The 72089-nt window shown below is 33.3% G+C and overlaps 5 protein-coding genes, 1 long non-coding RNA gene and 1 pseudogene across 7 annotated transcripts; 4 read left to right on the top strand and 3 right to left on the bottom strand.

The window, feature by feature from the left end:
• The first annotated feature begins 15872 nt into the window (after positions 1–15872).
• On the top strand, positions 15873–18437 carry LOC110653497 (exocyst complex component EXO70B1-like). The gene has a single exon (XM_021809173.2). It carries the CDS (start codon positions 15950–15952, stop codon positions 18098–18100), a length of 2151 nt encoding a protein of 716 aa, XP_021664865.2. The 5' UTR covers positions 15873–15949; the 3' UTR covers positions 18101–18437.
• Positions 18438–22504: 4067 nt separating this feature from the next.
• On the top strand, positions 22505–35527 carry LOC110653533 (uncharacterized). 2 transcript variants are annotated; one of them, XM_021809218.2, is made up of 8 exons: positions 22505–22782; positions 28001–28127; positions 28655–28902; positions 31304–31423; positions 31516–31672; positions 33490–33629; positions 33732–33767; positions 34539–35527. In XM_021809218.2, exons 2-8 carry the CDS (start codon positions 28052–28054, stop codon positions 35319–35321), a joined length of 1560 nt encoding a protein of 519 aa, XP_021664910.2. In that variant the 5' UTR covers positions 22505–22782; positions 28001–28051; the 3' UTR covers positions 35322–35527. The 2 variants fall into 2 exon arrangements, with proteins under 2 accessions (XP_021664910.2, XP_021664909.2); XM_021809217.2 differs by having other exon boundaries at positions 22506–22782; positions 28019–28127.
• A 3165-nt stretch (positions 35528–38692) lies between these two features.
• On the top strand, positions 38693–39435 carry LOC110653498 (glutaredoxin-C5-like). Its single transcript, XM_021809175.2, has one exon. It carries the CDS (start codon positions 38740–38742, stop codon positions 39109–39111), a length of 372 nt encoding a protein of 123 aa, XP_021664867.2. The 5' UTR covers positions 38693–38739; the 3' UTR covers positions 39112–39435.
• A 5508-nt stretch (positions 39436–44943) lies between these two features.
• LOC110653536 (uncharacterized) lies at positions 44944–50538 on the bottom strand. The gene is made up of 3 exons (XR_002494584.2): positions 50423–50538; positions 46451–48014; positions 44944–46341 (listed from the first exon to the last, which is right to left on the bottom strand). It is a non-coding gene; the product is annotated as an uncharacterized LOC110653536 (long non-coding RNA).
• Positions 50539–53572: 3034 nt separating this feature from the next.
• On the bottom strand, positions 53573–55530 carry LOC110653537 (omega-hydroxypalmitate O-feruloyl transferase). Its single transcript, XM_021809220.2, has 3 exons — positions 55280–55530; positions 54691–55158; positions 53573–54614 (listed from the first exon to the last, which is right to left on the bottom strand). The coding sequence occupies exons 1-3, from the start codon at positions 55280–55282 to the stop codon at positions 53754–53756; spliced, it is 1332 nt and encodes a 443-aa protein (XP_021664912.2). The 5' UTR covers positions 55283–55530; the 3' UTR covers positions 53573–53753.
• Positions 55531–56196: 666 nt separating this feature from the next.
• On the bottom strand, positions 56197–64212 carry LOC110653538 (actin-related protein 2). Its single transcript, XM_021809221.2, has 15 exons — positions 64027–64212; positions 62783–62893; positions 62497–62631; positions 62309–62380; positions 62112–62190; positions 61825–61874; positions 61258–61361; positions 61098–61166; positions 60949–61012; positions 59891–59959; positions 58642–58725; positions 57790–57848; positions 57226–57292; positions 56530–56613; positions 56197–56402 (listed from the first exon to the last, which is right to left on the bottom strand). The coding sequence occupies exons 1-15, from the start codon at positions 64066–64068 to the stop codon at positions 56328–56330; spliced, it is 1164 nt and encodes a 387-aa protein (XP_021664913.2). The 5' UTR covers positions 64069–64212; the 3' UTR covers positions 56197–56327.
• A 4962-nt stretch (positions 64213–69174) lies between these two features.
• LOC110651455 (protein ESSENTIAL FOR POTEXVIRUS ACCUMULATION 1-like) overlaps positions 69175–72089 on the top strand; it is a 9812-nt pseudogene continuing 6897 nt past the window's right edge.

The raw sequence follows: 72089 nt of genomic DNA, 5'->3' as shown, positions 1-72089 counted from the left end.
TAAGGCTTCTCTTAACCCATTGGTACCTTATAACTAGGTAGGGGATACGGACTGAATTTTTATTGATCTCCTATGTGATCGCCTTACCAATACCTTTTGACAGGCAACATTCGATCTCTTCCGCTTACTAGTCTGGGATCAGATCTTACCTCGGTCCCCCACTATAGCAGGCTATCTCCAGAACGTGTTTAGTGGTTCGACTTCATAATTTTTCCTCCGATTTATTATCCAAACTTTAATTATTTTAAGGAAACTCTCATGTTAAGATATAGCTACCAACGTTTTATCAAACTACCTACACGTTACCCATAATCAGAACGCCTATATTAGGAGATAATAAAGACTAAGAACAAATAAATAACATGAACTGATGTATCAAAAGATAAACTCAAGAGAATAACCACCTACGTAGGGGCCTTTTAACATAAGATAAACTTGACGAAAATTACGGGCATGAAAATAAAGAAAATAAAAACAAACACTGGATAGGGCAACGGTTCGGACACTCACCTGTAGGGAGTTGAACCTATTGAACTAACTATGGAGTCACGAATGTTGTAGAGTTGTGTGCTAATAGTCTGGGGACTAATGCTTGCTTTGAAATGAAGAATACCAAGTTAGAGTGTAGTCGAGCCGGAATGACAATAACCAGGTTCGAATGAGATTGAGCTTGGAAAATAAAAGTGGATATAAAAGTGATGGCAACGGAACTGAAACTAAGAGGGGGGGTATCGCAGAGCAATGAACAAACTGAAAATAAAGAGTTTCAGTGTCCAATACTCCTTCAGAGAAAATACTTTAGAAAACTGGTTTCTGAAGTTCTTTTCTATGTTGAAAGATTAAAAATAGCAGAGTAGCAAAATTGAATCGATTTTCAGAGCCTTTCCACTATAATCACCACCCTTTTTTTCTTCCCCCTTCAACAGTTTTCATGCAGGTATTTATAGGGACCGGGTGCTCCCAATGAAGGGTCAGGATTTTCTTTGAGGGAGATGGAATGTTTGGATTTTAAAGGACATGATCTGATGCTTGGGAATTAAAGAGAATCAAAATGAACGGCTGAGATCCTTTTCAGAATATTTGTCCTTTCTCTTTTCTAATCTGACGGCTCAAAATTTTCTTGTCAAGAGCGATCCAAGGGCTGGGAATAAAAAGCGCCGGTCTTGTCGTCTTCTTCTTTGATCCAAGGGCTCCGGACTTGTCCTTACAAGTAAGATCAACGGTGGAGATCAAGATGTACAGGACTGCCATGACACGTCCTGGCGCCTGTCAGTAATGTGGGTGATTCTGCAAAGGAGGCGTGCGGTGGAGACTTGATCTCGTCTGCAATGCTTTAACTACCTCGGCTCGATTATGGCAGCGATTATTGGAAGTTGTCTTATTCTCTCCTTGCTTTTCGATCTCCCATTCCTTCCGACCTTCCTAATACGATCTTTTTCCGATCTCTCATGCCGGGCCCCCTCTCCCGATCTCTCCCATTCCTGAGTCTTCTCCTTTATTCGGGCCGGTTCAGTCAAAGCATTTATTCCTTCGGTTTTCGAGGCGTCCACTTCGTTTTCTGCTAGCAATAAATGCTCAGACCTTCTCTATATATACCTTTAACGGGAAATCCTTCCACATTTCATTTTCTCCTCTTTCTTTGTTTATCGACTGCTAGCATTTATTCTTTCTTTGTTTAGCTATTTTTGATATTTTTTCGACTGTTCCCTTTGTTTATCGACTGAAAATTTACGACCCCGGTAATCAGAAAATCACGATGGCCACCTCTGATGATAGAGAGAGAACTGGACTAATTTACCGATCCAGATCGAGAATGTCGATCGTGTTGATCTCGAGTCGGTCGACCGATCTAATCGGCGAACCGATTTCGAGCGAAAAGACTGCTAATTTCCCTCTTATCATTGGTGACTGCCCTTCAAAGTTCACTTGGCTCCTCACCACATCGGGTGTCCCAACCGCGGCTCGGTTCTGAGAGATAACATTGATGATGACCTCTCTTATCTTCATGAGAGTCATAGTCACCCCATCTGAGCTGTACATCTATCCGATGTCGATGGTTGGTTTCCTGATCAAATACATCTTTTGATTCAGCCACGAGACTAGGCTTTGACATAGGTCTTTACTAGGTAGGATGTACCGCTGATCTCTAAAGATCGCCCAAATGATGTAATCTGACCTTTAATGTAATTCGATCTCCACAGATCGCCCAAATGATGTGATCTGACCTTCAATGTAATCCGATCTCTTGAGATCGCCCAAATGATGTAATCCGACCTTTTGGAAATGAAATCTTATTTTGACAATTATCATTTTATTATTATTGCATTGGTTATTTTCCTATCTCTGATGTGTTTATCCGATCCGATTCCTAACTGAATAGCCCTTAGCCGATCTGTAATTCTAAACATCTACCTTAATCTGCCGGTCTTTAACCAGCCGATCTCTCCTTATTTAATTATGAAGTTTCCGAAATATTCGTGAGACGTATCAGAAAAAGTTGGCGAATCCCGTTAACTGATGCGCCGCTTGGGGCACTGTGAGCATTAAATGCTCAGAATGGTATAAATAGGGGATGAGTCAGCCAGTTGCTCTCTTATGTCATTTTCAGCATCTCGCAAGCGATTCCAAAATTCTCTCATTTTTTCAAGTTCTTCCGACACCGATCACACTCCGGTAAGGGTTTTAATCTTTCTTTTCATTTAAATTTTCTCTTTTCTTTGAAAATGAGCGGCGCCGAGGGTCAGAGAGTGGCGAGCCCCCCTTCCGTTAACGTCTCTTGGTCGTCAGATGAAGTTGAGCTGGGGCGGGGTTCGGATAATTGTTACTGGTGGTGATGATGCTGGGGCGGAGAAGGTCATTCGGTGATTAGAAGTGGAGGCATTCTGGCCGAATCGGGCCGTATTTACTCCGCCCTCATTTTCGACCTTGCTTGGCATCTTAAGACTTTGAGGGATAGTAAGTTCTAGACCTCTTGTTTGAACTATTCACAATTTTGCAGCTCGTGGTTAGCTGCTCTTCCATGGTAGGGGCATCCCGTATTGTCTTCAGGTTCTGACGTTTGAGGGTAGAGGTATCCTTCCCTTACTGCTGCTGTAAAAATTTCCTCAAAGTGAGGAATTAGTTGATCTACCTCCAAGGTTGACCCTTCTCCTTCTGAATCTATCATATTCGCACTATTGCCCATATTATGATTGGGCAATGGGTTTGAGGTGACATTGGGGAGGGAGCCATTCCCTTTGATTTTCAGCCACCCGTTTCTAATTAGAGCGTGCACCCTTCCCCTGAGTGCTCCACAATTATCAGTAGAGTGCTCCTGTGCCCCTCCATGATACTCACACCGGGCACCAGCATCATACCACCTGGGATATGGCGGCTGAATTGGGTCAAGGGGAATTGGCACTATTTGATTTATACCGACGAGGTATCGGTATATTTCGCTGAGTGGGAGGGGAAGAGGTGTATCAGGGTTTCTTTAGGGTCTTGGGTTATTTTGAGGTGGTCTGGGTTGAGTGGGTTGTGGAAGTGGTCTGGGCTGGTAAGTTGACGGTGGCAGATACTGTGGGCGTGGGTGAGGATAATTTGAGAGAGAGGGTGGAATATTTGCAATGGTTGGGCCATGAGGGAGAGGATATTGCCGGTAGTTATTTGGAAGTAATGAAGATTGGGTGTTCTGTCGGGTGATGGAATGCACATCACCCTCTTTTTTCTTGCCAAAACTGGCAGTTTTCTTTGCAGGATTTTCAGTCAACTCCTACAGTCGTCCCATCCTTAAGTTAGCTTTTATCCTCTCGCCAGCTTGGATGATGTCCGAGAAGCTATTGGAGGTGTTCCCAATCATCAGATTGAAATAAGGTGCCTTCAACGTCTCAATGAACAAAGAGTTCATTGTCAGTCACTGAAGGATATACTTTTGCGGCTTTCTCTCTCTATCTCTGGGCATATTCTTTGAAACTTTCCCTGTCTCTCTACACTAGGTTTTGGAGGTCTCTCCTTGTGGGGGCAACATCGCAGTTGAACTTGTATTGTTTCAGGAAAGCGTCAGCCAAATCTTTCCAGGAGCGTAATTTGCTCCTGTCCAACTGAATACACCACCTCAAGGCTGCCCTGGAGAGACTCTCGTGAAAGAAGTGAACCAGGAGTCTATCGTCTTCCGTCAGGGCAGACATTTTAGCAATATAAGTGGCCAAGTGAATGCGAGGGTCTGAATTCCCGTTGTATTTGTCGAAGTCCGGGACCTTGAACTTAGGCGGCACCACCACATCAGGCACCAATCTTAGTGATGCCACATCAACTGAACCATACATGTTCAGTCCCTCTATTGCTCTTAATCTCTCTTCTAGAGCGGACAACTTCTCATTTTCTCTCGTCTTATTTTCTCCTCCTACTGCATGAAATACTCCCCCAGTTGGGAAATGAGGGGTGGAATAAACCGGAGGGATCGAAATTGAAGGGTATGGCTCGGCATTTGGGACAGTCGGGTAATGGGAGAAAGGTGGGTCATTATTCAGGGGAGCCAGATTGACGGTAATTGTCAGATTTGGGATAGGTGGCTGAAAGGTGAAAGAGGTTGAAGCATGATAAGAATCAACCGATGTAAGAGGTGGGGGAGGTAGTGGTAAGTTAGGCTCTGAGGCAGGATTGTTATGGGACATCTCTCTCATTAGTCTCATGAGCTCTGAGACCTGGTCTTTCAATTCGGACACTTTTCCTTGTAGGTTCTGGACTTGTTCCTGGTCTTCCATTAGCCTTCTTATTCGTGACCTCGTTAAGTACACTCGTCTGGGTTAAACTGCGTGTCTGGTCAGGCTTACTTTGTTTGAAGCAATGTTGATTTTCTGTAGGGAGTAAAAAAGTTTTTAATGAATTTTGAATTTTATAAAAAAAAAAAAAAATTAAAGGTCCTGGTTTGGACAAAGGATACAGTGGCATCTGAGAGCCAAAAATGAAATCTGCAGAAGAATAATTGCATCAATTTTATCATGGCATCGTTCGATAGTCCGACGGTGAACGATTGGATTGAATGAGCATCTATGATACCTGTCCATATGGCACATCCAATTTTTCTCATAACCCTAGCGAGGGGGTTCCTACGGGAGTCATACTATTCATTCACAATTTTGCTAAACAATGGCCCAAAGTTGTTCCATTAATCGAATAATTCATACATGGCATTTTTTACATTGGCCTAGGCTCAGGGAGATTTTTAATAATGTAATGACATTTCCTGAGATATTCATACAGCCTTTCTTCTTGTCTGGCGGGGTTGAATATTCTTAGGGCATACTCGGATTCAGGTAAGAGTTCTTGTTTCCCTTATGCCATCACTCCAGCTGGTCAACATTTTCTTTTAGCTCTTGATAGAGAGTGGCTTGTCTTTCTTTTTCCTTCCTTTCTTTAGCACATTCTCTTAGGATATCATTGATAAGCTGTGCTTGCTCCTTCAGTTCAAGCTTCTTCTTTTTACTTTCTTGTTTATACTCCTCCATGAGTATCTCCTGGTATTTCATTTTCTCTTGAAGCTTGCCATTCTGTATTTCTGCTTCTTTCATTGTAGCTTGGAGAGAGCTCTTTTCCTCTTCCCACCGCATTTCTTGTTCCTCAAACTCCGTCCTTTCGGCCCTTGCTCCTTCCCTTAACCCTTTTACTTTTCTTTTGAGGATCTGCTGTTGGTCCTCCAACTATCTTATTCGTTCTTGTAATTGCCGATTTTCGGTATCCGCCTTTTGTAGAGAGTCGGCCAAATGAGCACTAGCTTTTTCTGAAAGGATGTTTCGACGAGGGTCGCTACCTTCGAATTTGGCTGGATTTGCAGTTAGGTGTCCTTGATCCCTGCCAGCCCTCCATTTAAGATAATCGCCCATGACACTCTGACCTTTAGGCGACCTTTCCCTCATAGTGATGTTTTCCCAGGATTTGCGAGCTACTTTCAACTCTTCTTCACTATCGAGCTCATGATAGAAATGACCTTGGTGGTATTCTTCAATACTGATTGCGGACTGAGCTGAGCCGAACTGCCTCATTACTAATGCTGGCATGTAACTTGTGTGTCCGGTCACTCCAATTAGGGACACTGAATGATTACCCCCTGTTCTGAACAAAATGGGTTGACCCAACGTCCACAATTTCTTCCAACAGTAGTTATCGCTGTTGAAGCTCAGAATCTGCTCTTGCCACTGCAGCTCGTCCTTTGGGCTGATTACTAATCTGATAATCTTTTCAATAAGAGGCTGGTCAAGATACCAAGTTAACCCCTTTGTTTCCATATGACTGATGATCCAGAGGTGCAACAATTGAGAACAACACTTGATGGACTCCTTGCCTTGTTGACGACAGTAAGTAAGAGTTAATAAAGTCTCTGCAATAATTGCCAGTATCGGGTTGACTTTCTGTTTCTCTACTGCCCAGAATATCTCCACAACACTGCCGGTTATAATTCCCGGAGGCCCAGGGAACAAGATCAAGCCATAGATCCCCAAAGCAAGTGCCAATAAAGCTTGCTCCCATTGTTCATCCTGGATGTATCGATCTGACCACTTCCTGAGGTAAGTCCAATACCATCCATGCGCGTTTCCTTTGACAGTTTCTCTTGCCTTCGCTTCTTCAGGGGGAATTCCCAACATATGTGCGAACCGTTTCCAAGTCTGCCTATGCTCAAGGTGTAAGTAGATCCGATTCTGCACCGCATAAGGAATTCCTAGCAATGCCTGATATTCTTCCATAGTAGGGGTAGTATCGATATCATTGAAGGAGAACACTCCATACTTGGGGTTCCAAACCAACAGCATGGCCTTTAATGCCGAAATTTGAATTTTGACTCGTATCAAGGTCGCAATCCTTCCGTATTTTTCCTCGAACTTCGCCTTGATGTGATCGAAAAGCAATCTCCAACTACTAGATAGACCCTCGAGATCGATCATTCTGACCTCAACCTTACTTAGGTCCAGTGGAGGTAACGGGTTAGTATCTGCCTTGGTGGCATCACTTTGCGGGGGTACTGAACTATGAGGCAGTCTGGACCACGGTTTAGCATTTTGTTCTTGTCTAGGAACTTCTTCTGCCGACTGACTCGAGGATGCCATGTTAAAAATGATGCTTATTCTTTTACAAACCTTAATTCTGTAGGGCCAAAGTAGAAAACTTGTTAGCAGGGTAAATTCGGGTAATTTTGAATTATATTGTTGGCAGGGTAACACCCACACATTTGTCAAAGTAGGAAAATGTGCAGATCCTCCTAACAGTATGATCTAAGATTACCCTCAAAATAAAAATATAAGAAAACACAAATAGAATAGGGTAAGAGCAAGTATGTCCCTTTCGTCCTATAACCAGGAAAACCCTAGTACCGGGTAGGTGCTACCTAATTGGCTAGTTCTATCTTATGAGGTAGTTTGCTACGGCTTTCAGCTATTGTGATGGTTTAGCTCAAGGTCTAAATTTCTAAAAGCCACAAGTTCTCAAATTGCCCCCACTGTAAACAGTAGAGCCCCATTCTATCAACATGATACTAACGGGAGAGTTCCACGGGTATCAAAGTAAATAGAACGAGTTTTAATCTGAGCAAAAGCCTTCACTGATACTAACGGGGTAAAACCCACGGGTACCGCTACATGACTCCCTCCTATTTTCCTAAAAGGGTAAGAAAGCCTAGGTATAGGGTTGGAGTGTGTGAGGACATTGTGTGAGTGTTCAGTGTGTGAAGGGACACCTTTACCTCTTCCCAGTACCGGGGAGTTTTTTTCTTTCCCTTTTTTTTTAGACGAAGAGTGCTGTAGGGAATAAGACAATCGAGATAAGCAAAATGGTTAGTAAAAATAACAATAATCAATAGATTGAGATTTTGCAATTTTGTAAATTAAACCCACCTAACTACAGTTTGAGCATAAAATTAAATCTGCTTTTAGACCTCTAATCCGGGGTTAAGGTGAAATGGAGTCCCCAGTGGAGTCGCCAAGCTGTCGCAAGTTATTTTGCGATCGCCTAGACGAACACTCATCGAAATGGGAAAGAGTGAGGAGTCGCCACTTTAATTTTGAGGGAAATTAAAGAAAACCATTTGTGAAAATAAATTAAAATGAAACCACTTCGAAAATAAAAGATTCTAGGTTCGGAGTCCGTATACGGGCGGGGAAGGTGTTAGGCACCCCGCCTCGTCCCTCTATGAGGGCAAACAGATTTGACATTATGCCCTTTATAAATTAAAATCGATAGTTAGGGGAGTTAGAATGAAGATGTTAATCCCTTTGATAAAAGAGAATATTTAATTTTTCACTGGTTCTGGTTACCCAGATACATAAATAAATGAGATGACCCTTAGTGAGTTGGTATTGCGTATCAGTTTTTGTTTAGGGGGTTACTTTGCGTATTGTGCTATTTTAGTTTGGATTTGAGAAAATCCGGGTAAAGGCTTCTCCCGATATCTGGGGATAATTTATTTAAAGTTTGAATGAAGGATCTCGGATAAGAACTCTCCTCCGATCTCCACATATTTATTAAGATTTTGGTTGAGAATCAGATAAGAACTCTCCTCTGATCTCTTTTTAATATTCCTTAAAATTTTGATTGAGAATCGAATAAGAACTCTCCTGCGATCTCTTTTAATATTTATTAAAATTTTGGTTAAGAATCGGATAAGAACTCTCCTCCAGTCTCTTTTAATATTCATTAAAAATTTTGATTGAAGATCGAATAAGAACTCTCCTCCGATCTCTTTAAATGTTTATTAAAAATTTTGATTGAAGATCGGATAAGAACTCTCCTCCGATCTCTTTAAATGTTTATTAAAATTTTTGATTGAGAATCGGATAAGAACTCTCCTCCGATCTCTTTAAATGTTTATTAAAATTTTTGATTGAGAATCGGATAAGAACTCTCTTCCGATCTCTTTAAATGTTTATTAAAAATTTTTATTGAGAATCGGATAAGAACTCTCCTCCGATCTCTTGAGATTTAATTGCGATCGTATATCGTAAAGAACTTAGACTAAACGTTCTGGCATCCGCAGATGCTGAGAACCCGAATAAGGCTTCTCTTAACCCGTTGGTACCTTATAACTAGGTAGGGGATACGGACTGAATTTTTACCGATCTCCTATGTGATCGCCTTACCAATACCTTTTGACAGGCAACATTCGATCTCTTCCGCTTACTAGTCTGGGATCCGATCTTACCTCGGTCCCCCACTATACTAGGCTATCTCCAGAACGTGTTTAGTGGTTTGACTTCATAATTTTTCCTCCGATTTATTATCCAAACTTTAATTATTTTAAGGAAACTCTCATGTTAAGATATAGCTACCAACGTTTTATCAAACTACCTACACGTTACCCATAACCAGAACGCCTATATTAGGAGATAATAAAGACTAAGAACAAATAAATAACATGAACTGATGTACCAAAAGATAAACTCAAGAGAATAACCACCTACGTAGGGGCCTTTTAACATAAGATAAACTTGACGAAAATTATGAGCATGAAAATAAAGAAAATAAAAACAAACACTGGATAGGGCAATGGTTCGGACACTCACCTGTAGGGAGTTGAACCTATTGAACTAACTATGGAGTCACGAATGTTGTAGAGTTGCGTGCTAATAGTCTGGGGACTAATGCTTGCTTTGAAATGAAGAATACCAAGTTAGAGTGTAGTCGAGCCGAAATGACAATAACCAAGTTCAAATGAGATTGAGCTTGGAAAATAAAAGTGGATATAAAAGTGATGGCAACGGAACTGAAACTAAGAGGGGGGGTATCGCAGAGCAATGAACAAACTGAAAATAAAGAGTTCTAGTGTCCAATACTCCTTCAGAGAAAATACTTTAGAAAACTGGTTTCTGAAGTTCTTTTCTATGTTGAAAGATTAAAAATAGCAGAATAGCAAAACTGAATCGATTTTCAGAGCCTTTCCACTATAATCACCACCTTTTTTTTCGTCCCCCTTCAACAGTTTTCATGCAAGTATTTATAGGGACCGGGTGCTCCCAATGAAGGGTCAGGATTTTCTTTGAGGGAGATGGAAGGTTTGGATTTTAAAGGGCATGATCTGATGCTTGGGAATTAAAGAGAATCAAAATGAACGGCTGAGATCCTTTTCAGAATATTTATCCTTTCTCTTTTCTAATCTGACGGCTCAAAATTTTCTTGTCAAGAGCGATCCGAGGGCTAGGAATAAAAAGCGCCGGTCTTGTCGTCTTCTGCTTTGATCCAAGGGCTCCGGACTTATCCTTACAAGTAAGATCAACGGTGGAGATCGAGATGTACAGGACTACCATGACACATCCTGGCGCTTGTCAGTAATGTGGGCGATTCTGCAAAGGAGGCGTGCGGTGGAGATTTGATCTCGTCTGCAACGCTTTAACTACCTCGGCTCTGATTATGACGACAGTTATTGGAAGTTGTCTTATTCTCTCCTTGCTTTTCGATCTCTCATTCCTTCCGACCTTCCTAATACGATCTTTTTCTAATCTCTCATGCCGGGCCCCCTCTCCCGATCTCTCCCATTCCTGAGTCTTCTCCTTTATCCGGGCGGGTTCAGTCAAAGCATTTATTCCTTCGGTTTCCGAGGCGTTCTCTTCGTTTTCTGCTAGCAATAAATGCTCAGACCTTCTCTATATATACCTTTAACGGGAAATCCTTCCGCATTTCATTTTCTCCTCTTTCTTTCTCACTTTTCCTGTTCTAGCTGCTCCTGCCACAATTCGGCCATGGTAGCTATTTCTGATCTTTTTTCGACTATTCCCTTTATTTATCGACTGAAAATTTATGACCCCGGTGATGAAAAAATCATGATGGCCACCTCTGATGACAGAGAGAGAACCGGACTAATTTATCGATCCAGATCGAGAATGTCGATCTTGTTGATCTCGAGTCGGTTGATCGATCTAATTGGTGAACCGATTTCGAGCGAGAAGACTGCTAATTTCCCTCTTATCATTGGTGACTGCCCTTCAAAGTTCACTTGGCTCCTCACCACATCGGGTGTCCCGACCGCGGCTCGGTTTCGAGCCATAACATTGATGACGACCTCTCTTATCTTCATGAGAGTCATAGTCACCCCATCTGAGCTGTACATCTATCCGATGTCGATGGCTGGTTTCCTGATCAAACACATCTTTTGATTCAGCCACGAGACTAGGCTTTGACATAGGTCTTTACTAGGTAGGATGTACCGCTGATCTCTAGAGATCGCCCAAATGATGTAATCTGACCCTTAATGTAATTCGATCTCCAGAGTTCGCCCAAATGATGTGATCTGACCTTTAATGTAATCCGATCTCTTGAGATCGCCCAAATGATGTAATCCAACCTTTTGGAAATGAAATCTTATTTTGACAATTATCATTTTATTATTATTGCATTGGTTATTTTTCCGATCTCTGATGTGTTTATCCGATCCGATTCCTAACTGAATAGCCCTTAGCCGATCTGTAATTCTAAACATCTACTTTAATCTGCCGGTCTTTAACCAGCCGATCTCTCCTTATTTAATTATGGAGTTTCCAAAATATTCGTGAGACGTGTCAGAAAAGCTGGGGAATCCTGTTAACTGATGTGCCACTTGGGGCACTGTGAGCATTAAATGCTCAGACTGGTATAAATAGGGGATGAGTCAGCCAGTTGCTCTCTTATGTCATTTTTAGCATCTCGCGAGCGATTCCAAAATTCTCTTATTTTTTCAAGTTCTTCCGACACCGATCACACTCCGGTAAGGGTTTTAATCTTTCTTTTAGTTTAAATTTTCTCTTTTCTTTGAAAATGAGCAGCGCCGAGGGTCAGAGAGCGGCGAGCCCCCCTTCCGTTAACGTCTCGTGGTCGTCAGATGAAGTTGAGGTGGTCGGACCAAGTGAGCGATCTAATCCTCCCATGACCTCCGTTTTAGCTCGTGGTCAAGCGTGACCCTCAAGACGAACGCATCCCTTAGGGAGAGAAAACCTTGCTGTGGATGAGCTGCCGTCAATCCTTCAAGAAACCGATCTGCAACGTTTAGCCAAGAATATAACCTTCGGCCCGATTCATACGAACTTATCAGGTGTCATGGCGAACTCCGAACCGATCACTTCTTCGAAGAAAATGATATGATCATGGTATACGAAGAGCAATTAAAAGCCGGGCCGCGGTTTCCCCTTGATGACTTCTTCAAGGAAGTTCTGAAATTCCACCAAGTATGTATAACCCAAGTACATCCGAACTCATGGCGGATCCTGGTAGCATTCAGAGGCCTCTGCCGAGCTAAGGGACTCAGTCCTACAGCGAAGGTGTTCGCCGAGCTACATAGCTAACTCATCGAAAGGACGACGAGTACTGGTTCTTTCAGGCGAAACCGCATTATGGGCTCTTTACCGATCTGCCCTCCTCACTAAAAAATTGGAAGAATCGCTTCTTTATCCTGAGGAGCAAAATTTCGAATGGTTTGGAGGGTATCTCACGTAGCTGGCTGCATCTGGGCCCCTCACTTCTGAAGTGCATCACCCTGAATAGGGAAGAGGGCATAATGGTGATGGAGCTGAAAGATCAGGCGGCCACTCAGAAGTTCTCCTGTTTAGATGCGGTGATGGCCGAACTGCATCATTGGATAATGCAGCTAATTACTGGCGAAGAACGCGGGTTTCAGCTCTCTGACCTCGGCCTCGGTACTTTCTATATCTCTGATCTTTGGGCCTTAGCGAACTCACTGACTTTTTCTTTGTGCAAGCATGGTGAGCAGCGAGGCTTCCAAGGAGAGCCGAAAGCGGAAGAGAGAGGTTTCCAGAAAAGTGCGGGAGATAAAGTACACGGAGGCCTCTCAGACGCCAAGGCATGATCCAGGGGAGATGCAGGGAGGTTCGTCCCGACCCTCGAGACCGCTGATCCCTGAAGTAGAAGTGGTTCGGTCTCCTCCTCGACAAGAAGAGCCGCCACCACCTCCTCCAGTTACTTCGAGTGCGGAAGGGGGTCCTTCCCAACCCACTTCGAGGACACTCTCCCTTGGCGCTCAGGTCTTGATTCACTCCTTGGAGAAGAACCGAACTGTTCGAGAGAATCCGGGTTTGGCTAAGGTTTTGGGGGCCTCCATCTGCCTTCAGGAGGATCGGAATAGGCTGACCCTGAACAGTCTCGACAATATCCTGACCCAGACTATAATCCTGAGCATGGAGAGTTTGGTGAACCAACATATCATCCGGGAAAAGGCTCATCATTTAAAGTAGGAGATCCAAAATGTGGGTCAAGAAGCGGCTTCCACCCGAGCTCAACTTTCATCCGCCCAAGAATATATAGCTAAAATTGAGGGGCGGATGAAGTTCTATGAAGATAAATTGGCCGAGTAGACTCATGTTCTCGAAGAAGCTCGGGCGCTCCGAGCTGCTGATGTCGCTCGCCTCACTGCAGAACTTAGAGCGAAAGAAGAAGAGGCAGTGACGAGGGAGGCCGGTGCTTATGTAAATGCCCACGGGGACCTTTTGGCCGAGCTCAAGAAGCGTTATCCCGAGGAGGACTTTTCCTGGATGGTGGATCTGGCTCTCCAAGACGAAGAGGATAGCGAGGAGGAGGCTGAGGGTGATAGAGAGGATGAACAAAATATAGAACAGGCTGGGGGTGATCCTCCAGTCGAATGACTTATATTTTTTATTTTGAAATGAAATAAAGTTCTTTCTTTTGTTCAATGACTTGATGAGATCGGAAAGAATCTAAATTGTACAAGTGCCTGACTGTCTGAACCAATTAGAACATCAAACTTAAAAGTGATTATTAATCCAAGTATAAGAGGTCGGAAAAACATTGTAAGCATGAGATCGACTGAGAACAAACACCGAACGGGATTTAAGATTATTAAAATTGGAAACCTAATTTGAACACTTAAGATCGGAAGCATCATTAAACCGGATTAAAACCTTAACTTTATTAAACGATTATCCATAAAATTTTAAAAGGGAGATCGATAATAAAACTGGATGGCACGAAGACCTAATGTTGGTTTGATTTCGTTTGACGAGAGATCGGAAATGTGATTAACTGGCCAAGAGACTTAATAATTCGTTCAAGAGATCGGTAGGGATTTGAGCGATACGGAAACTTGGTATTGGTTCGGTTTCTTTGGAGAGAGATCGGAAATGTGATCGTCTGGCAAGGAGACTTGGCGTCGGTTTAGATCCCTATGAAGAGAGATCGGAAACGAATGGAGACTTGGTGATGGGGATGGATTTCAAAGTTTATTAATTTCGGGGATCGACCAAAATATGGTGTCGACATTATACCTCAACTATTTTATATAGGATTAATACGAGAAATAGTAATTAATTATTTGCAAAGTTACAATTAAGTAGAAAAGGTAGTTATAATTTGAAAAGGAAAAACCTTCTTTTTTATACAAATAAATTTGATTGGAACAGACAACTCTAGTAATTGTTTTTAATATATGGATAAAATTAAATTTTACGAGATCCATTATTGTTTAATTAGCTCTTTATAATTGATTTATTATTTTATGTATATATTGTTTTCTCTAACTTTTAGAGGGAGAAACTATCTCCCCTTGTTTTCCTTTTGTTGTGTCTCTAACGTTTAGCCCTTGCTTCTTGTCGAAGGTCAATCTTCTCTGATGGGTTCCCTCTCCCCATTGGTTCGAAATGTATATAGTTTTTGGTTTCTGGGTAGCGTAGCTAGTTGCACGTATTGAGATTCTCTCTAAGGCTGTCTTAGTCTAATGTGGTTAGCTTTTCTTTTCTATTTTTGCGTGGGGTGTTGCAAGTGGTTTCTTGCTCTTCAGAGGTGGGTGGCTGCTCATCTTAGGGACATTATGACGCCTGCGACTACTTGTTCTAGTCCCTAAAAGCTATAGAAGAGTGAGAGTGCCAAAGCTCTGCCAAGCCTTCTCTATTTGTTCGAGTCTCCATGGTTCTGCTTCTCAAATTGTTGCTTCCTGCAGGAATGTGATTAAAGTGGGTAAGGGGCAGGGATTACTTCCCTTCTCCCCACTCCACCGGAGTTTGGCGTCAAGGCAGAGATTTCCTTATCGAGGAGCAGGGTAAGAAGGGTTCCCTCAGGGATTTTTTTTTTTATTTTAATTTATTAATATGTAATATAAATTTATTTATTGAAAAAATAAAATATAAGTTATAAATATAAGTTTTAAAAATAATTTTATAATATATTTATATATTTTTTTAAATTATAAGATTTGAATACATAAATACATAGAAAATAAATTATTTTTTTAAAAAATAATAATATATTATTGTACATAGAAAATATATTTTTGGGTCAAATACTAGACTAGAGTTTGTGTGTTTTAGGTGTGAGTTGAGCTATTTCCAGGACTTTTTTACGGGGCCATGATTTGTTTATGTAGCCTTTGGATCTCTGTTTGGATCCTTTAGGTTGTGTTATGGGCCTCCTTTTAATCCCATCAATGTATTACTACCAGGGAAAAATAAAATTATGTATTACACATTTACATAAAATAACCTTCCATCATATAAATTCTCCTTCTTAAATATGAATTTTTATTTAATATTACCATTATACATATAACAATTTAATTTTGATTATTAATTATAATAAAATTTATATAATAATTTCTATAATTAATAATTATTATAATATATATCGATATTGTTGTATAATATTTCGTTATAATTGAGATGACTGGGCGAAAAATGAGGCGTAACAAAGCACAAAATCAAAGACGAAGGAGACAAACACAAACAACAATATTCTCTTTCCCTTATTTCTTCCCAAATAATTTATGTCCCTACGTTTCTGTCCATCTCTCTCTCTCTTTTGCCGCTTCCACCATGACCATTTCAAGCCCCTAAAAAGAAAAAAAAATAATAAATAAAAGAAAACTCTCTCTCTCTCTCTCTCTCTCCCTTTAGCTCTTCGCATTTGTCTCACCACCATCTCTATTCCTCAATCTCCACCTTCACTTCTTTCCTAAAACAATATTTTTCTTTTACAGTAACACACATCCATAACAATGGAAACTAACGCCTCTGAAAACCACCCTCCAGAGAAACAACTATCTGAGAAAAATTCGTCCAACATTGACCCCAATCCTAAGCCAACCCATGATCCTGATCTTGAGCTTGCTGACACTGGAACTTCCAATTCGCTGTCCGACTCTCCAAAGCCAGAGGTGAAAGATCAAGATTTGGAGAAACCAACGGATCATGCTGGTGAAGTTCATCAAGAGATTGATGACAACATTGAAAAGAACCAAGAGGCTCCTCCAGAAACACATTACACTCTCAAATCAGTCTCTGAAGAAATCGACCAGTTCCTTTTGAGTTTGTCATCCCAGAAAGGCAAAAAGGAAATTTTTGTAAAAGAAGGGAAAGATGATGATGAAAAAGAAGGAGAAAATGATGAGAAGGTGGTTTCCATAGATATTCCTGTATTTGTTGAGAAGTTTTTGGATCTTGTTGGAGAGCTTGTTGTAGAATATGAATCCAGTGAAGGGAAAGGGAAGTGGAGTCAAGTGCCAGAGGACGACTTGTCATTTCTTGACGCTGTAAATCGGGTTTCGAAGCTAACAAATTCCCTTGCTGAATTCATATTTGATCCAAATAACTGCACCTTGGTTAATTACATTGGAGGGATCAATCAACGAGCAATGTCTTTCTTGGAGGATCAATTCAGGTTGCTTCTTGAAGATTATAAAAGCAATAATGAGGTAGATCAGAATAACGATCCTGCGAAAGGAAAGGAGCAGGGAGAAAACGATCGATGCATGTTACCCGAATCTGATGATCAAGCTACCGAGGAAGACAATTTCACAGGATATTCTGAGGATGTTGTTGCAAATTTGAATAGGGTCGCCAAGGAAATGATAACAGGAGGATACGAATCTGAATGCTGCCAAGTTTACATGATCACAAGGAGGCATGCCTTTGATGAGTGCTTGGATAAGATGGGATTTGAGAAGATGAGCATTGATGACGTACAAAAGATGCAATGGGAAGCTTTGGAGAGCGAGATCCCTGCATGGATCAAGACCTTCAAAGATTGTGCAAACATATATTTTGCTAAAGAACGCAAGCTTGCCGAGGCTGTTTTCTCTGATTTCCCGTCACTCGTTTCCTCCCTTTTCAGCAATCTTGTTCGAGGTGTGATGATTCAGCTCCTCAATTTTACTGAAGGTATTGCAATGACAAAGACCTCTGCAGAGAAGCTTTTTAAGTTTCTAGACATGTACGAAACTTTGCGTGATAGTATTACAGCAATTGATGATTTATTTCCTCAGGAATCTGAAAATGAGCTTAAACCAGAAATGATAACAGCTAAGTGTAGGATTGGAGAGGCTGCAATTAGTATATTTTGTGATTTGGAAAACTCCATCAAGTCTGATACAGGGAAAACTACAGTGCCTGGTGGTGCAGTTCACCCATTGGCTCGCTACACAATGAACTATTTGAAGTATGCATGTGAGTACATGACGACCCTTGAGGAAGTGTTCAGGAAGCATTCAAAAATAGAGCGAGCCGACTCTACGAGTAGGCCACATTTCGAAGGCAACACTCAAGACTTCAACAGCAACATTAACAATTCAGAAAACAATTCACCATTCTCAGTTCAATTGACGAGGGTTATGGATTTACTAGACTCAAATTTGGAGGGGAAGTCAAAGCTTTACAGGGAAATCGCATTGAGCAGCATTTTCATGATGAATAATGGACGCTACATCTTGCAGAAGATCAAAGGCTCTGTGGAGATCCACCTAGCTGTGGGAGACCCTTGGTGCCGCAAGAAATCTACTGATCTTAGAAATTTCCACAAGAGTTATCAGAGAGAGACATGGGGTAAGCTGTTGGGTTGTTTAGGACTCGAGGGTCTACTAGTGAATGGAAAAGTAGTGAAACCGGTGCTGAAAGAGAGGTTCAAGAGCTTCAACATGATGTTTGATGAAATCCACAGGACTCAGAGCTCTTGGGTGGTGAGCGATGAGCAACTTCAGTCTGAACTTAGGGTTTCTATATCGGCGGTGGTGATACCAGCATATCGATCATTCTTAGGTAGATTTTCGCAGTATTTGGACCCTGGAAGACAATATGAGAAGTACATAAAATACCAGCCTGAAGATATAGAGACTTGCATCGAAGAGCTTTTTGATGGAAAGAAGAGACCATAATAACCAATAACCATGCATGCGTGAATAGAGTTTTAAAGCAATGAAAATGATCAGTTCAAGCCTCATTGGTACTGCAAATTAGAGCTGCTCTTTGTCAATTTTCAATCTGGTGCTGATTATGGTAATCAAAATGGATTAATTACTTTAATTTGTCTTCTTTTCCTGTATTGATTGAAGTGGCTAAAGCAAGTTCTATAGTGGGATTTTGAAGGGGTGATCCAGCTCTAGACTATTCATCTTTTGTAATTTGTTTATTCTTGCATTTTGTATCATGGACAACATGCATGATTCTGATTTTAATCTTGGTGATCTTTCTATTTGGTCAGTTCATTTTTTACCATTTCAATAAATTATTTGCACAGATTTAATCAGCTCATCAAACTAACATAATTAACTCTCAAAGAAATTATACAATAGCATATGTTGTATTATGGTTCTTCTTTCTCTCATGTCCAATTCTTGCATCAACTACATATAATTTCGCAAAATTTTCTTGTTTAAATTCGATTTATCATTGATCGAAAACACAAAATATATGATATAGCTCATTTATTAGAATTTTTTTTATCTAGATCCAGTCTACTATGAACTCAAGACATAGGATGCTATGATAAGACCTATCTATTAAATATATAGGCTTTATATATTTATATTTTGAGTTCATAATGGACTAGATTTAGATAAAATTTTCACCACTTATTAAATATATGAATTCTATATGTTTAAATTTTGGGTTCGATGAAATGAGTTTAGATAATAATTTCTTTTATAAGGAAGACCACGCAGGACTTGACTTTTGGGGGGAGGGGAGAAGGCTGCTTAGATATTCAAATATTTATTATAATTCATAAAAAATTAGATATGATATTCATATTAAATAATATGTCAACTTAAAATAATTTCAAAAAACGCCTTCTATCATTTATAATACAGATAAAAATGGCATGTCACAGTTCTGGCATCCACCTATTTTTCTATTTATCCCTTCAAGATATGAGCAGCTAGACAGTAAGTAATTTTGGTAATTGAACTCTGAGGTTGGTTAACCATTTAGGTTCTATTGAGTGAACATTTTGTGGAGCTCTGATGCATTCTCATTTTATAGGAATTTAGGAAATATTTTGCATTCATTTTGCTCTTGTATATAACTTTTTTATATTCTTTTATTTATATTTTTACTTAGTTTTATTATAATTATTATTATTATTATTATTATTATTATTATTAGTACTTAATTGTGCTTTTTCTTGTCTTTTTAGGTTAATTTGCAAATATATAAAGTTTTTGGAGAAATGGCAAAAGGATAGTTGCTAATTTGAAGTCCATATAGCTATGAAAGAAGAGAAAAAGTTCCTAGTTCTGAGTTCTGGTGAAATTTGCAGTTACATAAGTTCATTTAAATGCAAGCTTCGCACCTAAAATGAAGCGTCCAGTTACATAAGGTCATGTAAATTGAAAATTAGTCCAACTCAACAGGTTTTTTTTTTTTTTTTTTTTGGAAATAAGAAACAAAAATACATCAGACACTGTCTAGGATAAGAAACCCCTGCAATATCATGCAAGAGCAGACCACTAAGGCCTTGAGGAGGGTTGTCAAAAGAGTGAGAGCCAATATTCAAAAAGCTGCCGAAATGAGCCATCCAATCTGCAGTCATATTTCCTTCCCTGTATATATGATAAAGCTGAACATCCCATTCACGATCAAAGAGACTCTTAATACCAACAATCAGATTAGATGAAGCACAAGCCACACTGCAATCACCAGAAATCATTTTTACAACATTCAGATTATCAACTTCCATTTGTAACTGTCTTATACCTTTATCCCAAGCCAATTGCAAACCCAAGAAAACCCTGCATAATTTTTCAGAAACAACTGAACAATGGCCTAAATTTGCTGCAAACCCTCCCAACCATGCACCAGTAGAAGACCAAATAAGACCACCTGCTGAAGCATTGCCACTAGACAACACAAAGGAACCATCAGAATTAAGCTTGGACCAGCCTGCAGGCGGAGGACTCCATCCAATCCATTTGCTAACCCGAGAAGCTTCTCGTCTCCTAAAGCCCAGAATCTCTGAAGGTTTGATCATTTCCGAAGCGAAAGATAGAATCACCATTTTCCCATCAGCTGGCCTCACAAAAATTATCATCAAATAACATTCCATTACGCCATTTCCATTAGAACCAGCAAGAAATAGCGAAAACTATATTCCAAGGGATCTCATCAATGCAAATTGAAACAATATTAATGTTACTCACAATCCAAGCTGAACTATCATAAGAAGAAAAGAAAGATGATAACAAGAGTGACTTTCTCCAGACTTGCAACACTGCGTTTTACCCTTTTAGGGCTTTTATTTTGACAATATAAAAGCATTTATTTTATTTTTATTTTATCTGCAAGGGGAGAGAGAGAGAAGACCAAAGAAAACTAAATTTCCCGATTCTCTTTAGAGAAAAGAAGAGACGGCAGCTTCACTTTCACATTCTCCTCTGCTCAGCATGGGATTTAGCTCAGATTTCATCATTTCGGACTGAATCTTCACTTGAGTTTTTCATTTCTTAGTTTATTTCCATGTTATTTGTTATTTTCTTCATAACTTTCTTTGTAATCTTGAACATGAGTGAATAAATTTACATAGATTTCAAAGTTTGAGATGTAATACTGTTTTAATCATGGTATTAATCTGATTTTTATTTAATGGGTTGGATATTATTTATGCTTTGATTCATTTTCTTGTACCTTAATGCTTGCTTGGTGTTAGGATCTTACTGAGTATCATTTTAAATTATTAATTGAAGGATTAAGAGGTAAAAATTAATTGTGAAAAGCCAAGGTTTAAAATTTGCAAAATTTGGATTTAGAGACAAAATGAAATTTGTGAGAGGATTTTATAAATTAATTACAAAAATTAATGAGTTTAACTAAGTCAAAAGCACAAAAATATGAATTGACTTGTTTAAAATACTTCTTTGAGTGCTTGAGAAATAATCAAAGATATTTCAAAATTAATTTCCTTCAAAGATTGTTAATACCCATTCATTATATTAATTAGAGAAATATCCGATTAATTGTAGTGCGAATTCCCAAATTCTAAAATCGCCCTTTTAGATTTTGATAATTTGTTTGCTATAGCTAGCCTTATTTTAGATGAAATTGCATTTTAATTACTTTATTTTATATTAATTTGCCATATTAGCTTTCCATTTTTACTTTCATTTACATCTAAGTTTATTTATATATTTGTTAGTCTACTTTATCGCTTTATTTATGTACAAATTAATCATCTGAATAATCTATATAATTAATAAATTTAATAATTATCTTGATTCTCGTGAAAATAATATTTTTTATAGTACTATACGATTCGTATACTTGCGGATTTTACACAACAACTCTTCAGGACATAAGCAAAGCCATTTTATACATAAATGTGTTTTAAGAATTTGTTGAGTTGTAATTTCCATGTTTACCTAAATTTCCACAAGAGTAATGAAGGAAAGCAAAAATGCCAAAGTTATGTCTCTGGAAAATTTTAGTGGTAAACATGTGGAATGGAATGTTTATTATCTTACCATCTAATGGAAGTTTCAAAAATAATGTATGAAAGTTTTATGGCCTAACAAATTGAGGTATTCAGGTTTGTTACGGATTTCGATTACTTTAAATTTATTTATACATTAGCGCTGATAATAATATCGAATTTGAGACGTTACAATTATGAAAAACCTAAATCAATCAATGATGAATATTAATTTGATGAATTATCTAAAATTCTATTTTTTAAAAAATTATTTAATTTTAGTAAAAAATATTACTAATAAACCCTTAATAATAACAAAATCTACCTCTAATTAACTTATTTCTATATATATATGTATTATTATAGATATTTTATAATTATGGTTCCCTAAAAGCTATTTTTTTCGATCTAGCATTATATATTAATTAATAAAATGCATATTTAAATTATTATTATTATTATTATTATTATTGTTTTCTTTAGTATTGATGATAAAGGGTTGACTGTTCTTAAAAAATAATTTTATAAAAATTGAGCCACATCAATAAAAATTAAAAACCATGAAGTTATTTATATAATTTTAATTTTTTTAATTAATAACTAAATTAAAAATTAGATCAGATTGTATTAAATAAAAAAATAAAAAAATTCACTTTTATATATGCGTTTTTTTCATATTTTTTAATATAATATATGATTTTACTATAATTAGATATTTATATGTAAAAGTTACTTTATTTTAAAATTAAAAAAATATATATTTTAAATAAAAATTTAAAAATAACTAATCAAACCAAACACGTCTAAAAGTACTCACCATCGACAGGAGGCATAGCCCCAACCCAACCCCACCCTGTACTGCGGCTTAAAACTGTGAAAGCTGAAAGCCAAACTCTAAACTGCAAAACACACATACTCTCTCTCTCTCTCTCTCTCTCTCTCTCTCTTTCTCTGGAGGCACTACCTTCGAGCTTTGAGAGCTCGAGGTCCAATTCCAGCAACTACACTTAGCGAGATTACGGCAATTTCTGTGTTCAAAGTCCCTTTTTCCTTTCCCAAGTCCTCAATCGTTGAAGTTTTCGAGCAGGAGAATGCTTATCTTTTCCCGCCGTTGATTATTCTCCGCGAACCCTTACCCGCATTCGTTTTTACCAGGTTTCTCTCTTTCTGTAGCCTTCCTGTTATTCTTTTTCTTGCTTTTATGTTTTTTCTCGTTGAATTTGTGTTTTTTCTGCTTATTGTTCTGTTGCTTCCTTCTTCTTCTTCTTCTTCTTCTGTTTTAAGCATGTTTTAATTGTGGATGATTATTGCTTGTGCTTTTAGGTCTTTTTATTTTTTTGTGTAATTTAATTATATATTTAGTTTAGTTTTTGTTTTATTTTGGGGGTTAATTTTTTTATCATCTTGAGGAAGCTGTGGACTTGCTTTGTATGCGATTTTTTTTTTTATTATTTGAGAACTTTTTTTTTTCTTGGGAGTAGCATTTGCTGTAACTTCAACTGAGTAAGCACGACAACTCAAGAATGGTACTTTTAAGAAAAAAACAAGAATATCAAGAAAGAGACAGATAGATTCCTATGTCTTTGGACAAGATATAATATTTCTCTCGCTGTGTTTGTTAATCATTTTGAAGTAATTTTAGTTTTGAAGATAAACATTATGATACTCCACCACTATTGTCAAATGGGTAGCTTTTCCAAATTCAAATTATATTTACCTTCGAGTTCAAACTTGTGAAATCAAGTTGAAAATGATCTGCAATGTGCATGTGCTTTTGTGAACTTGTGTTTGTATTGTACTTTTTCTTTCACTCTGTTAAATGCAGCAACTGGTCTTTGTTACTTTGCTTAGAACATTATCTATATTTACCATGCCTTTGATATGTTTGATGAGCTTAGTTTCCTATCTAACATTCAAAATCTGCTTGTTTTAGTTCTTCTAGGTCATATAGCCATGGTTAAATAATTGCTTTATTGAAATCCCAGTATCCCACATAATCATGTAATTAACCACAATGATAAAGGTTATTGTTATATGTGTGGCCATATTGCTCGATTGAAATCCCACCTAATCATGTAATTTACTACAACAATAAAAGATATTGGTATAGGCATGGCCATATTTGAATCTTTGAAAAATCATTTTCTCTAATCCCTGATACTATTTGTTGTCATATGGCCATGGGCAAATAATTGCTCAATTGAATCCTCATAATCATGTAATTAACTACAATAATAAAGGACCATACCAATATTTCTCCTCCTCCTCCTCCTCCCCTGTAAAATTTTGGAATCCTTGGTGTCTAAACCTATCATCTTTTCTAGGATTCATTTTTCTCTCAGTTCCCAAAATGGGAACCAGGCCATCATAAAGCAATTAACTTTGTACCCAGGAATGCTTTATTTGCTAAATTTATGAGCATTATGAAATTTATTGCTAAATAGATTCTGGCTTTTAGCTTTGTATTTTGAATTGGATATCAAGACACTAGTCTTTGAGGACTAGTGTCTCCTCCTCTGACTGCTGGAATCCTTAATGTCTAAATGTTTCATCTTTTCCAAGATTCATCTTTTTCTCGGTTCCCAAAATGGGAATGTGGCCATCTTGAAGCAATTAATTCTGTACCCAGAAATGCTTTATTTGCTAAATTTATAAGCATCATGAAATTTATTGCTAAATAGATTCAGGCTTTTAGCTTGCTATTTCCATTGAGGTTATTTGTTGTAATTTGAATTGGGTATCTGAACACTAGTCTGTGAGGATGTTAACTTCCTCTTAAATGAAGTGTAAGTATGGAAGGACATTTATGTAGGGCTGTGCATGGTTCTCGAGGTTCCAAACTGAACCGATTGGAATCGTACCGAACTGAAGTTATTTTGATACTTTGGTTCGGTTCTGATTCTTCACTAAAAACCTAACCGGAACTGAATTAAAAATCGAATTTATACATATATTTTTCTATATTTTTTTATATGTATTATATACTTTTAATATATATATATATAATATATATATAATTATGGACGAAATACAATCTAATATTATATTTTATTTTTCTATATTTTTTTAATAATTTTAGTAATAAATATATTAAATTACCTTATAATTCTTCATTATAAATGTATTTTTATACTATATATATGTTAATTCATAATTATATTTGTATTTTATAGTTAAATATTACATAATTAGTAAATAGTTAAAATGTATATTATACTATATTATATAATATATTTAATCTTAAATTATATATACAATTTATAGTTAAAGATTATATAATTTAGAAATAGTTAAAAGATATATTATATGATATATTATGTATTAATAACTCGTTTCAAAACTTAAATACTTATTCAAATATGACATTTTTAAGGAAATAATATATAAAATTATTTTAAGAACCAATAACTGAATCGTAATTATACCGAATTGAACTGAAATCGAAGAACTAAAAATCATACCGAATCAGAACCGAAACAACGAAGAACTGAATCGGAACCGTGCTGAAAATTCAGTTCAGTTGCAATTCCTAAGTAGAACCCAAAGCGAACTAGAACTGTACACCCATTAGTGTTATTAAAGGCGAGTGAGGCGCTCAGGCGAGTGAGGCAGGCGACCAGGCGAGGCGCCAGGTGACGCGAGGCGCCCCTCTGTCGCCTCGACTGGAGCGCTTGGCTGGGCTTTGGAGAGGCGACGCCTCAGGCCGGCAAGGCGAGAAGCGACGCAGGCGAGAGGCGACGCCTCATCAAAGCAACAGTAAGTTTTTTTTTTTGATGAAAAAACTAATAAACCTACCACAAAAGAGCCGCACCGTGAAGACAGCAGCCCCGCTCTCTTCCTCGACCTCACGCTCGTGACAGAGACAAAACAGGACCAACAGGTACGCCCTCTCTCTCTCTCTCTTATCTTCTTCTTCTTCTTCTTCTTTCCTCTCCGATCTCTCTCTCTCACATCGTCTTCTTCTTCTTTCCTCTCTCCAGTCTCTCTCTCTCACGTCGTCTTCTTCTTCTTTCCTCTCTCCAATCTCTCTCTCGCACGTCTTTTTCTTCTTGGCTTTCTCCCTCTTCACTTATTCTGCTTTCCCTGCTGCGTAGACCACTTGTTTTTTATTTTTTATTATTTTTTTCCCTCTCCTCTCCTTCTTCTTTCAGCAGTCCCTTTTTATTTTATTTTTTCCCCCTCCCCTCCTTATTATTAATTAGTTATTATTATTTATTTATTTATTTATTATTAATTTAATTATTTTATTTTTTATTCTTATTAATTAATTAAATTTTATGGGTATTGCTAAATTAATTTATTTACTTTGTATTCTTGTTTAATTGGTTGATTAATTAACATGGGTATTGTTGATTTATTGGTAATTAGTTTAATTTTTATTTGTTATTCTTGTTAATTTGATTAGTTTTACTTTTTGCCTTATTAATTAGACATTAGTTGTTAATTATTTATTTATTTTATATAGGTATTATTAATTTATTATTAATTTGATTTTTTTACTTTTTATTATTGTTAATTAATTATTTAATTTATATGGGTATTGTTAATTTGTTATTAATTAGTTTACCTTTTACTTGTTATTCTTATTAATTAGTTTTAGTTTGATTAATTTTACTTTTTTCTTATTAATTAGATATTAGTTGTTTATTTTATATGAGTATTATTAATTTATTGTTAATTTGATTATTTTCTTTTTGTTCTTAGTAAGTAATTGTGTAATTTATATGGACACTATTAATTTGTTGTTAATTAGTTTACTTTTTACTTCTTATTATTGTTAATTATTTTTTTTTCTTTTTAATATGCTTTTTTACTTATCAACATGAATATATATATATATAATTTAAGCAATTAAGGTTATAGCGCCTTACTTCAAAAAGGCCCTCGCCTCGCCTCTCGCCTAAGGCCATAGAGTACTTTATCGCCTTAGTGTCGCCTTTCGCCTTAATAACACTGCCCATATACTTATGAATGTGTTTTCCATTGTTGTAATCATGAAATTCCCATCGGCTTGTGTTGAGGACTTGAGGCCAATCATCTCAAGTGTGCTAAATAGGAATATGCTTTTTGAAGAATTTCTTTGTTGCATTTTAAATAGTAACATCATATATTTTGCTTGAAACAAGCTTTGCTAGTTCTGGTTTTAGGTCTTGTTATGTTATTTTAATGTAAGATTATCTTTCCGTATTGCATTTTAAGCTATGGCCTAATGTAGGATAAATTTGACTTAGAACACTTTGGGAAAAACCCATTGACCCCTTATACTTTTAATTGCACCATTATACCCCTTTTGTTTTATTTTTGTAATATATAGGCCCTTACAGCTCATATGTATAGCTTGTAATTACACTCACGCTGATGTGGAAAGAAAATCTAACATTTCTTCTATTTGACTCTTTTGACTTCTTTTACTACCATCTCGCTTCCACCTGCTGCCCAGGGTAGGAAGACTCAAAAAAAAAAAAAAATACTCAAAATTCTTATTTTAGAGCAAGAACAATGGCAAGTCTGGGCTGTAAAGTAAGATTAGCATCCAATGTATGTGGGCATGCAACATGGACATCTTTTAGCTGGCCAAGAGAGGAAAAATACAAATAAAAATTATTAAGATTGATTCTTGCTAAAACAGATGAAGAACACCTAAACAGTGTTTCCACATAAATTATATTTATTTTATGGTAATATCAATTTATAGGTCTCCCCTTTTCCGGCTTTTTCTCTTGTTTCTACTAACAAATTTCTCAAAAGTAGAGAAGAAGGATTTAAAATTTGCCTTCTTTTTTCATTGTTATCATTACTCCTTTCATGTTCTCCTCTCTAATCTTTCTGCAATGAGATCTACAGTAAAAGAAAATAAAGAGTGCACTTGATCATATTTATAGGTAAAATATTTATAGGTGTAAATTAACTCAAAAAAAAAAAAAAAAACTCTTTCTGAGTCTAGGTCACTTTGAGCAAGTGCAGTAGTATAGTAGTGTTAGGCACCCCTGAAACTATTCAAAAAGCATAAAATGTAAAAGGTTGCAGTTGTTATTTCACTAACCTAACAATCTTTGACATCCTTGGTGTCCTATGTTCAAATAACATTTGAGCAAGCTAAACCTGCTAGTTTTTATTATTCAATGAAATGTCCATAAGAAGTTTTTTACTGGTTCACGTGCCTTCATCACGCGTGTTTTGACGTGCTCTGATAGTGATGACATCAGCAGTAAGGGTATTCTTGTTATGAAAATAGGTTTACATGATTGTACAACGGCTTAATATTAATAGGTTATTCCCAACAAGTTTAAGGGAGAATTTACGCATTAGGCCTTTATGTTATTCTAGTTATGATTAATTAATTTGTTTTTTTTGTCTTCATTGTTTTTTTAAGGTGCCTTTGGTTTTACAGATCTCCTTTGTGCGTTGCTTATTGGGAGAATCAATGGGCAGTTCATTTAATCCTCAGATTTTAGTGGAAAAGCTTGCCAAGCTCAACCATTCACAGGCAAGCATAGAGAGTATCCTTTTGATATGGATGGTGAATGATGCCTGTTCCTATTTATACTTCTAATTGTGTCTAAGTTAATTTTGTTGGATTTTTTTTTTTGTAAAACTTTTCACAAATGGTCAAGCCTCCATTCTCAAAGTCTTTTGTTAATAACATATGAAAACTTTCTTCTTATGATATCTCCAAATAAAACAAAAATGATGCATTGTCTTTTAGCAAGCAACTTTATGAAATTCTTCTTATAATGCCCTCTAAGATAAAAGTTACGTTACATTTAACAGCTTTGGAGATTCTGCAACTTTACACCATGAATTGTACCACTGGTCATCATGTTCTTCTCATTGGTCAGAACAAAGTCAAAATATTTTGTTTGGAGAATTTGCTTAGTGGTTTATTTTTCTCATTGAAATATGCGCACAGTACATTTAGCATGGATATATGTGTTAATGTTTTGTCTTGTGTAATCATCTAAAACCTACAACCTTCAGTAGACTGTGACTCTTTTGGTTTCTAATTTGCAATCCTTAATGTGCTAAGCTTTATCACATTGGTGTATTTTTCATATGAATAAAGCAAAGCAAGTTGTTGAAACATGGGAAAGACAATTTCATTGCTCACCGCGTGAGCAGAGATTGGCTTTTCTATATCTTGCAAATGACATTTTGCAGAATAGTCGCCGTAAAGGTTCAGAGTTTGTTGGTGAATTTTGGAAGGTTCTTCCAGATGCTCTTCGTGATGTAATTAAAAATGGGGATGAGGCTGGAAGAAATGCTGCGCTGAGATTGGTACTTAATTCTTACTTTTGCTTTATGTACTTTTGTTACTACTTTTTGATGTCTTTTTCCCATGTTCATAAATGTCCTTTGAGATCTTCAATTTCAAGGGTTTAGAGGCATTGTGTTTGGTTGTACAGTGAATGGGATGTGGGGATAAAAGAAAGAATGAACCAATCTTATATATTGAGCTCATTTACCCTGCTACTTTGGTCTTTTGGGCATGCTTTTCTGTGATTTTGAATTCTATTATACATGAAACTCATGTTAGGAGAGCAATTCAACGTTTAGCTTGTGACATATAGAAATTATTTTGTGAGGGTGTTGTAGGCTTGTAGCACAATATTTATATAAGAAAACATGAAATAAAACGACAATTGTTGGAATGTGTCTCCAGCTAAGTGAAGAAAAGTATGATCATTTGCCTTTGTGAATGATAAAGATGATTCCAACTGCCATAAGTGTCAGTTTGAATCCAGTAACTTAACGGGTGCTGATTCTTGTTTATTTTAAGAAATCATTCCCATGGTACGTGATGTACTTTCCACTTTCACTTGTAACTGATATGCCTCTGTTCCCATGGTCGGTCTACTTTATATTAGTCCAAGCATATTACTATATCATCATCTTAATATTGTGAGCACCACAAGTATAAATGTAATGGAATCATGGGTAATGAAGATGTCTAGATGTGTTAGTATTTTTTCTGCTTGCTTTTTAGTTGTTTAACGAGATGGTTTATACAATTAGAGAACAAACTTGTTTATGTATCTTGGTTTTCCAATCACACAAAATTTACATTTGGGTATTCAACTTCCATATTTCATATTCCACAATATTCATATTTTGCTTTGTATCAATTGGTTTCATGATCTTGCACAACTATACTTTATGTGAATCAAACCAAAATTATCGGAAATTGCCAATAATTCTTGGACACAAACTAATTAGGAATGGCAACTGGGCAAGTTGGGGGGGGGATCGCTCCCCCTACCCCACTCCACAGGAGTTCAAGGTAGGGGTGGGGTGAGTTTCCCCACGGGAACTTTTTTTCTTTTTTCATTTTAATTTATTATTATATAATACAAATTTATTTATTAAAAAATAAATTATAAGTAAAAAATATAAGTCTTAAACATAATCTTAATAATATATCTATTTTTTTGTTAAAATTATCATATTTAAATACATAAACACATAGAAATAAATTGTTTTTAATAAAAAAAATAACAATATATTATTGTGAGGGGCAAGTTACAGGGATTTAGGACAGGGAGGCCTTCTCCCCATTCCTACCTTGCACAATATCGATGTCAGGAAAAATTGGTCTGGTTTGGGAACAATTGCCATCCCTAAACTAGTTGGGGATGATTACTTGCATCGCTTTTTCCATTTCGCCAATGACAAAGGTAATAGAATTTCAATTCATCCTCTAGTGTTCAAGAAAGATGTCACTATCCAATATCCATAAAATTCTTTAATTCAGTACTATTTAGGCTTGATGACTAAAATTGTGAACCTTTGCTTGAATTTGCTATTAGGGTCAAATCTTTTAATTTTTTCAAATATATGCAGAACGTTTTGTATTAGTGTCAAACTGTCAATAGTAGAGAAACTTGAAATGGCAGGTGCCATGATTAACATGAGATTTTATTAATAAAACTTTCCATAAGATTATTTAATTGGAGGGGAGAGGTGAAGAGACTAGAGAGAGAAGACACTGGGAAAAAAGTCAGGACTTTCTTTTGAAACTCTTTTTTAAGGTTTGAATAATAATTAATGATTTTTTAAAATATAATTCATAATATTTTGCGGTCTCTTATGCTTAAATATGCTATATCATATGCTAACGTGAAAGGGTTTTTTAATAAAATATATGCTATGTTAGCAATTTGAGAAGTTTAGCTTATGCACTTCCCAATTTGGCTACAAATGACACCAACATGAAAGATTTTGTATGTAATTGACAAAATTAAAAGAGGATTGGCTGTTATTGCAAATTTGAGTGAAGGTTTTGAATTTTTTTTAATCATTAATCTTACTATAGTACTACTTAGTAGTTTCAAGTGGTAACTGCTAAATAACTGGAAGAAAGAGGTAAGGTCGGGAACTTGCCACCAGTATAGTTTAATGGTTTTGGACATGTTATTTTGGTCTCAATCATGTTTTGTATCATCACTAAGAGAATGTTTTTGACAGCATGTTCTGATTCTTCTGCTGTTTGTTTGGTTAAAGATGCTCCCTTTGTGCCTAGAATTGCTAGGAGAACAATATTCCCCTTTTTGTGAGATATATAGGTGCATGCTCATGTATTTAGATATATGCTTATTACGAGTATCAACTTCTTGCATAAATTATGTTACAATTAGCTCGCTGTGCATCTTATTGTCCATTTTTATTTTTCTGCATGCAGATTGGCATATGGGAAGACAGAAAAGTTTTTGGTTCCCGTGGGCAAATTCTCAAGGAAGAGCTTGTGGGAAAGCACTCAGATAGCAATAATAGAAATGGGAAGAATTTAGGCGTTAAACTGGTAATTTGCATTGTGTTGATTGAAACTTTCCTTGGCAGAAGGTATTGTCTTGAGGAATATGGTAATCTCTTATTTTTCTCTCCTTCAAACAGAAGCAGCCTACTGGAAGTACATTGGACAAGATAATTTCAGGTTATCAAGTTGTTCATGGTAGCCAGGAGGATGAAGATGTTATAATAAACAAATGTAGGAATGCTATTAGCTCTCTTGAGAAAGCTGAGAAGGAAATTGGTGTCAATATTAATTCAGGTAATTTATATCTTTAATCTTTTCTGCCTTATTGTAAGTCTTAAATTCCTGATAACTACGTACTCTTTGTTTGCATGTCAAGGTGGCAGTTCGTAAAATTGAAGATTTAAGTGCTGAAAATTTTGGAGTTAAATAATTTTAATACTGAAAAGATCAAGATCTCAATTATAATTAAAATAATAAGTGCTTAAATTAAAACTAGAATATAAATGACTATTTAATTCTGATAGTTGTGGTGATTACAATTGTTGGAATAATGGTTAGAACTTAGAAGTGGTGGTATAGGTAAACAGGTATTAATTTTGATGATGGTTTGGGCAATAGACGTGGTGGTGATTGCAATAGTTGGGTGATAATTGTGGTGGTAGTGAATAATAGCCGTGTTGGTAATCATAATAATGGTGGTGGTACTACTGGGGGAGGGGGAGACTCAGAGAGGGATTGGGGGAGATGGTAATGGCAGCAAGGCGACAATCATGGTGGTAGCCATGGTCATGGTGGCAGTGTTTGGATAGAAGGCTGTGTTAATGATGTTTGTAAATAAGAGCCACCAAATGATGGGTTTTTTTTATTTAACTTAATCACGTTAAGTAGAATTTTGCACTTCATAAGTTAAATGATTTTTCAAAATTAATTGTTGCAGAAAAAAAAAAGTTATCAAATGCACCTAAATAATTAAGAGCTAAAAAATAGGATAAATTTTGACAACTATCCCTGAACTTATCTAGTTGTAACATTACAGTCTCTCATTTTAAAAATGTAACATAAAACCCCATCAACTTTCAAATTTCGCATAGTAAAATCCCTCTAACCTCCAATTACTAGTTTTTCAGTTAGACGCTTACCTGGACAGTTCCAGCATTGAGTTTAGTCAGTATTTCTCTTTTCTCTCTCAAGCCATATGTAAATTGAGTTCTTTTTCTCTATAGACAGAATAATTTTTCATGTGTAAAGAGAATAATTTTACACTTTGCACAAGAGAGAAGAGAGAAATGTTGACTAAGTGCCATGCGGGAGCTATTCACATCAGTTTCTAACTGAAAAATCAGTAATTGAAAGTTAGAGGGATTTTACTGTGCAAAATTTGAAAGTTTAGGGGGTTTTATGTTACATTTTAAAGTTAAAGGACCGTAATATTACAATTATATAAGTTCAGGGACAGTTGTTGAAATTTATCCCTAAAAAATATATGTTAACAAACAAGCATAAACAATCAAGCATTGAATATTTTCTTACGCATTACATTTCTATTGAGGAATGATAACTTGTATCTATTAGCATATCCATGTTTTGCTTCAAAATTTGGACATGGTCTATTTGACTTCTACAATATGACAAACATCTTCTATTTAACAAGATGGAGAGGAAGTGTATTTTAGCCTTTATTATTATTTTTCCATTAAATGAAGTGAGAGCATCTGATTTTTTAGCCTAGAGACTTAAACCCTCTATTTACGCTCCATTGTTTCGCTTCTCAAAGTAATAAATGTTATTGATAAGGCAAGTGTACTAAGTTATGTAGTCAGTTGGACCCAGATGTGGGAGTCAGGAGATACAAAATGTCAATATGTTTCTCATTAGTTGACAAAGAGACTTGATTTTACATTGTCGTGAATTGGTTGGTTTAAACCTGAATGTATACTTTCTGAGAAAGCATTTTTGAGGTTTGATTCAATTTTCATTTGGTGGATATCACTGATTTGTTTATTAACATTCCTAAGAAAAAAAAAATCTGCATTTAGAGTTACTAATGATTTTTGAAATCTTGCTAATGCACTTTTTTCCTTGGCTGTTCTTTTTTTTTTTTTTTTGAACAGGACAATTCCATGGAGCTTCATTTGTGGAAGAGCTGCAAGGCCAGCACACTATTTTGAGGGATAGCATTGAAAAACTGACAGCCATTGAATCATCAAGGGCAAGTCTCGCGTCTCATCTGAGAGACGCTCTTCATGAGCAGGTTGGTTGGACAAACTATTTTATAGAAACAAATAATGTTTGCAATTGTAATTTAAAGAATTTAATGTGATAGTATATTGAAGTGGAAATAATTTTGTAACAGGAATCCAAGCTGGAACAAATCCGCAATCAACTTCAGGTTTGACATCTCGTACATGCAATACATAAGTTGGCTATTGATATTTGTTATTGTTATGACATGGTGATAAATTATAACTGGAAATGTCTCTTTATTTCTGATAATTTCAATGGTGAATGCCACTAATGCTTGAAATTTCCTGGATGATATGTATATATACACATATATGCTTAGTTTAAAGGTTCTGGCATGTATGTTCTTTGCTTTTGGAAAATAATTAATTGCAGGATCTTTAGACCTTTTGTTATGATTTCTCTGAATTGAATATTTAGAAGACCGAGTTGCACATGCTTCTATTTCCTAGTTTATAGCTTAGAATTTTGAGGACATTTGATATGAAAGTATAGGTAATACATCCTGATTCAGTTCAGATATATATTTTATTGCATTGGCAGTTGAGAGGATAGGCTGATATCCCCTTATGTGTTGGTAAATTATATGTGACCTTGTTTTGTACAATTAAACCAAACAATTTCACATGATCACATGCATTTATCAGTAACACAGTCATCCTTTGTCTCAACTTTTCTCTTTTGACTTAGGCTTAAGGTCAATGCCTTTGCCTGTCTTCCCTTAAATGAGTAGTAATATATTAACACTAATATGTTTCAAGTTCAGCTTCCGAATCTGTTTACCTGTAATAAGTAGTAATATATAAAATGCTTTACAAAGTTTTTACTGGCAGTAAGCACTTCTGATAACTTGAGTGTGGCAGTGTTATCTGTACTAACTTTAAGCATATTTCTGGTCTTCCTTCCATATTTATTGTAGGCTGGACAGTCCCAGTCAGAACATACTAGTAATGTCTGCCGGCAGTTGTTGCGATCTAATAATGTGCCGTTAGTTGCTGAGCAAGGTCCAAAGGAAGTTAGTACTTCCATTGCATGTCAAAACTTTATACCTGGTGACAGCGAACAATCAGCTCCAGCAATGTACATAAGGCAGGTATCTTTCCCTGAAAAAACTGGTCTAATTGAGGAAGATCCCCGGAAGTCTGCAGCTGCTGCAGTGGCAGCAAAATTAACTGCATCAACATCCTCAGCCCAGATGCTTTCTTATGTCCTCTCTTCACTTGCATCTGAAGGCGGCATTGGCAATCCAGTAAAAGAATCATCTGGTGAATACCCCTCTGGAAAGAGGGCTAAGCTCGAGAATGATCAGCCTTACATGCTGAGCCAGAATCCTTCACGGCAACCACTTCCTTCTTTTCAACATCCTGATACTTTCCAAGTGGCAACCACTGGTCAGCAATTAACTTCAAATGATCCACCACCTCCCCCATCATCACCTCCACCACCACCTCCACTACCGCCTATGCCATCATATTCAATTCCCCAGTACATGCAGACTGCTGGATCAATAAATGCTGGACCATACAGCTACAGCATGTCCCTGCAGCAGCCACCATTCTTGCCTGGCTATCCTGGAGTTGGGACTCAAATGACAGGTATCACTTCCTTTGCACTGCCCCCAACAAATTCATACCCAAGTTATCAGGGTTCGGATGGTAATTTTTACAGCCAACCATCATCGATGCCAATTTCCCGGCAGTAGAATTTTTGAAGGCTGTTTACAGTGGGGAGGTGGTTTTGCCGTGGAAGCATGAGAGATATCAAAAAACTAATGTAGCTTGTAAGTTACCCATGTGCCTTTGATTATACCCCTAATTAGATTTGCACATAGTAAATGTTTACTGCTGGCGTTTAAACAATTTCTTTGGATTGTTCCATTGAGAAATATATATGAATTGATTCAGTTAAGACTTTTGATTACTGGAATGCTGATTTGTGGCTTCATTTCTTGCTGATTGTGCTTACTTTTGTGCCCAAATTTCATGTTGCTATCTAATAAACCATGCTAGGATTGGCTTATTGAGATTATGGTCTGCACCCCAATTTCAAAAGATTAGAATTTGAAACTCTGCAGCACAAATCCACCACTAAAAGGAAAAGGGGAAAAAGAAAAAGGGACATTGATAATGTGGGAAGGAAGACAAAGTGACGGTGGTGATGAAAGAATCAATTGTTGATGACGTGCCAATGGAGCTTTAGGAACGATGATGATGTTTGGCTTTCTGTTAGAAACGTGTTTGGATCTAGTCCTTTTGCTGGAAAATGGACAGCACAAAGGCTATCATACCTCTTTGACAATCTTAAGTCAAAAACTAAACACTCTTTAGGTTCCTATGGTTTTGGGATTGAAACCAAGTTTTTGAGAGTTTACTTAGGACTCAACTATAATCTTGCTTCCAGACAACTAAGTACCTAGTTTAGGGAGGGTAATTATCACACACGATCACTTAATTTTATATGTGTTTTTGTAAAAGTCATTTAATTTTAATTTTTTTCTTAAAATTTACTGAATTTTAATTTAATTTCATCAGAATTACTATGACTGAAAATTAAAATATTTTTAGATTAATTTACTGATTTATTATTAAATATTTTACAAATAAAATTACTTTACTAATAGTTGTTAACAGTGAGAAAAAATGAAAAAAGGAGAAGGATTTGACAGTGGGATAGATAGATGCTTCATTTATGCATTTGATTTTTTAAAAAGAAAATAAAATAAGGTAATTTTATTTATAAAATAACTGGACAAATCAAAATTTTTAATTTTCAATCATAATAATTTTTATAAAATTTAATTAAAATTCAATAAATTTTATAAAAAAAAAATTAATAACTTTTATAAAAACACTAACCAACTTCAATTCCTTTAGATTTGCTCACAACACTCCAATTTGGAATTACACAAAATAAATATACAATTTTAAAAACATAGTAGCTTTAAAATGAGAGAATTTATACTAAAAATAATTTAAAAAATCTATATTTTTTTCTCAACTAACTTTTCATTGAAAGTGAACACAAGCAAATGGAATATGTCATACTATTTTTTTTTTTTTATAAGTAATTTCTTTTGACTTAACTCATGAAAGAAAAAAAAATAATTGCATGGTTTAGTGCCTAACAAGTTAAGGTGGTATTTAAAGTGTGAGGCACATGAATTGAATGAGATTAAGCAAAAGAAGAAGCAACAGACAGACACAAGACATTCCTTATCACAATGTCCACACAATCTCAGTCAGATCCCAATACCAATTCTATTTCTATTATTCTAACAAAAATAATTTCCAAATTCTTTTTTTTTTAAATAATGTTCAAATTCTGTATTTTAAAAGTTAATTTATAAATTATTTCATATAATTATTATATGTATAATTAATAAATTTTAACCGTTACGTGAAAATTTACTATAATCAATAATTATAATAAAATTATTTTACAATACCTTATATTATCTAGGGATCTTCTATCTATAAATATACATAATTCACACAAGAATTATTCCCACACAAATAGGTGATGATATATATATATATATATCTTGCAGGTTAAGTTATTGAATACTTAAGAATGGGGATAAGGAGTTGATATGTATAGGATTCCTAAAAAAGAAAATATTCTTTTTCTATGCTTTTATAAAGATTTCTTTCATATTAAACATTAAAGAAACCGTCCAAATCCAAATCAAAACATGCCTTACATAATTAATTATAATCAAAAGGTTATGAGAATGTTCATTTATTCATTACATCAATTGCTTGCAAGCCTTACATGGGCAAGAATGTAGGCTTATTCAGCGTTATTGTTAAAACTATTATTGAAAAAATTAATTTTTTGAAATATATTTATTTAAAAATATTAAAAATAATTTAAAATTAAATATAATAAATTTTAATTATAAAAATATTAAAATAATAAAATATTTTTTTTAAATTATTCTTTTAACAGCATCTAAAATAATATTTTTATTCAGAAAAATAGTTTGAGCTCTCCAAATTCAATGCCAAATAGGTACTATGCCAAATAACATTTCAATTTGAATTTTTTTTTTTGTAATCCTCTAATTTCAGCATATATATCTTATACTTTTAAGAGAAGAATTTACCGTTTATGAAAAATTGATTCATGATATTAAAATTTAATTCTAAAATCAAATTTTAATCAATAAAAAATTAGAAAAGTTTAACATAATTACATTGGATTAATACATTTATTATTTAATATAAGAAACTTAATTGAGTTTTTAGATTATCATCTTAGTAGTGAAGTTTTTACTGCCCATATATAATAAGTTTAGAATTTTAAAATTTAGCTTATTTTCTTAAAACTTTTGAATATATATATATATATATATATATATATATATATATATATATATATATATATATATATAATTTTGAAATATAAATAAATAAAATAAAATAAAATGAATGTAGCAGTAGTAGGGCCGACAACAACTCAACGAGGACGGCGACAGCCACTATTAACCAACAACCCTCTTCTGATAAAGCCTGTTCTTCATGTCTCTCCTTATTTATATATTTATCAATCAATTTTACTTTTTATTTTTTTTTAACCAAATGCTAAATAATATTTTGGTTTTTTTATTAATTGCTTTTCTTATTTTCTTGTATTTTTGGCTGGAAACTGGAAGGTGTCATCTTCAACTGCAACATCACAAACATCTTAAAGCTTCACCAACCCTTTTACTCTACAAAATCTCTTTCTATGGCATGCGTTGAGTCGCTGACGACTACATGACCGACCAACTTTTTCATGACCAAAATACCCCTCGTTTTCCACCCCATTGCAGCAGTCGCACTACTTGTTTGGACCCTTTTCTTCTTCTTCTTCTTCTTCTTCTTCTTCTTCTTCTTCTTCACCTCTATCTATAAATAACAGCAATTCTTGCATTCACACCAAAACATTCACTTTCACCTTCACTTACCCAAGACTACTTCAGAGAAGTTCACCTTCACTTACCTAAGACTATTCCAGAGAAGAGTTGTTTAATATATATACACACACACACACCTTGGTTCTTTCCATTTCTTGCTAGCTTCTGCTGCTGCTGCTGCTGCTGCTGCTGCCTCATTGTCTTTCCATTTCTTGATAGAAAAATGTATCAGACGGACTCATCTTGGGGGTCTTATTTGCCACCAAGAAATGTTGGTGACCCATTGGAACGCATAGAGTGGTTAGCCTCAGAGAATGCTGTGGTAATCTTTAGCATAAGCACATGCTGCATGTGCCATGCCGTAAAGAGGCTCTTCTGTGGTATGGGGGTGAACCCAACAGTGCATGAGCTAGACGAGGACCCCAGAGGGAAGGAGATGGAGAAGGCTCTCATGAGGCTTCTTGGGAGCTCATCTGCTGTTCCTGTTGTGTTCATTGGTGGCAAACTCGTGGGTGCCATGGATAGAGTCATGGCTTCTCATATTAATGGTACTCTTGTGCCTCTCCTTAAGGAGGCTGGTGCTCTCTGGCTCTGATCATGATATGACTACTCTATAGAAAAAAAAAGAAAAAAAATCTTTATAGCAAAGAAAGCAGAGGAAGAGGAGTGGTGGTTTTGCGAGTGATCTCCTCCATTTTGGATACTATTAATTACTGATTTTTTTTTTTTTTCCTGCTTTTTTATTTTTTTTTTGGGTTTGTTGTTTTTTCTGGACCTATTTTCTGCAAATGGGTCTTTTGGCTTGCCTGTGTTTTCACTAATCTGAGTCTGATCATAGAAATGTAATTGCTCCCTCCTCTGTATAGATAGAAAAGAGAGGGAAAGCCCACTTATTAGTTTAGCCGCTCTATTTTCATTTCCTGCCTTAATTTTCTGTTGTGGTGTGCAGGGCTGAGCAAAATTCGGTTCAAACTGAAAAATTAAATCGAATTGAGTTAATTCAGTTTAATTGATTCGGTTTTAAAATTTAATCGGTTTGATTCGATTTTACATTATAAAAATTTCGATTATTTCAGTTCGGTTTTGAAGAGAAAAAAATTGGTTAAACCAAACAGAACCGAATAGTAATTATATATTCAAATCGAACTAAATCGAACTGAATTGATTTTTGAATTGATTTATTTTTATGAAAAATTTATGAATTATATTTAATTTTATATATATTAATTGTTTAATTTCATTGATTAATAGTTATTAGGTTTAAACCAAAGTCAAAATTAGACCAAATAACTTGAAAATCAAGTCTAAATTAAAAAATCAATTAAAAATCAAAATCGATAATTTAAATCAAACCGAATCGAAATAAAGCAATTCGATTCGATTCAATTTTTTACCAATTTCGATTCGGTTCGATTTCTAAAATTTAAAATTTAATTTTTATAATTTAATTCGATTCGATTCGATTCAGTTCGATTCGAATGAATGCTCAACCTTACTAGTGTGTGTGACAGGAGTTTAATTAGTGGTTCGTAATTATATAATTTCTCCTGTGACAGTGAGTGCGTAACTGTACACGAGAGAAGAGGACAGACAGAGCAACGGCGTCGTTTATTTTTCAGATTAGAAAAATATTACCTTTTTAACTGAAAACACAGCTATCACCTTTTTAACAGCTTTATAAAAGAGTTTTCGGACCCCCACTTCCGAATTTTCGCCGGGAAACTCGCCAATGAAACCCCACATCTCCTCCTTTATAAATAAAGATTATTAGATACATTAATATGCAAATATGAATTCTTGCATTTCAAGGCCTTTAAGGTAACAATACAACATGGGTTTAGAAAACAAAACAAAACAAAACTAGGAGGCCCAAAGATCAAGCCCAGTACAAATAACCCATAAACAGAGACAGCCCAATTCAACCTCACCTAAAGAATCCTAAGCAAAGAGCAGCGCAGCCATCAACCCCCGCAGCATTCGTATGTCCTCTGCTTCAAGCAAGATCACCAATTGGGAAAGAAGCACGTCATCGACGACACCAAAAGCTTAGAATGAGAAACCGAAGGAAACCCAAAGGACCATTGGTACCTAAAACCCAGTAAGCATCGGATCTCCAAGTCTCCACAAACATAGCAAAGCTCAGGAAAGGTGACGCAGCACTTCTCACCGGCATCTCAATCTTATCTAGCATTTAGGGTCAGCTTTCAACAAAAGAGCAGAAGCTTTAAACTCCCCGAAGGTTACCAACGTCGCAGCAAGAATATCCCTTCCCAACAAGCAGAGAAAAATCTCTAGACACAAACACTCGAGAAAAACTGCAAAACACAGCTCCCCTCAACCAGACCTCCGGTAAATCGCCCTCACCATTGAAGATTCAAGTCTGCAAACCAAAGCCTTGACTATATATAAATGTTGAGAAAGTTTGATTTTGGCAAGGGTGGATCTTGCCATGTCAAAATTTCTGAACTTTTGAACACGTCAGCTTATGCCGATAAATTGTAGGTGAGACAAGGTTTATATGAATAGGAGATTATTAAATATACCCTAAGCATATAATTGTAATATTTTTTTATATAAATTATAAAAGATGAATTTCAAATGAACTAATTATGTCTTTAACATATTTAATAAATATTTAATTAAATGTTTTGAACATTAAAATTGTAGTTTCACAGAGAAAAAGATTGATGGATTAGTGATTCAATTAATAAATTAATAATTTGATTAATAAATTATTAAAAATTATTACATAAATTATTTTTTTAATTAATTTTAATATTTATTAATATAAATAAATAAATAATTACAATTAATTAAAAATTTTATATAAAAATATTTGAATATTATAATACATAAAAAATCTATAAATATCTAATTAATTATTTATTTAGTATTTATGAAATATTAAATATTAGTTAAAAAAATACATAAACATATTATTTTATAAACTTTATTACATTATATATATATATAAGTCACGATCCAAATTATAAGCTGAACCAGCACTAGAACTGGGATTGGCATAAAGCTCCCGAAACTCGTAGTAAACCCAACTAATCTCAAACTCATCCATGAAACCCATATTTTGAGCCCAATTTCAAAAAATTAACCGGGCAGAGTCTAGCCATAATATGGACCATCTAACAAGGAGTTCTCAACTCACCCCACCTGTAATCTCAAAATAAAACCATTTGGGAAGCTCAACTCACCCTTACAATCATTCACAAATCAATATAAAATCAACTGAGAGTCCAACTCTCTCATCCAACAAGCCATCCATCCACACATTTACACATACATAGATTAGTAAGTTTACAACCCCAAAATAATTAATAAAGTCCCAAGCTAAATAAAATGGTTCACACATGCGGAGATCTAGAATTCAAATTTAACGATACGAATTATGGAAATAGAAATTAATGGACCTGCGATGAAGAAAGTAAGTTAAGCACAAAAATAAGCTATCCTGTAACTTGAAAAAATAGGGTGAACATGAATGAACATTCGACTCATAAAATAAGATATTGATTTTACTTATAATTTCTATAACTATCTAAGTCTAGTACATCATAAGAGTGAAATGCAACATCTTCACACATTTTCAAGAAATCAAGTCATAATCACATCAAAGGCACACACCCATGTGTCACATCCATACTCACACACACACATACACATATATATATATATATGGGAGCTGATCCCCTATACAACTCTTTTAGTTCCAACCTCTACCAGTGAGATTAACTCAAAGCTGTGCCTACGCGACTTAACCATAATAAGGATCGAGTCTCAGTGAGTCAAGTTCCAGCCACGTCTACCTGTTCTACCTATATCTAAATACACATCAACTCACACACACAGCTCTAGATCTCCATAAAACAACAATCACAGCAATATCATAAAAAACAAATGCAATATAAGACGTGCGTCATTTTTACTATATACATATTTGTATAAGTGATGAATGAACATGCCTTGAATATATAATAATATTGAAATTATAAATAAAATTAATATCCATTCATAGATTAACCGGAGATCACTACAACGGCTGGGCAGAGGAGAAGAGTTAACCCGAATCACCTAAACAATTACATTACAAACTGATCAATATTTATTAAAACAAAATTTTGAAGAATCAAAGGACATCCTATATTTTATAAAAAATCTGGCAGAGTTTTTCCTATACTTAAAACCTACCCAACTTGTAAAATGATCTAAATAACACTTTTAAAACACATCTTTTATATCCACATCTCATCAACATCATATGGCCCCTCTGGATCCATCAAATCAGTAAAAAATTATATAATTATATGTAAAATAATTATTTAAAAATTTGTGGTGTTACAATATATATATATATATATATATATATATATATATATATATTAATTGATTTTAATTTTAAAGACTTTTTATAAAGTTTTAAATTTAATTCTCTTTCTGATATTAAAAAAATTTTTATTTCTATCAACCGATATAATTGATTTAATTAATTAAATCACATCAATTCACATTTAATTGATCAGGTTACTTGTTTGATTATTATAAGCCCAAATTAATTTGAGTCTGATTTATCACTGTGCTTTTGCAGCTCTACTTTGGAAACCCTATATGACAATTTCTCTATAGGGCCCCCTGTCATTGGGTCAGCCCAGCTCAGAACTGGTAACTTGGTTCATTAATTTTGTTTTTAAAGGAAAAAAAAAAAAAAATATATATATATATATATATATATATATATATATATAAATTTATATGACAAAAAGAAAAGGTAGGAGATTCTCATTAAATTTTTAATTATTCTAAATTTTTTTATAGCCCAGGTTTCACCTGTTACATTGATCTCAGATTGTAGCTTCTTGCCTTACAAACATCCCCATGTTTGTTTGTCCAAACACTTCTCTAAAATTCTCTTTTTGTTTTATTTCTCACCGCTCACCACAACTTAATTAGTTATTCAAGAATTTGAATTCTTTTTTGACATATTATACTCAACAAAGGATTTCTTCTACCGTTTTAATAGTTGTCAATTATTTTATTAATTGTTAGTTGTTAAACATTAATTATTAGTGGTTAACAGTTTACATAAAAGTATTAGATAAAAATAACTATTAAATTAATTATTAAATATAAAAAAATTGGTATCAACTTTTTAGTCTTAATCAAATATTAAACACTATTTTTAAGGGTAACATTTGATTATCGAATCTCTTAACCTCTAAATATTAATATAAACATTTATATCATTGAACAATATAAATAAGAAAAGTAGTGCTTTACTCATGATTAAAACACTAAATGCCAATCTTAACGAAATTTAAAAGGTCTTTAATTTCTTGATGTTTGCTAAAAAAATTTATAATTATGCAATTTAAATCAAATATAAGTCTCAAGTTGAGTATTTAAGGTGTGGAAAAAATAAAAATAAAAATTAAAATTAAATGTTAGGCATATCATTTTTTAATGGATGTAGAGAATTAGTCTCTTTCAGAAAAATGCATATATATATATATATATATATATATATATATATATATATATATATATATATATATATATATATGTTGTTGAACTTTTATTTCGATATATTTAAACATTAAAAATTTATTTTGCAATAAATATTTTCCTGGAAATTGATATTAAAGGGAGATTTGGATTTTGGACAAATTAAAAAAAAAAATAGATATATATTTTTTATTATAATTTCTTAAAAATAATTCTTAGCATTAAGCAATAAAATTATTTTTGTTAAAGTAATGAAAATAACTATATCATAATTTTATATTAAATGATAAAAAGGATATCTCATGATTTATTTTTGCAGTTGAATATAAAATATACAATTTCTTTTATTGCTTAAAATTACTAGTTATTCTATTTGGCGAATAAATTAAAAGGGAAGAGTCCAAGTTGTCCAAGACACATGTGGGCTCAAGGGATACCCGGTCCATGAAAAGATCGAACCCAACCATTTTAGACTAAAGAAAACAAATTTATCAGTTTAATTATTTATTATTATTTGCGCCTTTTTGAGTTTAAATGATAAACAAAATTAAAAAAAAATGATAATTTCCCGTAATTTAAAACATGAAAGATGATGGCTCTGTTGTTTTATTAAAAATATTTTTTATATATTTAAAGCATTTAAAAAAATAAATTAATGAAAAACTCATATCCAAATTTTACTAAAAATTTTAATATATTCACAAGCCTTTTATAAATTTATCAAGATTTTAATAAAATATAGAGGAACTCGGGGCTTAAAATACTGTCGTTTGCAATTGAAAAGGTGATTCGGCTTAAATATAAAATTTTATAAGAATTTAATTTAATTTATTTATTTTAAATAATTTTTATGTTTGAAAAGAAAGAATTTAATTCTTTTTAATATAAAAAAGTTTTCAATTTCAAAAAAATATAAATAAAACATAATTGTGTAAAATTCCAATCAAGAGCAAAGATAAGTTGATAAGCTACATCAATCTCTCCTTCAAATGTGTTTGGTTTTGTGAGGATATGAAATTGCAAAAATTGTGCAAAAACTACATAATCTGCTCCTCAGTTGGACTGCAAATGCTCTCTGTTCATGGCAACTCTTGTGAAGCATTTAAGTCCCGGCCATTTAAAAGCTCACATGAGCAACATGAATCCCTATCCTAAAACAGTCTCATCCTCTTCAAAAGCCTTTTTATCCTCAACAATTTACTTCACACCGCCAACACATGCTACTGAATGCATGTGCAATAAATTCAAACAATGAACATATATATATATAATTCAACACTTGATTACCTTCACAAATCATATAAACATACTCACTAAGTAATGATTTGGGCTTCAATTTGCATTCTATGGTTAGCTATGAGTCAAGTAGTACTCACAACACAAGAAACAAAGGTCCAAGTCTTCCCTTAGCTACTTTCCTTTATTTTCTCCCTTGATTGAGTATCAACCTCCATATTTGTGAGTCTATAAATGCCCTATAGCTTCTCTTTTTCTGTGAGCTATCCTGGAAAAGGAAACTTGAAGCCCCACATCAGAAAAGTCCTCAAAAAGGAAGATACTCTTCCTACCCAACTAACTCCATATGTGCCAAATGACATTCACATGTCTTTGTTTCTAGTGAAAAAGATAAATATCCTGTAGCTTTTGTTTACAGTTGGATCTCCACCAAGCAGCAACTCTCTCTCTGCTGCTTATCCACAAAACAGAACTCATCTTCTACAACTATATCATAATGCTTTGATTGCTATTCACTAAAATCCAACAGTTCATTGAGGTGCCTATCTGAATTTTCCCCCCTCCAATCTCCCAAATTTTTGCTGCCATGAATCCAGTTATTCTCTTGTTTCTTTCATCTTTGTTTATCAAGTCATTATCTTCAAAGGTTGACCCAACCAAAAGCTATGCCCATATCACTGTAATGGGTTTTGTTTATTGTGACATCTGCTCCAACAATAGCTTCTCCAGACACAGCTACTTCTTACCAGGTGATTAACATCCAACAACCCACAGCTACTTCCAAGCTTTATTAGACATATTTTCAGGGAGATTTCCATATGAAATAGAAGTTAATACTTTTTCATGTGTATAAATGTCCAACCAGGTGCAGGAGTTAGAATAGACTGCAAGTTCAAAGCAAGTTCACCAAAGATCATAGAACAAGTATCAATCTCAGTAAACAGAACCACAAATAGGCATGGACTCTACAAGTTCGAAGTACCTGCTGTTGATGGAATTGCATGTGCAGAAGCAGCCATTGAATCTTCCTGTGAAGCAAGCTTAATGTGGAGTTCTTCCAAATCATGCAACGTTCCTGGATACAAATCCACATCAGATCAGATAGCAATCAAAGCCAAACAAGCCAATCTCTGCATCTACAGCCTTAATGCATTGAATTTCAGACCATCAAAAATCGATCTTACCTTATGTGGAAATTAAGAAGAAATAAATATTTCTGCAGTTCTTTCCACCTTTCATCACCTATATGTGGCTTTCTTCTAAATGTCCAACTTTTCTCTTTGGACTCCCCATTCTATTCCTTCAATCCCGTCTTTCCTTCAAAACATGTGCAATTACCATTACAATATTCTCCCCAGCCCATCACAGTGCTCATGATTTGCTAATGCAGTATCTTGGGATCTAAATGTTTCTTTTTTTTTTTTAAATTATATAGTTTTATTTTGTTGGTCTTTTTTTGTTCAGGCTCCAACTAGGTCATAAAATGACTATAGTACCACCAAGTTAAAACTCATTAGTTTTTAGTTGGTTAGTTGCAGCTTATACTAACGAACGTCTGAATATTTTGTGCACTCTAAGGTTGAGGAATGCAGACAAACGTCACTGCTCTCAGTTTCTCCCCACCCCACGGCAGCACTTCATGAATTTTTAATCATTCTGAGAATTGAACAAATCTAAGAGCAACACATGATGTCCAGCTCCAATAAAGTTGAAAAATGCCCTGCCTACAGAAAAATTACTAGAACCCCAAGACATTTAGTAAACTAACACTTGAATCTCTAATGCATGAAAAATATGCATATTAGTCCTTGACCAAATATTAGTGAGTAATTTGAGACTTTTAGTGTTCTTGAAGTGTTTAATGAAATAGAAAACAAGGGACTAAATATAATAAAACTAACATTTAAATTGGAAAATGTAGTTGAACACTTTTAACTTTTTCAGTTAAAGACAAAAATGTAGTAAAAATTTTATATTATAGTACATCAAGGACTAAAATGTTGTGTTCTGGGAGAATCATGGAAGGTAAAGTGCACATTTGTTAAACAAGAAGTACGAAAGCATTAATTACACTAGCTTTTGGAGGGACTCAAGTAATTTTTGCTTAATGTTTACATCTCCAACTCTTGTGGATCCTATGAAAAAGACACAGTAAGCGGCCTTGCCCTCCTAAAAGACAAAAGGATAATGGAAATATCATACCATAGGATAAACTTCAATATTCAAATAGCTAAGAGCCTGAGACTGCAAACAACTTCAACTACAGTGTGGTTTCTAAGATACGACATGGCAGCAAATACACAAAATCACAAACCCCTAAAGATCAAACCTAACAGAAAAAACAATGTCAGTACAATAAGAGAATACTAAGAAATAGATGGAAGGGAAACATGCTGAGAAAAAAGTCTGCTTCTGGGCTGAAGACATTTCAGCTCTAGGTGTCACCATTCGTTGCTTCTCCTTGTCCCTTTTTGATTTGACTGTCCAGCTGCCCTATAAAAGGCAACCCAGGATAAGTCATCACAGCCGCCATTTCCTCTCTCTTCTGCACTTCCTATTCTCTTACCCCTATCCCATCTGCACTTCCACTTCTCCAGTTGCAAGATGAGAACTTTACCCAGGCAAGTCATGGTTTACCCCTTATCTTTTCCAAATGAGTAATCTTGCCTAAACAATGGTACATGGTGGACCAAACCAACACACACATTGCATGTGAGTCCCAAATTATTTGTGTCTTGAGAACATGGTCTAGACAAGTTTTAGAAAAGTCAAATGTCATAATTAAGGATTCAAGAAACAAATATTTCATCCCAAAATAAACCTACAAAATTAAGAAAATGGGTGAAACCAATTCTTTCTTTTTTTAAATACATTTGCAATCAGCATATACTCATCATACCTCATTGCCACATGAACCAATAGTTCTTTGCACATCAGAAGAAGTCAGATGAGCATGCATACGACCATCTAAACTTGATGGTCATATGCAAGTCATGTGACTTTTCCTGTAATAGCAAAAAAATAGTGGTTTGTATGTTGGAGAAGGTTGATGAACATATTTTGCTCATTTTCAAAAATGACAGAAGTAGGCACCCACAAAGGCAAGTCATCAAAATGCAAAACTACTTTTCCAGAAACAAATGCAGACAGCTGAGACAACAACAACAACAACTAAGCCTTAATCCCGAACTAGTTGAGCTATGCAATATGGAACCTTTTTCACCAAAAAGACAAAAAAAATGAAGAGATTCATTTGCTTTTTGATTAACACTCCATTTGATTTTGAAATCTGCATCTCATGTCAAAGATTAACTTTACTTGCATACAATTTTTAAAAACAAAAATTATTCAGTTAAAGCCTTGTTAAACCAAACTTACATCTTTTTGAAAATCACAAGGAATAACAGTATCCTGCTAACACTATTTCTTATTGCCTACAGAAAGTGCCCTACATGCATTTGTAGCTCAGCTTTTCAGAGTTGTAACTGCATGCATTTTATAATGGAAGAGGAAAAGTCACTGAAAAGAAATGAAAATATGCCTTTAAAGGAAAATTCAAATCTTAAAAACAGTTCCAATGCATACAAGTTGAACAAGAGGATATGGAAATAAACCAAGAAATACTCCATTTTGATCTGATCATCAATTCTATGTTAGTCAAACCGAGAATAAAATTCCATTACAGCATAACACACACCAAAGGGCATATTATAGTCACAAAAAGGAATTATAGATCCTAGAATTAAAATAACAAAATAAGTGGCAGAATCCCATCTCCCTACATTTTGGCAGCATATCATATCAATTGATAGATACAGCAAACTGATAAATTGATTGCATTAGAAAAAGTCGTATTGACATGCAAATAATTGCATCTATTGCAGTATCATAAGTAGACATCAGTTTTGTTCATGCGGAGGTTTAGCGTATCCCAAGCTACATTATCTCACGTTTTCATGAACAATGTTCAACGCTACTTACAATGGATGGCAAGGTTGGGGTTTCACAAAAATTTAGACAAAGGGAAAACCACAATCACTGTGCTCCATTTGGATTCATGGAGAAAGTAAGATACATAAATATGAATTTGTTCTTATATGAAAATGAGCCATTAACTCTTAAATTAAAATGATTTTTTTGTATAATTGCAGCAATCAATAAGCATTTTATGACAAAAAGGAGTAGTGATACATGGCATGATCTTCCTTAAATGCTATATATATGTAAAGTAAAACCCTGTATGACCAAAAGAAAAATTATGCTTGAAACTATAACAATTTTAACACACACACACACACACACAAATATAAAACCCATATAAATAACACACGATAATTTAGTATGGGATGGACACGGTGATTTAGAATAAGATTAATATTTTCTCTAATGTTTTTCCATTTAGTTTTTAATACTTTTCATATGAAATTCCTTCTAACTTATAAAGCATAATAAGAATTCCATGAACTGAAACAATTTTAAAAATCAAACCCAACCAGAAAAAATATATATATATAAGAAATATTAATATTTCGTCTTAATAAAAATCACGTTTAGCAGAATGGGAATGCCTTGAATGGGAAATGACAATTGAATTTTCACGGATATGCAAGCAGTGCACCAAGCATAAATTTTCTTTTAGCTAACCTGGTTTTTTTAAAAGTAATTACATTGCATTTAAGAAATCCCATCCATGTAAAAATCACTCTCTTTTTGGCATAAGGGATAACAGTTCTCACATGAGAACAAGCTTATAACAGCCAAACCCTTTTAAATAAGCAAGACAGCAATCGCAGCTTGCAACCAATAAGGATTTCAAATTGATCGAAGACAAAATCGATCACTCCCATTGGCGCAAAACTAATTTACTCCTAATCCCTAAAAAAAGTGAAGCTATAGAGTAACTTCAAAGCTACAAGGAACTCAAAACTCGGACCTAAAATTACTGGAAAGTTTAAAGATTCAGACTTTGAAAAGAAGATCCTTATAATAAAAGCTGAAACGGAGAACATGAAAACCAATGAATTTCAGTTAGAAGACAAACCCAATTCGCGAAAGAGCTAAAAATGCAAAACCCACTCATCTAACAATTAGTTGATGGGAAGCTATACATGTAGCATGACTATGAAGAATGAACGAGTGTACAGTTATACAATGACCTGCGCAAAACGACCTTTCCTTATTTCCTTTGTCTTTGATTCCCTCTCCCCACTGGCATCTCGCTCTAGTTCCTAGAATGGCTCTGCAAACTAACAAAATACTGATATATCTAGGTTTTGTTTCGGTTTTCAATTAATAATAATAATAATTTTTTATTTTTATTATCGGTTGAGTTACTTTGATTGGGTAGTCAAACTAACCAAAAATAATTAAAATTTTATTAATTAATATATTAATTATAATTTTATTAATAATATATTATTTATAATTATCATTTTTATAATTTTATGATAATATTTAATCTATAATTATTATCTTATTAATATTAAATTATATTTATTATTTTTTATAAATAAAAAATTATAAATATATTTTTATTAATATTTTATTAAATAATTAATAATATAAAATATATATTCTTTTTAACAGATCGAATATTTTTTATTTTAATTAATTTCTATTCTTTCTTAATTTTAATTTAATCTTGTAAAGCTGATTAACCATTTCATTAATTAAAAATTTGATTTGGTTAACTAAATGTCGGAAAGGAATCAACAACATAGACCGAAAGGAAGGAGAAAAAGAGGCAGAGGTCAGAGAATGATTCCAGGCTGCAACATTAAGCCTCAACTATTGCTTTAAACAAGCCAATTTAGCCTTCAAAACTCTGAAAATTAACTTTATTTGGCCACTTCCAAACCCAACAAAGGGTAATGCACAATAACTGAAGAGAAGAACCCTCCATATCAAAGGAACAGCATAGCTCCTTTACCTTCAGAAACCATTGTCTTAAATTCCAGCACTGAAACTTTAGAACATAAATAAAATCCCAAACTTTATTCCACACATCCATAGTTGCTGGACAGTCGCGGAGAACATGAGATATCATCTTAGCAGGCGCACCACAAATCGAACATCCTGGATCATCAATAAAACCCCTACGAGCCCTCTCATAATTTGACATCAGTTTCTCATGGACTACCAACCAGAGAAAGAAACGAATTCTCTGAGATACTTTAGCTCCCCACAAGACCTTCCACACCTTATCAACTTGAGGATACTCGTTAAAGCAAGAAAGGAAATATGCTGATTTCACCAAAAAATTACCCAAAGAGGTGACACTCCAAGCCATTTGATTCATTTGATGGGCATCATTAGAAAGAGAAATCGCCTCCAATTTCATATAAACAGATTCATCAAGGAACGGTCGAATCAAATGCCACTTCCATGTCCTACCATCCCACATCTGCGCAACCGAGGCATCTCTAATGGCATCTGGAATTGCATGGATACACATATTTGCCATCCTATCCTCACCAATCCACACATCATCCCAAAATTTAGTAGTTAAATCATTTACCACAGAAATACATACACCCCGCCTTAAGAGGGGAGCACCATGAATAATGCGTTTCCAAACAATAGAAGCATCTGACTTGGTAACACAAGCGTCCAGACCTTACTGCGTAGGACTTTTGCCCATAGCCCACTATTCTCGTGAAGTAATCTCCAGGCCAACTTAGCCCAGAAAAGCTGTATTGATCTCCCTACACCTCCGAATCCCAAGTCCCCCACGATCAACAGGAAGGGAAACTTGATTCCAGTTAACCAGATGAACGCGCTTCTTACCCTTTTGCTTTCCCCAGAAAAAACTCCTGCACAATCGAATCGGCTTCCACTCATTACATTCAAGCGCAAGTCTAATTCGATGAGCTAAACGCTCCATACATAATACAAATAGATAAGGGGAGATTGGGTCCCCTTGTCTAACACCTCGAGAAGGAGTGAAACTCTCAGACAATTTCCCATTCCAAAGAACCTGCATAGACGAACCCCGCAAACACATCATGATCAAACTACACCACTTATTCGAAAAACCAGCTAACTGAAGAGAATTTTCAACAAAACTCCATCTCAATCTATCATACGCCTTCTGAATATAAATCTTCAGAACCATCCAATTATTATTATTTGCCCTGCGACGCATAGAATGAATTACTTCTTGAAGAATGACCACATTATCATGAAGCTGCCTCCCCATAATGAAACTAGATTGAGTCAACCCAATTAAATCTGGTAGCACTAATCTCATTCGATTCTCTAAGACCTTAGAAATAAACTTACAAGTGACATTACATAAGCTTCTGGGCCGAAATTGACTAATAAATTCAGGATGTTCAACCTTAGGAAGAAGAGTGATCATTACATCGCAAATCCCAGGAAGCAAATCCCCTCCCTGCAGAAAATTCATAACAAATCTAGAAACAGATTCTTCCACCACCTTCCAGCATTTTTGATAAAAACAAGCTTCATAACCATCCGTACCAGGGGCCTTGTAAGGATCGATAAAGAATAAAGCAAATTTAATCTCATCCATAGAAAATTGTTCGTTCAAACCTTCCAAATGATGCTCAGATAAAGAAGGAAAATAAGCACTAGTTAGACAAGATAGATCACCACCACCTTCTTCCAAATACAAATTCTTATAAAACTGAAAAGCCATATCTGTTAATAGATCTTGATCCCAAGCCCACGTATCTGAATCAACCTTCAAACCCATAACTTTCTTCTTACAATCCTTCTGCACCGCCACTGAATGATAAAAGGAGGTATTCCGTTCCCCTTCCACAATCCACCTGTCTCTAGCTTTCTGGAGCCACAACATTTCTTCCTCAGCCAAAACCAAATCTAACTCATCTCTAAGCTTCCTATCCAACTTCAGTAGCCCATTGTGAAGATTAGACTTCAATCGGATTTGGATCCCTCTGATACGAGATAATAACCTTCGTTTTTGTTGACAAATATTACCAAATATTTGCTTTCGCCAGAGTCTTTCTCTTATGTTTATTATGTTGTAAAGGACATCTAAATATTCTACGTCAATTTGTCCTCGTTTCTCTCCATTTTTCATCAATTTAGAGAGAAATATTATAATTTACTTATAAGAGAGTTCAGAAATAAGATTTCTCCTTATTTCTCCTTCTTTCTCTTCTTTTCTCTCCTCTATTTAATATCTAAATAAGAGGATAGAGAGAAATCAAATTTCCTTTTTTTTTCTTTTTCTTCTCACCATTTCCTTAAATCCAAACAAAGGGTAAAATATTATCTTGAGTTTTTTAAAGATCACATCCACTTGACAATTTAAATAATAAAGAAGAAAGCAATAAATATAAATTTTAATTTTCAATAAACATAACCTCACAAATGTGGTAGATAAATAAAATAAAATATAAAAAGACACCATTGGGCAAGACCAAGCCACAAGGGAAATTTAAAAGCAAAAAACATAATTAAAGATAAAAAATTTTAAAAAAAAATCTTGTAAAATTTTCATATCTGCATCAATTCTTGGAAGATCTTCATGGCAGAAGCTGGCAATCCCAGAAGCACATTTATGCTTTTTCTCTGTGTACCATGTGATAAGAACAAGATCACTTCTTTCTCTGGCAATGCCACTGGCCCCGACAGAATTGGCTCTCCCCATCCAAAATCTGTAGTGTGAAAAGATAGTCTAGACCAAGTAGTTATCAACAGAGTAGAAGCCAGGGAAGGCTTTGCTCTTGTCACTTCAAAATAATCTATAGCAGACCTCATGTAAGAGTCTGTAACCATTTTTATTGCATCCTGAACTAGCCCAACTGCATGTGACAGTGGCTTCTCTAGAAGTTCACCTGCTTGGCTTACAGAATTTGTCAACACTATTCCATTTCCAAAGTACCCTTTTGGTAATGGTGGGTTGAATTTTGGCCTTCCATCAACAGCAAATAGAAGCTTTGTTTGTTGATCAGGCAGCAACTTGAGTGCCTTGGTTCTAGCTCTCCACACAAATGCTGAGAGACCTTCAAAAGTAGTGCACTTGTCAAGAACCCCATCTTCCAAGGCTCTCATTTTGATCCTTTCGAGCATTTCAGGATCGAAACAGAAGGAGCTGTAGAGCATTTCATCGTCTTTATAAAGGCTATTGGTGTTAGATTTGTCTTCTATCTCAGCAAATTCTTGATGAAGATGCTCTATCTTTGGTGGGTTCCTGGCTTTGAGAATGTTTCTGTCGGTAAATGGAGGGACAGAAAGTGGCAAGCCTCTAGCTGTTTCGCCCCATGAGTTCACAAATTCCATAGCACCAATTCCATCAAACATACAATGATTCATGCACAATCCAAGAACAAATCCACCACATTTGAACTTGGTCACCTACAAGAAGAAAAGAAGCTGATTCTTTTAAGTTGAAAAAAAAGAGGAAAAAAAATATTTGGAGAAGTTGAAAAACCTGAGCCACCAGAGGAGGCATCTGCAAAATGTTCTTTGCATCAGGAATGTCATAAACCAGCTTCCCAAGAGTGTCTGGATCAGGCTTTGTAATGTCTCCAATATCTTTCATTGCACAATTTGCCTCAGCCTCAACGAAAACAGCACCCTCTCCGGTGCAATTTATAATAAGCTTTCCCTCGGAGCTTATTGTTAGCCTCCCTGCAAGAGGGTAGTAGTGAACAAGAACCTTTCTCAAGGCATTCTTGATAATTTCTGCAGCATTTTCATTCCCTTCTTCATCTGACTTGAAGCAGTAGACTGTACGTACAATCACTGCAATGTTCTGATCAAGATTAGAGAGAAAATAGAGACCTTTTTCTGTCTTCTTTTCTGGAACAACCAGACTAGGATTCCCTTGTTTCACAATTAGTTGAAACACATTGCCATTGGAGTTCTCCATTGCAGCAACCTTTTCAAGTTCCACAACCTGAGATCAACAAAACCAAGAAAATAGCATATGAATTGAATTAATACCAAAATAACAATAAAGCAGCCTGTATAGAATTGAGTGTAAATGCAAAATTTATTGATTGAAAAAGACCACAAACCATGTGAACAAGCAAAGGAAATTTCTAAAGGAAGTTAACTGAACAAACGACCAGAACCCAGGACAGAGAATTCCAGAATTCCAGTAACTGAAAAATGATGATTGTATTTGAACTGAAATCTGTCACAGGTTTTGAATTTCCAGTGGTATGATCAGTAACCAATGGTGTTATATATGGAAAGAGAGAACACTGTGAGAGGACAGGTGTCAGTCCTTGATTGGGGAATTGGTGTCTGCTAGAGGTATTGTAGCAACTACTGTTGAATTTTAGAGAGAGAAACATGTTCCAAATATTATTGTTTTCTTGATAGTTGTTTTTGGTCATGTGGGTGAGAGTAGGCCACTGATCATGGGACCAACCAGTATCAGAATGGTCTGTGTGACTTTGCTTGGTGGGGTTGGCACCCCAAATTTGCATGCTTGATTCTCTTCATATTATATTCTTTTGCCTTGTGATTTTTCATAGCTGAAAGTTGTTAGCTTTATTTTTAACACCATTGTTGACCTTAAAAGGTAGAGGGTTGAACTGCTAATGAAGTCTATTAGTATTTAATAATAAGATTCAATTGTCCTAATAGTGGAAATACAAAATATAATTAATTCTTGTTTATTCAATTCGAGGCTAAAATATGATGTAGAAGGCATTTTTGTTTACCAAATTGGTTGAAAGGTTGAAATCAACACTCTTGTGTTTCTTTAATGAAAACATCATCAGCATGTGTGCACTGGTCTGCTATCAATTTTATTTATTTATTTTTGGTACATATTTAATTTTTTTTATTGTTATTCAAAATTATTTGTATTTTGAAAAACATCTTAATAAACCAATCAAATATTACTTTTTGTGATTTGTTCAAACAATTTTGAAAAATCTTTATTGTTTCAAACTAGAATAGGAGAAATCTAAAGAATCTCAACTACTCAACAGGAAAAATAGATTTCAGGCATGGTATACCCCTGCCCTTTTTACTAGTCCAAACACCCTTGATATATGTTCGCATGTCTTTTTGAAGAATATTGATACATTATAGATTTACAAAACTCAATTCTTAACCGCACTTGTTCAGACAAGCAATTCCTTCTTCGAGATAATCATCTCTGCTAATCCAGAACTCTGGAGCATCCTGCATAGTTTCCCATTATAAATAGATGTGAGCTCATGAATTAATGGTTTGAATGTGACCGTTGGAAGAAATCTAATCTGTCGTCACAAAATGTTGAGACAGAGCTGGCAGAGACGAATGCATTTACCTTCATAATTCCAGCAAGAACTGCACCTCCTAGGTAGACCATATGCTTTCTCCGTGGTGGATCTTCTATCCGCAATCGCAGCTTCTGTTCACCAGAAAGAGATCATGAGACAGCAATTTAAAGATAGGCCAAATTCACAGCTGGACAATTATAGCTATGTTTCCTACATTTGCAACCTTGTTTATGTGCAGTTCAATGTAAGTTATTCTGAAAAGTGATTATTACTTATGGAAGATCTGGTACACCTCTAAAGTTCTGAAATTTCAAGGCTAGAGAACTTGTATATATTTATAAAGATTGAAACCACATATGTGGAATTCACTAAATTTTTTACGCCAAATTTTAGTTAAAAAAATATTATCTACCTAGATTACACATATGCTACTTCGTGACAAAGTTGATGTTAACTACAGCGACCTAGCTTTTGTATCCTTTCAAATGTGTAGATTTTAGTTGAAGTTTCCAAACAGACATGCAGCATAGTTTTTCCACAAATTATAAGCTAATGAATTCTAAGGAACCCCTCTTTTGGAGATTGCCCCACATATGATGTCAATTTAACAGTTTACTTTGATATCAAACTAGGTACAATAGAACACAAGTAAAACAAAATAAATAATTTAATAAAACATTGAGCATGATAATTAATTAATTATTTCTCTTTCTAAGTTGAAGTATATGAGACTTGAATCTTACCTTTAACCCATCTTTATTTCCCTTCAGAACAACTTCAAGATAGCGATCCAGTATTTCTTTCTCCAGGCTGAACTAATACAAAAATTATTTAGTGTTTTCTAGAATATGGCCTTAAATGCACGGCCATACAAAAGATGCAACCAAAGAAATGAAATGATAGAAGCTGTTCATTCACATTTCAGAAAGGTCATGAAGTACCGCCCAACCAGGTTTCCATAAATTGAACATTGCGTCTCATAAAAGTAACATAGAGCAACCAGAAGAATGTGAGTTAGATGCAGGCAATCGACTAAACAATGATCAATTTCTCAAAAATTTTTGCTGCATTCTTTCTCCATTTAATCATCTGTAGAATTGTTAAGAATGTTGGACAGGGGCATGGAGCAAACGACCCCATAAATGTCCAGTCATAAGTGCATTAATTTATGATGTGTATACAAAATTGAATTTAATAAATTCAATGTAAATCTAAATATCCCATGTAAAAGAGGAATCCATCATAACAAAGTACCTTATCTACAAAGAAAGGAAACCCATAAGACAAACAGGAATTAGAAATATTACCGACTAGGTAAACCAGGATACATGGTGCTCCCTCCACTTAATACTATGTGCTGGTACAGCTGCAAAACATAAAGCAAATTGGCGTCGAGAATTGCATAGCATAGAGTATACTCGCGCAACATAAATAAAAAGGATGGCAAAACTGTGACCCAACAGTTATCTGTGACTCACTCCAGAGTTCAGATCATGGTCCTAACCACTTCACTTGTGGATATATCAAATTGAACCCAAGAGCATCTAGAACGTAGTTACCAGATGCTGAAACATAAATAAGAGATGGCATGGTAAATGGAGATGGAGTGTGTGTGTGTTCAGGAAAAATGAAAATGAAAAAAAAAAACAAAATTACAGTCATTACTTGACACAAGTGAAAACACATCATGAACAAATATGCCACAAGACATTGATCCATCCAACAGCCCCAACCTTTTCAATTATTAGTTGCACCATCAACAATTTGACAGAGCACAAGAAGAAAGGAACAAACTTTTAGTAGAAATTGAAATAAGACAACAAGGAGGGCATACTTCTGATGTAAAAAAAAAAATAGCCTACTGAAATATGCATACCTTGCATCAAAATCAAACTAATAAAAGTAACATTTTCTACAACAGAAAAGAATTTCTGCATCCTCACCAAAAAACCAAAATAAATAAATAAAATAAAAATAAATAACAATGAACTTTAGCTCAATGGTACTGGAGTTGTCTTCAAGACAGTGAGGCCTTGAGTTCAAACCCCAATTGGAAGCCAAACGTACCAAAAAAAAAAAACCCAAAAAAAAAGGATGCAAAAACTTTAAATTCAAGAATATGCACATGAAGTAAAGCGTTAACAAAACAGTCCTATTACCATCATTCGGTTGTCAATATCCATTTCCTGGATGCAGCGAAAAACCATATCAGCCATTCCATCACCTTCAACATCTATAAGTTCCTGCAGAAAAGGCATACCTCACAATTTTCAGAATCTCCAACCTACCATACATTGTTCTAATTGCATGGCCTCATAGATCTCTCACAGGCTTAAGTTCAAATTGTTAAATTGAATGTTATACATTTTATAAAATGATCCTTAAATAATAGTTTCATACAATCAAGAACTTGAATAATAAAAATTAAAACAACTTGTGCCTTCTAGTCAGTTAAGCTAGGGAATGCCATTAACATCATTCCTGATGTCACATGGTTTTCTGATGAGCTGATACAGATTTTGCAAGCTTATGGATTTGTAATTTGTTTGCCTTCAGTAAATTCTTCTTTGCATTTATCTTTCATATCTAATTTATTGGTTAGTGATGGAGTTTGACAATAGAATTTCTCTTAAAAAAACTTAAGGCCTGTTTGGTGCTGTTGAGAAAATCACTTTTTTAAATATACTAGTTAGAGAGTGTTAAAAAATAATTAAAAATTAAATTTGATCAATTTTAGTCATAAGAACACTAAAATAACAAAACAGTTTTTTTCAAACTGCTTTTCTCAACAGCATCTAAAATGATGCTTTTATTCAGAAAAGCAGTTTCAGACTCTGAAACTCAATGCCAAACAAGGCCTTAGTAACTAATGACATACAGTATTAGTTTTTATGCTATGCTTATTTGCCAGTTGCCACATGTGCCTGTCCATAATTTTAAAGGACCCTAATTGGGTTATTTTTTTCCCTAAAGAGTTCCTCATTACGAAAGCCCATATGCCACGTCAACATGTTCTCTAACATTAATGCACATTTGGACAGAATGGTTCCACCTTAAGTCCCTAACTTTAACTCAACACAAGAACTTATATGACTATAATGTATAATTGTCGCCATCATATTTAAACTTCCTGAACTGCAAATCATCAGGTACTCAGTGTAAGCCCAAATGTTTGCGCCTTTAACAAAATAAATAGACCAAAGATTCGGTTTATCCACACTAATTAAAGGAAGTATCAAGAATATGTTTAGTAACATGAAGATAATAAAAATAAACAACAAAATAATATACAGATGGACACCGTAACAACTAGAAAACCAACATTATGGATATCTGCATCAAACCATTTGCACAGAAAAATTTACATAAAGACTGGAAAATTACAATAAATCAGAGATATTGGCTTACTGGTGTAAAAAGAGCCTCAGGTGCCTGGAACCGCTCAGTGCCTACTTTTATCACCCTTCCATCTGGAAGCTGATAAAATAAAACTTATTAGTATATTATTATTTGATTGAGTATATAACTGTTTCGAAAACAAGCAAGCTTTTTGATGCCAAACCAAAACCCTGAAGCACCATACACTGCAAGCTTGTACCACATTTACAAAATAAATGAACTTGAAACATGCAAGAGAAGTTGGTCTTGGCTCTAGGGTCATATTCAGGATACCAGTTTCAACTTGCCCAAGCAATAGATGCACACAATGTAAATGAATGATATATTCAATTAAAAAACAAAAATTAAGGACAAAACAAGATGCGATTACAATGACACAAGTAGGGACAATATAAAGATAAATGATCTATTAAGTACAGACACACCCCAACAAAAAATGCAGTATCGGTTGCTTGCCTGACACATACATATGCCCAACATGCATCTACAGCAAATTAATAAAAATGAAAAATGTCTGATATCTATGTCCAACCCACCTTTTATTGGTGTCAAACACATATTAGACACTTTTTTTTGGTAATAAATATGTTTTGTTTTGCTGCATATTAATAAAATAAGAAAATTTAACAGCATATTAAACAACAAAACTTAGATATCAAAAGTTGAATCTTAAACCCTAAAAAACCTTAAAAATAACTCAATTAGAGAAAAGTAGATTATTCATTAATTGTGTTTATTAATTTTGCTATCATTAGCCTGCAAATAGATATTTGCAAATTATCAAAAAATGAGATATTTTACATGTTAAGTTAATCAAATGCATATTCTTATATAATTTTCTTATAATGTGTCCCTAACTTATTGTGTTTTTATTTTTTCCAGAAATCTTTGCATCCCATGTCCATGCCCATGCATCATGGGAAATGAATAATGAATAGTTATTCCTTAAACCCTACTCTTGTTTCTTCAATATTCATTAAGGCCATGCCTACAAATATATCAAATTTGATAACTGATCAGAAGCAAAAACTAGATTTAAAAAAAATGTACTAAGAGAATTAACTTACAGTGTAATTCTTAACAAGGATTGTGGTCTCAAGTCCCAATTGATACTCCCTTTTGTAATCATAACTAGAGGAAAATGGATTTAGATTCCAATCTTGCATCAACAAATTTCAAAATATAATATATAGCAATACATTGTTTGTTTGTTCACCTTATATAGCATAGTTTTTCTTTGATTTCCCTTACAGTCTCAAAATCAGCAGTCCTATTCATTGCATACCTACAGTAAAGAGTGTTGCTCAGGTCAAACGAGGTAGAACTAATGAACAAAATTAATGACAATATTTATCATACTAAAATTTGATCCTCACCCTCTCCGTGAAAGTAAATCAACAAGATAGGAAGTAATGTGCCGACCAGCTACATTCATTCGCTTAGTCAGATGAGGAAATGAGTAGCCATCAACAACAGGGACCTGGGGAGAAACAGGTTAAGTAGTTTTGCCTTAGGATTATTTTAAGTGATATACCCAGCAAAATATAGACAAACAGTATACCACAAGTTTTATCTCTAGATTCATTGTATAAGCAGTAGTTGAACACCAAGGAAAAATCCGGCATCCTAAACAGTGAAATAATTGCACCAACTTGTATGAGGGAAAACAAGGCATTTTGGTGGTTTACTATGGAAACATCACAAACAGTAAAGAGAGCAGTAAGCTTAACTCCTTATAATTGTCTTAGACCAATTTAAAAAGAAAAATGAACTTGCTCTGGATACTATATAAATATGATTGAAATTTTCTGTTTTCATGCATCATTAAAGGAGCTAATCAGCCCTAAGAAACAAAATGGAAACATGTGGGGGAGTCTGGGACAGTTGAAATAGAAAGCATTACTCATGAAAAATAGTGTAAGAATGATACTAGATTAGTTTACCACATGAGTGACACCATCCCCGGAGTCGATGACCAATCCCGTCAGTAAACCTGTAAGAAATAAAAGTAATGCTTAAGCACACGTGCAACTAGAAGGACAAATAAACAAGCAATGTTGTAGTTGAGCAATAGCAGCAGAAGCAACCACAATTTAACCATTTTCAAAGGCAAAAAATTAGCATCAGTGATTTCCAAGATTCAAAAGGCAGTTCTCCAACTCTCAATCACACTACTAAATATGATATGCCAATCAATAAAATATAAACCTTCAATCATCTCCACAAGCACCTTGGGCATACAACGTTAAAACAGCCTGGATTTGAATGAAGACACCGGCAAAGTTGTATTTCTCAAACATGGTCTCAACCTATATTATCAAGAAAAAATCAAACATATATAACGAGTATATGAACTATGAAGTAACTGAGAATAACACTAATGGTACTGGAAAACATAACCTAACAGTAAAAAATTGGATAGCAAACCATTTTTTCACGATTCTTTGAGGGATTAAGAGGTGGGTCTGTGAGTAAAATCTTACATTCTGTTGGGTCTATCTGTTGAAACAGAATGAAGAACAAAGTGATTTTATGATATGATAGAAAATGGAAAAAAAAAAAAAAACCCATAAAACTATAGGTCTCCAGGGAAAATATAAGCGCCAGAATTTTACTTTAAGTTCATTGAAAAATGCATGGTCCCACACATGACCCATGTCATCCCAGTTCTGAATTATTCCATTGTTAACAGGATAAGATATATCCAGTTGATGCCTCAAGTCAGCGCAAGCTTCTCCAACTACAATATCCTAATTGAGTAAGTCAAAAGTAACAGCACATCAGAACTAAGTTATAAACATAAAATGCTAATTTGTATGCTTTGAGATTGGGGATGCACATGAACAAAACACAAAGAAGGTTAATACATGATGCAGTGAAAGTCCAATGAAATGTCTTCACCTTCAACTGTTCTTCCATGAGAGATTCTTCATACCGTAGCATAGGCCTCCCCACCACACAAGGGAATACAGAGGTGGGAAAATTCTCTCCAGCAAATCCACACTTGACATACTGCATTGAATAAATAAATAAATAAAACAAAAAAAAAAGTTACAGAAAGTGAAGGAATAAGTAAATAGCAAAAGCAATTGATAAGTATGTGATGTGCCACTGCATAAAGTAATAAACATGTTTCTCGTTTGTTTGAAACTGAACCTCTTGTCTCAATCCAAAGTTCAGCACAAAGTCACTTCATCAAACAGTAGGACTTGTTTGGTTCATGGAAAGGAATAGGGTACAAATGGAATAGCTATACAGAAAACTATACTTCACTTATATTTTGAATATATCTCATATTAAATTAAAAAAATATTCATTATATATAATAATTATTTCACATGTTATAAATTTAATTTAACAAGAAAACCTAAAATTATAAAAATATTAATCCATGGAATTGTATTCCACATCTAAAATTTGAACCAAATTTAGGAATGGCTATTCTATTCCCATCCTATTCCATGCCATTATGCAGACCAACAAAGGCAATGGTCACACATGCTGTTTTCTGCCTCTTAATTTCCAATTTACGATTCAAATTGGCAAGATCTTATAATCCACGTACATTTAAATCGCACTAAAATATCAAAATAAGGGATTTAAGTGCTTGAACTTCAAATCAAATATTGATCCTTCTCTAAATTCCACTAGTACTTTTGAGTCACACCTTAACATTTTTTTTTTTTAATTTGATGAACATCTGTAATTCCATTCATTCCAAAAACTGAAAAAAAAAAGGCCATTAGATTTTTATAAATCCTAACACCATAGAATATCAGAGTATTCCTAATTGAAGAACACATATTTGCAGAAAACTCTTACAAAAGAAATAAAATAGAACTGCTTAAAACAGATGAAGAAGAGCAAACGAACCAACTAGATGCTACCCTAAGCTAAAAACTAAATAGCAAGATTTATCTGCACTGCATAAAAACAAGGTAATCGCACCCTCTTTCCATAATTAGACAAGCATTTGATGAAATCGCAAGAATAATTTCTCAGAAATAGAGAATTATAGTGTTTGTATCAGATCCAACACAAAGGAACAATAGAAATACAAACAAATTCAAGATTGACATTGCAGCTACCAGTGGGATCAAGATCGAAAGAAATGGAGAAAGCAAAGCATGAAATGAGGAGGTTACCCCAGTGCCATTGTCACAGACGACGACGTTTCTGTTGTCCATGGCAGATGCTATTATGCAGTTGAGGCGTAGTGATTGATCGTCGACCACTACACTTTTCTTCAGCTTCGGAGGTAGTTCAAATTGAACTGCCGTATGTTTCACTGCTGTCGGATGACGGGTCTCATCAGCGATCTATTTTAATGGGAAAATGATATCTACGACGCCGTTCCAGCATTCTCTTTTTGTACCTGTTATAAGTGGGATTTTCTTAAACAGAGAATTTATTTTTATTTTGAAATTATTTTTTATTTAGAGTACATAAAATTTTTTTTAATTTATAATATTATAAATAGTTTATTTTTAATATTTATTATTGAACATAAAAAAAAAATTATAAAAAAGAAAAATTGTGACAATCATTGCTACATATCAATCACCAATGATGTCAGAAGACGATGAATGATAATCAATAATGGTCAATAGATGCCCTAGATTTCAAGCTAAATTGATGTTGGAAGAAAAATATCATTTACATTTAATCTAATTTTCATCATATAACTTTAAAATTTCAATTTTTATAATTTGAAGATTAATCAAATTAATCTCATTTAATTCTCTCAAGAAATTTTAAAAAAAATTTATTTAATTTTAATTTATAAAATTAAATTAAATATATTATAACACAAAAATAAATATTAATTCAAAATTAAATTAAAAAAAAAACACTATATCTTACATGTTATTTATATTCATTATATATATTTGTAATTTAGTATATATATAATACTAATTAGCCAATTAAATTTAGTCATATTATATATATATATATATATATATATATATATATATATATATATATAGGGGGTAATGTAAAAAGAAAATCCTAAATTTTCATATTTTTAATAATTTTACCCTAAATTTTTTAATAAAAACACTTTAAAATTTGAATTTTTTAATAATTGTACCATATTATTTATTTTAACGTCAAAGATAACAGACTTTACCATGTTAATATAGAAAATATCTGAAAAAAATTCAAACTTTGCATTGTTTAACAATTATACCTAAACTTATTCTTTTTAATAAATATATCTTAAACTTTGAATTTTACTATAATTGAACTCATTGTTAGTTACCCCTTTCAATGCTAAGCAAAAATGTCAGTCAACGCTTTTAATCTCTAAATTTATACTAATCAAACCTAATTTACAATAAAAGGAAAAAAAAAGTTTTACCGTAAAACTGATACCACTTTCACCAGTTTATCATATTCACAAGATATCACCTTTGTGATGCTCAAATTTACCTAATTTAACTTTATCTTTATAAAGATTCAACCTTACTCCCCATTAATATCTCCTCTCAACAATTCAACCAGACTCGCCTTAGCAGCCCAAAACCTGACCCATTAATTCATCAACTATAATTTATTTTGTTATAAATTATATTTAATTAATTTTAATTTGGGAGATTAGAAATACTAATTTGGCACCTCTGTTACTATTTAACTAGAGGTGGGTTTTAATTATAGTAATTTTCAAAATTCATGGTATATTTATTAAAAAAAATAATTTAGAGTATAATTACTAAAAAATATAAAGTTTGGGGTTTTTTTGACATTTTTACAATTTTTAAGGAAAAGTTTTGATAAAACATAAATAATTAATAATTAAATTTAAATAATAAAATAAAAATTATTAAAATAATAAATACTTTTTTAATAACAATTATGGTGTATTTTTTACTCATACTTTTAGTTTTATATGTTAATTTGACATAAATAATTATATCCAAAAAATTTATATAAAAAATTATTAAATCAATATAATATAAGATAATTTTACAATTTAAAAGAGAAAAAAAATATAATTTTACTTTATTTAGAATAATCGTTTATATTATTAAAAGTCTAAAATTAGTATAATATGTTTCAAATTGAAATTTTTTTATTTCATTAAAATCTTAATTTAGTTATAATTTATTATTAAGAATCTTAACTCAATTATAATTTTTCATTGTAATTTATAATGTTTTAGGACCAAAATTACATATTTTTTTATTTAAATTTAAATAATTAATATTTTATAAATAGCAACTTTAAAATTGTATTAAAATTATATAGATGGATTATAGATTAATTGCATTTTTTATTTTTCACTTATTAATTTCTTATTTTAATTAATTACTTCTTATAAAATTTTATATTTAATTAAAATTAAATATAAATAGGACCAAAAAATTTAAATTCATATAAACTCTAACATTAAGAATTTTAAATTTATCAAATATTAAAATTAAAATTAATTTAAATAATAAAAAAAAATTGTAACTAGTTTAAAAAATGAAAGGCATTTTTAGTAAAGATAAATTTCCCTCACTGCCTTCCCACATATATATATATATATATATATATATATATATATATATATATATATATATATATATATATATATATATATATATATATTAACGTGCATCATATGTTAATTTATTTATTATATAGTTTCATGATTTAATTTTTTAATATAATTTCTTTTAATTTTTCATATATAATATAATATGATTATAATATATTATTTTTAATAACCAATTAAATTTAATTATTTATCAATATGACATTATATTTAGTTACAAGTATTTCATCACAAAAATTATTACCGATGATAATATATAAAAAGCCTCTTATTGTTAAAATTATCAATTATGTATTTTTTTATCACTAAATGATATTAACGATAAAATTGTATGGAAGCTATATTTATTGTTGGCTATAAATTATCCATTTGTTGCAATAAATGCGTTTTTATATTTTTATAAATAATAAAATAATAAAAAGTATTTTTAAAAATTATAATATATATATTATTTTTTTATTTTAATTAATTATTTTTATAAAATTTTATATTTAATTAAAATTATATTATAAATATGACTAAAAATTTTAAATTCATATAAATCATAAAATTAATCATTTTAAATTTATAGAGGCATTAAAATTAATTTAATTAATGAAATATTATCATTCATTATTGTAATATCAAATTATCATGATTGTATTTTACTTTAGTTAAAGTTAATTAAAAAAATAAAAAATAAAATTAATAAGATACATTACTTTAGTTAATTAAAATATTATCAATAAATACAATATAATATGGAAAAAAATTTATTTTGTAAATTAAAATTTATTATTTTTTGATAATATTTAATAAAAGTTGTTATAAAAATAGTTTTTATTTTTTTAATTATTTTTAATAAAACTTATTATAGTCCATTTATATATATATATATATATATATATATATATATATATATATATATATATATATATATATCTGATTTTGAGTGAACATAATAAGAATTTTAGAATTAATTTTACTTAATTTTTTTTCATTTCATTATTTTTCCTTTTTTCACTTTTATATATTATAAATATAAATAAATTATAACAATTTAAATTTCATAATAATTAAATGACAACAAATTTATAACCAATTAAAACAAATACAAAATTTCTACAATGACTAATGTAATTTATCATAATAATTATCATTATCATAAAAACTTATATTTTCAACTTTAAAGAAAATACGACTTTCCTAATAATCTTGTTGTCACTTTAATTAGTCATCTCAAATAATAATAATAATAATAATAATAATAATAATAATAATAATAATAATAATATTATTATTATTATTATTATTATTATTATTATTATTATTATTATAAAAATCAATTTTATAAGTGCATGCTTGATTAATCGTTTTTTCTCTCCCAATACTGTAAAAAGACTCTCTTCAGATCCTTGTGACAGTAATCGGCCTATGATAGGTGAAATCTCTTATTATTCGCTTTGTTTTTATATATATATATATTTTTTATGAATAATCGATTTTCTCTCCACAATAATATATGATTTTTGGCGATTGAATCTAATACTTTAAAAAATAATTAAAAAAATATATTTTTTTTAATATATAAATTATTTTTCCCAAAATACATAGTGCTTTGGATGTTAATTTTATTATGTTTAAATCTGATTATGTGCCTGTTCTTCCAATGAAAATGAAATTAATGGCTTAATTTTTTTATATTCATCATATTCAATAAATTTCTAAATAATCAACCCATTATAAAAAATTCAAAGGACCGGTCAAACCACTTTAAAGGTAGATATATAAGTCTTATGACGATTACCTTTAAATTAATTTTGATAGAATTTCATCAATATTTATAAATATTTTTCTTTCATATAAGTTTTATTGATTTAAATTTAATAAGAAATTTAATTTATTTTATAACTCGATTAAATATACTTATAAATAAAAAATTATAAATAAATTAATATTTAATTTAACTTATTTAGTTAAAATAATTACTTAAAATAATAAAAAATTAGAACTTAAAATATATTTTTTAATTTATAAGTTAATTTAAAAATAAATAATTAATTATTTAATAAAATTAATTAAAATTAGGTTTTAAATAATTAAAGTGTTTAGTGAAAAGTTGTTTGAAAGTAAATTAGATTTTCAAAGTAACAAAAAATGATATATTATTGAATATTATAGTTATTAAAATAAAGATAATATTAATATTTTAAAACAATTATTAAAATAAAAAAGTATTTTATGATTGATTTTTTTTAAATAATATTTTAATTTATAAATTAAATTAAATATTAATCTATTTATAATTTTTTATTTATAAATAAATTTAATTGATATATAAATTAGACTAAATATTATTATAAATAGAATACTTTAATAATAATTTATCTAATTATTTTAAAATTATTTTAATTAAATAAAATATTATATTATTATAATTATTTTAAAAATATTAATATTATCCACATTTTAATAATTAAAACATTTAATTTCATATATTTTTAATAATTTTAACAAATTAAATTATTTTTAAATATATCACAATTTAACACTTTAAATATTTAAAAATTATTTTAAAATAATTTTATTAAATAATTAATTATTTATTTTTAATTTAACTTAAAAATTAAAAAAATATATTTAAAATTAAAAGTTAAAAAAGGTAAGTGACCAAAAATCCTAATTCATTATTTTATATATATATATATATATATATATATATATATATATATATATATACTTTTTTCTTTTTTTTTTATATTACGAAAAAAACTCACTCCTTTGGCTGTTGTGATCAATACAACCATTACCATCGGCCCTCTCTCCTCTGTTCTCCCTCTCTCGCCACTTCTCTCTTTGAGTTTCTGTAATTCTCAAATTTTAATCTATCGGCGTCTTCTCTTTCTTTCCCTTCCTGCAATTCCCAAACCCTAGCAATCTTCTATACAGCAGCTTCTTTCTCTGCAACCTCTTCCCCAATCCAATCTCTCTCTCTCTCTCCACCGCCAATTCTGTTGTTGACCTGTTTCTCCAATGGCTGACGGGAAGCTTACCCTGCCTGACGATCTTTTCTCATCCAAGTTTCCTGATGAACACACGTCCAACGTCAAAGGTATATATATATATATATATATATATATATATAGACGCACACACACACACACACAGCTGTTTGGATGAAGGATAAAGTCTTAGTTGAGTTTATATATATTCGTTGGTGTTGATTGTATTTCTTGTTCTCTTTATTGCGTTTCTTTTATGAATCGATACTTGATCGATTTGAGTTATATCAGTCTTCACATTTAGCATCTATATGCATCTCCACTTGCCTTCTGTCTATTAGTTTTTGATATTTAATTTGCACTCAATTTATGCTTCCCATGTTGGTGCTTTCAATGTCATGTTTGCTATTATTACTTTTCTGCTTTGTTTTTGCTTTTAAAGGGTTGCTTTGTTTTTTTTACCCCCTCTTTTTAAATAAATTCTCATCCTCTAAACAATGGAACTAATTTTTGTATGAATTCTTTGTTTTCCTTTATTGTTTTGAAAATGCTAGATGAAGCCTGGTGTGGTGGAACTGCTGAGGACAAGATGCAGATGAGTTCGCTTTGTGAGTCAAAAGGTAGACTCATTCTTTGATGATTTTTTTTTTTTTGAGTCTAGTTTAATTGATGGCTCACAGTTGCACTTTCTCCTTTTCCGTTGTCTTATGGTTATAGGCATATTTCTCTGCGAATGTAGTGGCTTTTGATTTTTAGTACTATAATCTATTATTGTTGCATTTGCAGATCAAGTTACTTCAGATAACAGCATACCTCTTTCTCCACAATGGCTTTATAGTAAACCAGTTGATGCTAAGATACCGACTGCTGGAGCATCAGGGGTACAAAATTTAACTCTTGTATAGTTGGGCATCTCTTGATTAGTCCATTTTTATATGTTTACATGCGAGTTAATTTTTTCTTTTAATTCTCTTTAGTTTTAACCAATTTTCAGTGGACATACTTGTATACACTGTTGTTAGAATCTTACCATTCTATCTCACAATTCAATTTGATTTGATTTCCCATCCTAGTCATTCGAATCTATAGGGCGAATATTGAATGTACTTAAATTTTGACCGAATCTTTTGATTCGATAGTGAATAAGGTGAATTGATATGAATCAGGTGAATCAATAGTAATCTACCACTAGGGTTTCAAAATTTAATATTTCACTTCATTTATTTTTTTGTTGTGAAAAGCGCACATAAAAACTTTCCTTAGCTATTTTTCTTCCACTAGCCATTCTTTCCCTCATCCTCTTCTTTCATTTTCTTTTTTTCCTTTTTGCCAATATACTTCTCTAATTATAGTTGTCAACTTATGACATTTTATATTAATATATTCTGACCTTTTAATTTAACCGACTATACTTTTTAATTATTTAATTATTTATTCAAATTTAAATGAGATTTCAGCACATGTACAATGGTAATCATTGTCTACAATTCAAGAGTTCATAATTTATAAATAAAATCACATAACATAATAAGGATATATTATTCTATTATAAAATATCATTCTCATTAGCAAAATGATAATTCTATATTTATCAAAATATGTTATTTTGATATTTTTCTTATTTATTTTTAGAACATATATTATTTTTAATTAATTTGGAGAATTTTTATCCATTCTTATTCGATTCTCGATTCACAAAATGAAGATTTCGGTTCTTAATTCGAATCTCGATTTGACAACTATGCTGGTATATTACTCATGTTGAGTATGTTCGGTCCTTATTTTATAGTTTTAGTTGGATTATTTAATATGATGGTGCTTCATTTTATTGGCTTTCTTGCTTGTTAATCATCATCCTTTTGGTTGTCTAGTGTTCATTTTTTACCCTAGTCTCAAATTTAAAATGTAATTTGTTGTGTCTGTCACTTTATCTTTAATATAGTGGTTGGCTAACTTGTATTTTGTGTTGAGTTGGAGAGGAATTTCCTCTATGATTTTATGAAGTTCAAGTTTATTTGGAGCAGAATGAGGATTAATTTGGATGGCTAGATTATGAGGATTAATGAGGATTAAACAATGATTTCTCCTCTAAAATCTAAATTCAAATTTGGATGGCTAGATTGATATACAATTCTTATTCAGAGTGCATCAACCTTTTCTTGTTTTTATTTGCTTCTAATGAACTTGAAAACTTCTAATTTGTTGTAAATATCTTTATTGCTGGATCTTTAACATGTTTCTGTTGAATATGTATAAGGATTATCATTCTTTTAGAGATGATAAAAGTTGAGATGCTTGATGCCATGTTTGTAGGCTCTACTGTTTGTCTCTTATTGCAGCATTTGCATTATTCTGGCCTGTTTTTAAGCCCCCTTCTCCCTTCCCCCAAACGCCACACCACAAACACTAAGGAAAAAAAGTCTTTCTTGTTGTTGGTATTCAGAACCATGTATCTTAGTTAGAGAGCTGACAAATTCTGTGTTATGCTGGTTATGTGCAACATTTAGTGATTAATGTGATTGAAAACGAATGATTTGTAGCAACAAATTCTAGTGATGCGGATTGTTATAATGAATTTTGGTTTTTAGTAATCCTAAGTTTATTGAAGCTAGAAGCTCAACCACTTTGTTCCTTAAAGCTCTATTACCTTATTTATTTGCAAGAATTAAGCTTCTTTGCTTTAAAT

This window comes from Hevea brasiliensis, chromosome 1 (genome assembly GCF_030052815.1).
Source record: "Hevea brasiliensis isolate MT/VB/25A 57/8 chromosome 1, ASM3005281v1, whole genome shotgun sequence".
NCBI classification, from domain to species: domain Eukaryota; kingdom Viridiplantae; phylum Streptophyta; class Magnoliopsida; order Malpighiales; family Euphorbiaceae; genus Hevea; species Hevea brasiliensis.
This window is presented reverse-complemented; position numbering and strand designations above follow the sequence as displayed.

Bases quoted from the DNA above. Each gene is read 5' to 3' on its own strand.
- LOC110653497 (XM_021809173.2), top strand. From the start codon at position 15,950: ATGGAAACTAACGCCTCTGAAAACCACCCTCCAGAGAAACAACTATCT.
- LOC110653533 (XM_021809218.2), top strand. From the start codon at position 28,052: ATGGGCAGTTCATTTAATCCTCAGATTTTAGTGGAAAAGCTTGCCAAG. The intron at 28,903-31,303 runs GTACTTAATTCT...TTCTGCATGCAG, and splicing joins GAAATGCTGCGCTGAGATTG to ATTGGCATATGGGAAGACAG. The intron at 31,673-33,489 runs GTAATTTATATC...TTTTTTGAACAG, and splicing joins TGGTGTCAATATTAATTCAG to GACAATTCCATGGAGCTTCA.
- LOC110653498 (XM_021809175.2), top strand. From the start codon at position 38,740: ATGTATCAGACGGACTCATCTTGGGGGTCTTATTTGCCACCAAGAAAT.
- LOC110653537 (XM_021809220.2), bottom strand. The intron at 54,615-54,690 runs GTTTTTCAACTT...TTCTTCTTGTAG, and splicing joins TGCCTCCTCTGGTGGCTCAG to GTGACCAAGTTCAAATGTGG.
- LOC110653538 (XM_021809221.2), bottom strand. From the start codon at position 64,068: ATGGACAACAGAAACGTCGTCGTCTGTGACAATGGCACTGGG. The intron at 61,875-62,111 runs GTGCTTGTGGAG...TATTTCTTACAG, and splicing joins TTTAACGTTGTATGCCCAAG to GTTTACTGACGGGATTGGTC. The intron at 56,614-57,225 runs GTAAGATTCAAG...TCTGGTGAACAG, and splicing joins GAAATAAAGATGGGTTAAAG to AAGCTGCGATTGCGGATAGA.